General features: G+C 46.7%; 1 long non-coding RNA gene across 1 annotated transcript; it reads right to left on the bottom strand.

The window, feature by feature from the left end:
* Positions 1 to 27,539: 27,539 nt before the first annotated feature.
* LOC124007036 lies at positions 27,540 to 53,886 on the bottom strand. Its single transcript, XR_006833864.1, has 5 exons — positions 53,596 to 53,886; positions 51,256 to 51,359; positions 29,439 to 29,504; positions 28,348 to 28,422; positions 27,540 to 28,031 (listed from the first exon to the last, which is right to left on the bottom strand). It is a non-coding gene; the product is annotated as an uncharacterized LOC124007036 (long non-coding RNA).
* Between the last annotated feature and the right edge of the window lie 18,203 nt (positions 53,887 to 72,089).

Genomic DNA, 72,089 nt, shown 5'->3' with positions numbered 1-72,089 from the left:
ACATGCTCACACACACACACGTACACGTACAGACACTCATGCATATTGTAGATGTATATTGCTGTGTGTCCTACATACAGTAGAGTGTATCCTCTTAGACATGGAAACACATGCACACTATCCCTGTTTAATTTACATACTCATCTACATGTTTTTTCTCACATCCATGGACAAGCATAAAGTTTGTTAGACCCATAGATGCACTGTGTACTCACACAAACAGAAATGCTTCATAGAAATACACCAGTACAAACACGTTCACGGTGTTGGCAGGAACCCGATCGTATTCTAAACCGCCTCTCATATTTTTGATAAAACAACTAATCTAGAGTGGTGCACAGCTCCATAAATCACTGATTTCCACAGACAACCTCAGTGCTGTGTCTCAGGCAGCGTGGCTGTGCTGAGTGTAAGGCTGTCTGAGTGTAGGCTGTCTGAGTGAGACTGCAGTGCTGGAATACCTCACTGTGCAGTGTTCTTATGAAAGGTTTATTGGATTTCACAGTCCCTCGAGGGGAAACGCTTTAAATGTCTCCGCAATTATACCTCTAATAATGGCGAGGCGCTCTCGGGCAAAGCCTTGTCCTGACAGAGATGAGGAACTGGAAGTTACTCAGTCAATACAGGGGCTATTAATCTCTGTCACCTGGCTGTCAGGGTGGCCTGCGCACAACAACGCTGTCTCTTGACCTACGTAAGTCACCAGCCAGCAACTGGGACATTTTTTTGTCAGCACGTCAACATTCATCAGTGTAAATCTTGTAACTGTGCGATGTGGCTGACAGGGAGAATTGTGCGGTTGGCGTTGGTGGCAGGTCCCAGAGGGAAGTTAGAGTGAAGAACACAATAATTGAGGTGATCACACTGTTCTGTTCCCTCATCTTCTGGATCAACAGGTAACTGCCAAAATAAAGGAAACAATATAAAGCGCCTTAATAGGCCATTGGGGCACCACAGCTGCCAGAACAGCTTCAATGCGATAGATTCTACAAGTATCTGGACTCTATTGGAGGGATGCTAAACCATTATTCAACAATACAGTTTATAATGTGGTGTTTTGTTGATGGTGATGGAAACCGCTGTCTCAGGCTCCACTCCAGAGTATCCCATAAGTGTTTAATTGGATTGAGATCTGGTGACCGAGACACACACACACACTTTAAACCCCTTATGCTCTATCTCCTCGTTCAAAGTCATGGAGATCTCTTATTTTAGCCATGGTAGCCAAAATAATGGGCACCTGGGAATTTTTATACATGGCCTTAAGCATGATGGGGTGTTAATTGCTTAATTAACTCAGAAACCACATCTGTGTGAAAACACCTGCTTTCAATATACTTTGTATCCGTCATTTACTCAATTGTTTCCTTTATTCTGGTAGTTACCTGTATCTCTCTTTTCTTCACCACTCTCATTCTCAGCCTCTGCCTCACTCACTCTTCTCCTCGTCTTCTAGCCACTTCATAGAATTTCTGTGTGTGTGTAAGCTTACAACAATCCTTCTTTATATTATTATCAAAATCTCTCAACGTCTCATTCCCTCGCAAATTCCTTTTTACACAGATGCAGAGCCGCCTTACAGTCACCATCTATCTCTTCTCTCGTCTCTCTTCTTCTTCTTGTATCTATATATATTTATTCTCTCTCTTCCTCTCTCTCTCTCCCTCTCTGGTGCTTGGATCCCTGATAGGTTCATCCTGTCTTTTTGTTATTTTTCTTTCTGGATCAAGTAATCATCCTGCCCTATCCATCTTTCTCTTTTCCTGACCTTCTGCCTTACCCTCCCTCCCTCCCTCTCTGTTTGATGAGGGGAATCTGATTTGAAATTGCCACACGCTGGGATGGCTCTTTCAAATGTCTGGGTCACACTGGGAACCATCTCTAAAGGCAGTGAAGAGCTGGCTGGAGCTGCAGAGGAGAGAACAGTGGAGAGCAGCGTTGATTGTGTCTTTCTTAAAACCCCACCTCCCTTTTCCTGTCCAGCTGTTCCATGGAGGTGCTACACTAGGGTCCCCCCAGGCTGTGGACGTGCTGCTGGATTCCTACAGTGATTTGTATGAATAGAGTCTCATCACCTTGAAATTGTTCATTGTGTCTGTGGTAGTTTAGAGAGGATGGCGAGTAATGGCATTACAGGATTGAGTGTGTTTTCATAATTATATAACGAGTTGTTTATTTGACCACATATGAGGCCATGAAGAATATGAGGACAATGTGCACAACAACATTATAAACTCTCACACTGTCACGACTTCCACCGAAGGTGTCTCCCCTGCCTGTCCGGGTGGCGCTCGGCGGTCGACGTCGCCGGTCTACTAGCTGCCACCGATCCCCTTTTCCTTTTCTGTTTGTTATGTCTTATTGGTTGCACCTGTTGCTTGTTTGAGTTTTGGTTGAGGACTATTTAAGCCTGTTAGGCCCGCCTGCTTTGTGCGGCAGGTTTTCTGTTTGTGTCTTCATCAGACAGAACTGTTTCCTTTTATTCTACTTTGTTATTTTGTTCCAGTGTTAAATGATCATGAACATGTACCACGCTGCGCTTTGGTCCGCTCCTTCCTCATCAGACGAGCGTTACACACACATTCACAAACACACGTGCGCATGCAAGAAGCTCACCTCAGCAAGTTCACCTATATATTTCATATCTATTGCTTGCTGCGAGGCAGGGGCACAAACTATACTGTGTCATATATATGTTTGTTACATTCCAACAAGGCATTTGCACAGCTTGGCACTAGGCTGAGTTTCATCTGAGATGTGTGTGTGCAGTATGTACATTTCCTTGCAGGCTGAGATCGAGAAGACCAGACATACACAGAGGCCCTGGTGAATAGATTACATGGTGTTGGTGCTGACAGAGGCCCTGGTGAATAGATTACATGGTGCTGGTGGGGCTGACAGAGGCCCTGGTGAATAGATTACATGGTGTTGGTGGTGCTGACAGAGGCCCTGGTGAATAGATTACATGGTGTTGGTGGGGCTGACAGAGGCCCTGGTGAATAGATTACATGTGTTGGGGCTGCCAGAGGCTATGGTGAATAGATTACATGGTGTTAGTGGTGCTGACAGAGGCCCTGGTGAATAGATTACATGTATTGGGGCTGCCAGAGGCCCTGGTGAATAGATTACATGGTGTTGGGGCTGCCAGAGGCTATGATGAATAGATTACATGGTGTTGGTGCTGACAGAGGCCCTGGTGAATAGATTACATGGTGTTGGTGGCGCTGACAGAGGCCCTGGTGAATAGATTACATGGTGTTAGTGGTGCTGACAGAGGCCCTGGTGAATAGATTACATGGTGTTGGGGCTGCCAGAGGCTATGGTGAATAGATTATATGGTGTTGGTGCTGACAGAGGCCCTGGTGAATACATTACATGGTGTTAGTGGTGCTGACAGAGGCCCTGGTGAATACATTACATGGTGCTGGTGGTGCTGACAGAGGCCCTGGTGAATAGATTACATGGTGTTAGTGGTGCTGACAGAGGCCCTGGTGAATACATTACATGGTGCTGGTGGTGCTGACAGAGGCCCTGGTGAATACATTACATGGTGCTGGTGGTGCTGACAGAGGCCCTGGTGAATAGATTACATGGTGTTAGTGGTGCTGACAGAGGCCCTGGTGAATACATTACATGGTGCTGGTGGTGCTGACAGAGGCCCTGGTGAATAGATTACATGGTGTTAGTGGTGCTGACAGAGGCCCTGGTGAATACATTACATGGTGTTAGTGGTGCTGACAGAGGCCCTGGTGAATACATTACATGGTGCTGGTGGTGCTGACAGAGGCCCTGGTGAATACATTACATGGTGCTGGTGGTGCTGACAGAGGCCCTAGTGAATACATTATATGGTGCTGGTGGTGCTGACAGAGGCCCTGGTGAATACATTACATGGTGCTGGTGGTGCTAACAGAGGCCCTGGTGAATACATTACATGGTGCTGGTGGTGCTGACAGAGGCCCTGGTGAATACATTACATGGTGCTGGTGGTGCTGACAGAGGCCCTGGTGAATACATTACATGGTGTTAGTGGTGCTGACAGAGGCCCTAGTGAATACATTACATGGTGCTGGTGGTGCTGACAGAGGCCCTGGTGAATACATTACATGGTGTTAGTGGTGCTGACAGAGGCCCTGGTGAATACATTACATGGTGCTGGTGGTGCTGACAGAGGCCCTGGTGAATACATTACATGGTGTTAGTGGTGCTGACAGAGGCCCTAGTGAATACATTACATGGTGCTGGTGGTGCTGACAGAGGCCCTGGTGAATACATTACATGGTGTTAGTGGTGCTGACAGAGGCCCTGGTGAATACATTACATGGTGTTAGTGGTGCTGACAGAGGCCCTGGTGAATACATTACATGGTGTTAGTGGTGCTGACAGAGGCCCTGGTGAATACATTACATGGTGTTAGTGGTGCTGACAGAGGCCCTAGTGAATACATTACATGGTGTTAGTGGTGCTGACAGAGGCCCTAGTGAATACATTACATGGTGTTAGTGGTGCTGACAGAGGCCCTAGTGAATACATTACATGGTGCTGGTGGTGCTGACATAGGCCCTGGTGAATACATTACATGGTGTTAGTGGTGCTGACAGAGGCCCTGGTGAATACATTACATGGTGCTGGTGGTGCTGACAGAGGCCCTGGTGAATACATTACATGGTGTTAGTGGTGCTGACAGAGGCCCTAGTGAATACATTACATGGTGCTGGTGGTGCTGACAGAGGCCCTGGTGAATACATTACATGGTGCTGGTGGTGCTGACAGAGGCCCTGGTGAATACATTACATGGTGCTGGTGGTGCTGACAGAGGCCCTGGTGAATACATTACATGGTGCTGGTGGTGCTGACAGAGGCCCTGGTGAATACATTACATGGTGCTGGTAGTGCTGACAGAGGCCCTGGTGAATACATTACATGGTGCTGGTGGTGCTGACAGAGGCCCTGGTGAATACATTACATGGTGCTGGTGGTGCTGACAGAGGCCCTGGTGAATACATTACATGGTGCTGGTGGTGCTGACAGAGGCCCTGGTGAATACATTACATGGTGCTGGTGGTGCTGACAGAGGCCCTGGTGAATACATTACATGGTGCTGGTGGTGCTGACAGAGGCCCTGGTGAATACATTACATGGTGCTGGTGGTGCTGACAGTTTTGTCACCACCGACTCTCATTCCATAATTTCAGTCTTAAAAGTTAAGGACCTAAGACTGTTTCCTCATCAGCTCTAAACACCTGGGTTTGACTGGTGCTGTAAACCAACAGCGTAAAGAGACTGTCTCACTTATTCCAGCACTTTCTGATCCATCACTCCAGCATCGCACCACCCTCCCCGACTCGGTAATCTGTTGCCCTTCCTTCAGCTCTGATGCCTATTATGCTATCGCCACACCTCCTTCGTTATATTCTCAATATTTATTATATTTTTATGTATTGGAACCTCTACAGCCTTTTCCTCTCTGCTCTGTATTCCCATGCGGGTTTTCCTTTACTATATTCACCTCACCTTCTCTCTATTTCTCCATATTTTTTGCTCTTTACCTTCCACCACTTGACTCTCTCTCCGTTTCTCTCCCCCCTCTTCCTCCTTCTCACTGTACTTTGCAATGGGGGCACTTTATCATTTTTGGCATTGCATACTTAAAAATATGAGAATTTATGCAAATATATGGCTGAAAAATGAGCATTCACCTCCTTGCAAGGTACAGAGAAAACTAGCAACTCATTACAATATCTTCCCTTTGTTTTGAATCTGCAGAATAATAATTAAGAATTGTTTGTGATCTGAACAAAACTGTGCATTTTTTCCAGCAGTTAAGAAAAGCATTAAGCTTCACCTAGACCCCAATTGCTATGCCACAGATGATTACGTTACGATAGTACCTCATTCATATCACATTCATAATCGGTTCTAGTGCTAATTGTTTCTACCAGTTTGGCACTTCTACAGCATTTTCCATGCGCATCGCTAGATGGATGGACGGATGGGTAGTTGAATGGAAGAGAGGGATAGATAGCTGGGTGAGTGGAGGGGTGAGAGGCCACAGGGTCATGTTTGACAGTGGACCAGCTGTCCCTTCTCCTCCCTCGTCCCCCTCAGGAGCCCTCCTCATCCTGCGGTCCTGACAGTGATGACTGACACAGCACACCACCACTCTCTGGGGTCAGAGGTTACCGTAGAGCAGTCAGTCAAGGCCCTGTCTCCTGACACACACGGTGATAAACACACACACCCACACACATCCATGTGTCACCCCTGGAACTCTGGGATTGCAGCAGAATGACTGACATTGCTTACAGCCTGGGATGGTCAGGTTCTACTGTAGTAGGCAAATAGTTACTACAATCACCTACACTCTTAAACAAAGTCCACTCACTGCACTCTCATTTTTTTTGTTTACCTTTATTTAACTAGGCAAGTCAGTTAAGATCAAATTCTTATTTTCAATGACGGCTTAGGAACAGTGGGTTAACTGCCTGTTCAGGGGCAGAACGACAGATTTGTACCTTGTCAGCTCGGGGGTTTGAACTTGCAACCTTCCGGTTACTAGTCCAACGCTCTAATCACTAGGCTACCCTGCCGCCCCAAGACCACAAGGTGAGCAAGCAACCTACCATCAATTATTATTCCTCAATGCTATACTCATAGCTTCATGCAGTTATCTGCTGTTGTTTGCATATTTCCTGTGGATAGTAGTGGGGGTTAGCCACACAGCAGTCTCATCTTTCCATACAGGGTTCATACTAGTTTTCAGGCCAAACCGTTCGGATACTACAGACGTTTTTGTGAAAAGACCGATTTTCGGGATGTCTTCTGGTCTGACATACAGCAGTGTAGCTCTGCCACTTTCCACCACAGATGGGAGAAGGCCAACATTGGAAGATCCGCTGGATTAAGACGCAGCCCATGATTTAAAAAAACACATATCTCTAGCTTAAACTGACGGATTTTGATGGGGATTGTTTAATTATGTTCATTAGATGGACGCACGGGGGCGTCAATAGACTCTTAAGGTTTGAAACACGGAGACTCTAAATGTGTTCAAGCATCCTCAGAGTTAATGAGCGTCCACACAAAGAGCCACACGCCCATCATCATCTCAGTCTCTGCCTGCCATAATTAATACACAGACAGAGGGGGGACAGAGAGAAATTGAGAAATAATAGGCAATTTAGCCCAGCATTGTGATGAAAGGAAGGATGAGGAGGAGGGCAAGGTCAGTTTCCGCCTCATTTTTAAGGTAACCTTCCCCGTCATCCCGCTGCGCTGGAGAGGATAATGAGGAGACGGAGGGAATGTAAGAAAAGGAAAAAAGAGAAATGGCATAAATAACATTAATGCAGAAGAGGATGTGAGAAGAGAGAAGGCTACCTGTCCTATCTCTTCCTGTATCCTTCTCCTTTTCCTGGCTTTACCTGTAACCCTTTTCCTCTTCTCCTCTCCTCCACTGCTTCTTTCATCCAGGGTCACTGTGTCCTTGTCACTGTGTCGTTCCCTTCTAACTTCCTCTCTCTATCCCACAGAGGATACATAACACACACAGTGGTGCTTATAACACACACACACAGAGAGAGTAATGTAGACATAGGCCTATTATGAAAGTATTTCTAAAAGCTTCAGCCGGATTATACTATTTTTTTTAAATCCAAATAAATCAAAAGTATTATGGACCATTATGACACTCAAAAGAGGTAGCCCCTTATTCAAAGCTTCATTCATTTGTGTGGAGATTGGTTGCAAGATGATAATGTTTGCTTTTCTATCCCAACTCCAACAGACAGGGTTGTGATTTGTTCTGTTCCTCAGGTGGGGTCACAGCTATAACCTCATCTGATCAAAACCTCATCTAATCATGATGCCATGTATACAGGCTTCCATTTCTATATACTTTACTATGGTTATTGGAAAGGAAAATATGTTTGAAAGACACATAGGAAGTGTGTGCGTGCGTGTGTGCGTGTGTGCGTGTGTGTGTGTGTGTGTGTGTGTGTGTGTGTGTGTGTGTGTGTGTGTGTGTGTGTGTGTGTGTGTGTGTGTGTGTGTGTGTGTGTGTGTGTGTGTGTGTGTGTGTGTGTGTGTGTGTGTGTGTGTGTGTGTGTGTGTGTGTGTGTGTGTGTGTGTGTGTGTGTGTGTGTGTGTGTGTGTGTCCCCATTCGTTCTTTCACTATGTGACACAGGTGAGCGAAGGCGAGGAGGATCACCAAATGTTATTTCCAGCACAGTGATTGGGCTGTCTCTTCTCTGGGTAGCAGAGGAAAAGGAAAGGGGGAAACAGTGCAATTATTTTGCCGTGTTTGGGAGCCAGCTGTGGATCCCTTCAACAGCACTGGCTAATTTATGGCTGCTCGGCGCTTTCCGGGACTGAGTCAAACCCCCATTCTCCCCTCCAGAGCCCTTTCTCTACTACCACTGCGAGTCCTGCAGCATTCTCATCTACCGCTGACACTTCTGCTGCTCTCTCCCTTCTCTATTACTGCATCCCGTCATATTCCACAGATATTCTGTTCACTCTTTAGTCTTCTCTTCTCTGCAGATCCAGTCACAACAGACACAGTCCACCTGATTTGCTCAAATTATTTTTGTCTATTTTTTATAAGCTCTAAAAGATATCTATTACTGATTGATTCAACAGTGAGTAATTGGTTTGTTCCCTACATAGTCCCATTGATTGTCTATTATGGTAGAAACACACCAGAAAATCTGACTGCCGATAGGTACTTAGCACCGTAGGAGGCCTTTCCTTCTCTTGCTAGAACAAAAGATGCCCCCCTGTGTACTGACCTGATACCAACGAACTAGCCGTTTCTACTTGTAGGATCACAGTGCTTGTCAGTGGCCGAGAACTTGACTTTGAGCCAATCAGAAAGCACGAACCTCCACATGTGGGAGAAGACAGAAGTGACAAGACAAAGGAAAAAATGCACACAACACTAAATGCTTTACCAAGCTAGCTATCTAGAAAGCTGAATAAATAATGTAACTAGCATAGCTAGTTGTAGCCATCTGGTTAGTATCAACAAGGGCTTACAACAAATTCTAGCTAGCTATAAACAACATTAGCGCAGCTTGATAGTTAGCATACATGAGCTACAACAGGCACAAGCCAAACAAGCTACTGCCGCCTTGTGGCCTGGAGCATTTCAACAAAGCAAATATCAGACGCAAAACTGTGTCAACTGCCGACACTCTTGGCAGAGGTGCTAAGTACCTGTCGGCCGTCACATTTCTCAGTGTGTCGTACAGTATTTACAGGAGTTATTATCTACTTCACGTTCCTCATTGTTTTCTCCATGGTTGTTAATGATACACAGTGTTTTTCTGTGCAGAACTTGCAAGATAGGAGAGGAACTCACAGTTGTGCTATTCTTTTCCTCTGATTGTACAGTCGTCTCAAATAAAACTATGAAGGACCTCGGCGTTACTCTGGACCCTGATCTCTCTTTTAAAGAACATATCAAGACCATTTCAAGCTTTTTTCCATCTACGTAACATTGCAAAAATCAGAAACTTTCTGTCCAAAAATGATGCAGAAAAATTAATCCATGCTTTTGTCACTTCTAGGTTAGACTACTGCAGTGCTCTACTTTCCGGCTTGATATGTTCTTCAAAAGAGAGATCAGGGTCCAGAGTAACGCCGAGGTACTTCACAGTTTTATTTGAGACGACTGTACAACCATTAAGATTAATTGTCAGATTCAACAGAAGATCTCTTTGTTTTTTGGGACCTAGAACAAGCATCTCTGTTTTGTCCAGATTTAAAAGTAGAAAGTTTGCAGCCATCCACTTCCTTATGTCTGAAACACATGCTTCTAGCAAGGGCAATTTTGGGGCTTCACCATGTTTCATTGAAATATACAGCTGTGTGTCATCAGCATAGCAGTGAAAGTTAACATTATGTTTTCGAATAACATCCCCAAGAGGTCAAATTGTTATGCAGGTGAATGAGGACCCAAAAGCGACTTGGCGAAAACAGAGTCTTTAATCCAGTAAAGTAAAAATACAATCAAATAAAACAATTTCCACTCGTAATGACGAGAACCGACTGGAGACTTAATCTTGAACTGCAGGTTGCCTCGGGAAGGCACTTGAACTTAGCAGACTCAGACACCTGCTCACCACGCAGCATCTGAGGGAAACACGACACGACAGGGCGATACACAAACACAGCACGGTGAACAATAGACAAGGATCCGACAGGACAGGAACGGAAAACAAGGGAAGAAATAGGGACTCTAATCAGGGGAAAAGATAAGGAACAGGTGTGGGAAGACTAAATGATTGATTAGGGGAATAGGAACAGCTGGGAGCAGGAACGGAACGATAGAGAGAAGAGAGAGAGGAAGGGAGAGAGAAAAAGGGGAACGAACCTAAAAAGACCAGCAGGGGGAAAACGAACAGAAGGAAAAGCAAAATGACAAGATGATATAAGACAAAACATGACAGTACCCCCCCACTCACCGAGCGCCTCCTGGCGCTCTCGAGGAGGAACACTGGCGGCAACGGAGGAAATCATAGATCACAAACGGTCCAGCACGTCCCGAGAAAGAACCCAACTCCTCTCCTCAGGACCGTAACGAAAAACGATAAAAAGGGAAACTAGGGTACTACTCTAAAAAAAAAAATGAGACACGGGTAGAGAACTGAAAACTTTAGAGCAAACAGGACCAAACAGGCCAGGAGAGTAACAACTAGGGACAGACTGAGACACAGCAAGGGCAGGAACAAGAACAGGAGAGATGCGATGGCAGGGAACAGACTGAGACCCAGCAAGACCAGGAGCAGAAGCAGAAAAAAATTACCAGACTTCTGCGCGCAGTCTGAACACGCAGCCACGAAACGGCGCGTGTCACGCTCCTGAGTAGGCCACCAAAACCGCTGGCGAATAGAAGCAAGCGTACCCCGAACGCCGGGATGGCCAGCTAACTTGGCAGAGTGAGCCCACTGAAGAACAGCCAGACGAGTAGAAACAGGAACGAAAAGAAGGTTACTAGGACAAGCGCGCGACGCAGTGTGCGTAAGTGCTTGCTCAACCTGTCTCTCAATTCCCCAGACAGTCAACCCGACAACACGCCCAACAGGAAGGATCCCCTCGGGATCGGTAGAAGCCACAGAAGAACTAAAGAGACGGGATAAAGCATGAGGCTTGGTGTTCTTAGTACCCGGGCAATAAGAAATAACGAACTCGAAACGAGCGAAAAACAACGCCCAACGAGCATGACGCGCATTCAGTCGTTTGGCATAACGGATGTACTCAAGGTTCCTTTGGTCAGTCCAAACGACAAAAGGAACGGTCGCCCCTCCAACCACTGTCGCCATTTGCCTAGGGCTAAACGGATGGCGAGCAGTTCGCGGTTAGCCACATCATAGTTACGTTCCGACGGTGACAGGCGATGAGAAAAATACGCACAAGGGTGGACCCCATCGTCAGTATCGGAGCGCTGGGACAGAATGGCTCCCACGCCCACCCCCGACGCGTCAACCTCAACAATAAACTGTTTAGTGACGTCAGGTGCAACAAGGATAGGAGCGGATGCAAAACGCTTCTTAAAGAGATCAGAACAACAATCATACGACCGGTGAGGAGGAAGGGAGTTGGTTCTGGACCGACTGAAGACCGTGCGCAGACCATGATATTCCTCCGGCACTCCTGTCAAATCACCAGGTTCCTCCTGAGAAGAGGGGACAGGACAAACAGGAGAAATAGCAGACATTAAACACTTCACATGACAAGAAACGTTCCAGGAAAGGATAGAATTACTAGACCAATCAAAAGAAGGATTATGACACACTAGCCAGGGATGACCCAAAACAACAGGTGTAAAAGGTGAACAAAAAATCAAAAAAGAAATGGTCTCACTATGGTTACCAGATACAGTGAGGGTTAAAGGTAGTGTTTCACATAATATACTGGGGAGAGGACTACCATCCAAGGCAAACATGACCGTGGGCTCCCTAACTGTCTGAGAGGAATGTCATGTTCCGCGCCCAGGCTTCGTCCATAAAACAGCCCTCTGCCCCAGAGTCTATTAATGCACTGCAGGAAGCTGCCGATCCGGTCCAGCGTAGATGGACCGGTAAAGTAGTACATGTACTTGACGGAGAGGACCGTCTAGTAGCGCTTATCAGTCGCCCTCCGCTTACTGATGAGCTCTGGCCTTTAACTGGACATGAAATGACAAAATGACCAGCGGAACCGCAATAGAGACAGAGGCGGTTGGTGATTCTCCGTTCCCTCTCCTTAGTCGAGATGCGAATACCCCCAGCTGCATGGGCTCAACACCTGAGTCAGTGGGGAAAGACGGTAGTGTCGGAGAGAGGGGAGACACAGTTAACGCGAGCTCTCTTCTATGAGCTCGGTGACGAAGATCTACCCGTCGTTCAATGCGAATAGCGAGTTCAATCAAAGAATCCACGCTGGATGGAACCTCCCGAGAGAGAATCTCATCCTTAACCTTAGCGTGGAGTCCCTCCAGAAAACGAGCGAGCAACGCCTGCTCGTTCCAGTTACTGGAGGCAGCAAGAGTGCGAAACTCTATAGAGTAATCCGTTATGGATCGATTACCTTGACATAGGGAAGACAGGGACCAGGAAGCTTCTTTCCCAAAAACTGAGCGATCAAAAACCCTTATCATCTCCTCTTTAAAGTTCAGATAATTGTTAGTACACTCAGCGCTTGCCTCCCAGATAGCTGTGCCCCACTGCCGAGCCCGACCAGTAAGGAGTGATATGACGTAGGCAATCCGAGCTCTCTCTCTTGAGTATGTGTTGGGTTGGAGAGAGAACACGATATCACACTGGGTGAGAAAGGAGCGGCACTCAGTGGGCTGCCCAGAATAACATGGTGGGTTATTAACCCTAGGTTCCGGAGGCTCGGAAGAACCGGAAGTAGCTGGTGACACGAGACGAAGACTCTGATACTGTCCTGAGAGGTCGGAGACCTGAGCGGCCAGGGTCTCAACGGCATGCCGAGCAGCAGACAATTCCTGCTCGTGTCTGCCGAGCATCGCTCCCTGGAACTCGAGAGTAGAGTAGAGAGAATCCATAGTCGCTGGGTCCATTCTTGGTCGGATCCTTCTGTTATGCAGGTGAATGAGGACCCAAAAGCGACTTGGCGAAAACAGAGTCTTTAATCCAGTAAAGTAAAAATACAATCAAATAAAACAATTTCCACTCGTAATGACGAGAACCGACTGGAGACTTGATCTTGAACTGCAGGTTGCCTCGGGAAGGCACTTGAACTTAGCAGACTCAGACACCTGCTCACCACGCAGCATCTGAGGGAAACACGACACGACAGGGCGATACACAAACACAGCACGGTGAACAATAGACAAGGATCCGACAGGACAGGAACGGAAAACAAGGGAAGAAATAGGGACTCTAATCAGGGGAAAAGATAAGGAACAGGTGTGGGAAGACTAAATGATTGATTAGGGGAATAGGAACAGCTGGGAGCAGGAACGGAACGATAGAGAGAAGAGAGAGAGGAAGGGAGAGAGAAAAAGGGGAACGAACCTAAAAAGACCAGCAGGGGGGAAACGAACAGAAGGAAAAGCAAAATGACAAGATGATATAAGACAAAACATGACACAAATATATAGTGAAAACAATAGTGGTCCTAAAATGGAACCTCGAGGAACACCGAAATTTACAGTTGATTTGTCAGGGGACAAACCATTCACAGAGACAAACTGATATCTTTCCGACAGATAAGATCTAAACCAGGCCAGAACTTGTCTGTGTAGACCAATTTGGGTTTCCAATCTCTCCAAAAGAATGTGGTGATCGATGGTATCAAATGCAGCACTAAGGTCTAGGAGCACGAGGACAGATGCAGAGCCTCAGTCCGATGCCATTAAAATGTCATTTACCACCTTCACAAGTGCAGTCTCAGTGCTATGATGTGGTCTAAAACCAGACTGAAGCATTTCGTATACATTGTTTGGCTTCAGGAAGGCAGGGAGTTGCTGCGCAACAGCCTTTTCTAAAAATTTTGAGAGGAATGGAAGATTCGATATATGCCGATAGTTTTTTATATTTTCTGGGTCAAGGTTTGGCTTTTTCAAGAGAGGCTTTATTACTGCCACTTTTAGTGAGTTTGGTACACATCCGATGGATAGAGAGCCGTTTATTATGTTCAACATAGGAGGGCCAAGCACAGGAAGCAGCTCTTTCAGTAGTTTAGTTGGAATAGGGTCCAGTATGCTGCTTGAAGGTTTAGAGGCCATGATTATTTTCATCATTGTGTCAAGAGATATAGTACTAAAACACTTGAGCGTCTCTCTTGATCCTAGGTCCTGGCAGAGTTGTGCAGACTCAGGACAACTGAGCTTTGAAGGAATACGCAGATTTAAAGAGGAGTCCGTAATTTGCTTTCTAATTGTCATGTTTTGTCTTATATTGTCTTGTCATTATGCTTTCCCTTCTGTTCGTTTCCCCCTGCTGGTCTTATTAGGTTCGTTCCCTTTTTTCTATCCCTCTCTCTCCCCCTCCCTCTCTCCTCTCTCTATCGTTCCGTTCCTGCTCCCAGCTGTTCCTCATTCTCCTACTCTCTCATTTAGTCTTTTCACACCTGTCCCCTATCTTGTCCTCTGATTAGAGTCCCTATTTCTCCCCTTGTTTTCCGTTTCTGTCCTGTCGGATCCTTGTATGATGTTCGCTGTGCTGTGTCATTGTCTCGCCCTGTCGTGTCTTGTCTCCTTCAGATGCTGCGTGTAGCAGGTGCGTTAGTCTGCTACGGTCGGTGCCTTCCCGAGGCAACCTGCAGTCAATGGTCGAGTCTCCAGTCTGTCCTCGTCACTACGAGTGGAATTAAGTTTTTTCATGTTTTGTTTTCGTCTTGAGTTTTACTGGAATAAAGACTCTGTTTTCGCTAAGTCGCTTTTGGGTCCTCATTCACCTGCATAACAGAAGGATCCGACCAAGAATGGACCCAGCGACTACGGATTCTCGTAACACTGCCGTCGAGATCCAGGGAGCTATGCTCGGCAGACACGAGCAGGAATTGTCTGCTGCTCGTCATGCCGTTGAGACCCTGGCCGCTCAGGTTTCCGACCTCTCTGGACAGTTCCAGAGTCTTCGTCTCGTGCCACCAGCTACTTCCTGGTCTGCCGAGTCTCCGGAACCTAGGGTTAATAACCCACCTTGTTACTCCGGGCAGCCCACTGAGTGCCGCTCCTTTCTCACCCAGTGTGATATTGTGTTCTCTCTCCAACCCAACACATACTCAAGAGAGAGAGCTCGGGTTGCTTACGTCATATCACTCCTTACTGGCCGGGCTCGAGAGTGGGGCACGGCTATCTGGGAGGCAAGGGCTGAATGTACTAACCAGTATCAGAACTTTAAGGAGGAGATGATACGGGTTTTTGATCGTTCTGTTTTTGGGAAAGAAGCTTCCTGGTCCCTGTCTTCCCTACGTCAAGGTAATCGATCCATAACGGATTACTCTATAGAGTTTCGCACTCTTGCTGCCTCCAGTAACTGGAACGAGCAGGCGTTGCTCGCTCGTTTTCTGGAGGGACTCCACGCTAAGGTTAAGGATGAGATTCTCTCCCGGGAGGTTCCATCCAGCGTGGATTCTTTGATTGAACTCGCTATTCGCATAGAACGACGGGTAGATCTTCGTCACCGAGCTCGTGGAAGAGAGCTCGCGTTAACGGTGTTCCCCCTCTCCGCATCGCAACCATCTCCTCCCTCCGGCTCAGAGACTGAGCCCATGCAGCTGGGAGGTATTCGCATCTCGACTAAGGAGAGGGAACGGAGGATCACCAACCGCCTGTGCCTTTATTGCGGTTTTTCTGGACATTTTGTCAATTCATGTCCAGTAAAAAGGCCAGAGCTCATCAGTAAGCGGAGGGCTACTGGTGAGCGCTACTACTCAGGTCTCTCCATCTAGATCCTGTACTACTATGTCGGTCCATCTACGCTGGACCGGTTCGGCTGCTTCATGCAGTGCCTTGATAGACTCTGGGGCTGAGGGTTGTTTTATGGACGAAGCATGGGCTCGGAAACATGACATTCCTCTCAGAGAGTTAGGGAAGCCCACGCCCATGTTCGCCTTAGATGGTAGTCATCTCCCCAGTATCAGATATGAGACACTACCTTTAACCCTCACAGTATCTGGTAACCACAGTGAGACTATTTCCTTTTTGATTTTTCGTTCACCTTTTACACCTGTTGTTTTGGGTCATCCCTGGCTAGTATGTCATAATCCTTCTATTAATTGGTCTAGTAATTCTATCCTATCCTGGAACGTTTCTTGTCATGTGAAGTGTTTAATGTCTGCTATCCCTCCTGTTTCTTCTGTCCCCTCTTCTCAGGAGGAACCTGGTGATTTGACAGGACTGCCGGAGGAATATCATGATCTGCGCACGTTCTTCAGTCGGTCCAGAGCCAACTCCCTTCCTCCTCACCGGTCGTATGATTGTAGTATTGATCTCCTTCCGGGGACCACTCCCCCTCGGGGAAGACTATACTCTCTGTCGGCTCCCGAACGTAAGGCTCTCGAGGATTATTTGTCTGTTTCTCTTGACGCCGGCACCGTAGTGCCTTCTTCCTCTCCTGCCGGAGCGGGGTTTTTTTTTGTTAAGAAGAAGGACAGTACTCTGCGCCCCTGCGTGGATTATCGAGGGCTGAATGACATAACGGTTAAGAATCGTTATCCGCTTCCCCTTATGTCATCAGCCTTCGAGATTCTGCAGGGAGCCAGGTTCTTTACTAAGTTGGACCTTCGTAATGCTTACCATCTCGTGCGCATCAGAGAGGGGGACGAGTGGAAAACGGCGTTTAACACTCCGTTAGGGCATTTTGAGTACCGGGTTCTGCCGTTTGGTCTCGCTAATGCTCCAGCTGTTTTTCAGGCATTAGTTAATGATGTACTGAGAGACATGCTGAACATCTTTGTTTTTGTCTACCTTGACGATATTCTGATTTTTTCACCGTCACTCGAGATTCATGTTCAGCATGTTCGACGTGTACTCCAGCGCCTTTTAGAGAATTGTCTCTACGTGAAGGCTGAGAAGTGCGCCTTTCATGTCTCCTCCGTCACTTTTCTCGGTTCTGTTATTTCCGCTGAAGGCATTCAGATGGATCCCGCTAAGGTCCAGGCTGTCAGTGATTGGCCCGTTCCAAGGTCACGTGTCGAGTTGCAGCGTTTTCTCGGTTTCGCTAATTTCTATCGGCGTTTCATTCGTAATTTCCGTCAAGTTGCTGCCCCTCTCACAGCTCTTACTTCTGTCAAGACGTGCTTTAAGTGGTCCGGTTCCGCCCAGGGAGCTTTTGATCTCCTCAAGAAGCGTTTTACGTCCGCTCCTATCCTCGTTACTCCTGACGTCACTAAACAATTCATTGTCGAGGTTGACGCTTCAGAGGTGGGCGTGGGAGCCATTCTATCCCAGCGCTTCCAGTCTGACGATAAGGTTCATCCTTGCGCTTATTTTTCTCATCGCCTGTCGCCATCGGAACGCAACTATGATGTGGGTAACCGCGAACTGCTCGCCATCCGCTTAGCCCTAGGCGAATGGCGACAGTGGTTGGAGGGGGCGACCGTTCCTTTTGTCGTTTGGACTGACCATAAGAACCTTGAGTACATCCGTTCTGCCAAACGACTTAATGCACGTCAAGCTCGTTGGGCGTTGTTTTTCGCTCGTTTCGAGTTTGTGATTTCTTATCGCCCGGGTAATAAGAACACCAAGCCTGATGCCTTATCCCGTCTCTTTAGTTCTTCTGTGGCTTCTACTGATCCCGAGGGGATTCTTCCTTATGGGCGTGTTGTCGGGTTGACAGTCTGGGGAATTGAGAGACAGGTTAAGCAAGCACTCACTCACACTGCGTCGCCGCGCGCTTGTCCTAGTAACCTTCTTTTCGTTCCTGTTTCTACTCGTCTGGCTGTTCTTCAGTGGGCTCACTCTGCCAAGTTAGCTGGCCATCCCGGTGTTCGAGGTACTCTTGCTTCTATTCGCCAGCGCTTTTGGTGGCCTACTCAGGAGCGTGACACGCGCCGTTTCGTGGCTGCTTGTTCGGACTGCGCGCAGACTAAGTCAGGTAACTCTCCTCCTGCCGGTCGTCTCAGACCGCTTCCCATTCCTTCTCGACCATGGTCTCACATCGCCTTAGACTTCATTACCGGTCTGCCTTTGTCTGCGGGGAAGACTGTGATTCTTACGGTTGTCGATAGGTTCTCTAAGGCGGCACATTTCATTCCCCTCGCTAAGCTTCCTTCCGCTAAGGAGACGGCACAGATCATCATCGAGAATGTGTTCAGAATTCATGGCCTCCCGTTAGACGCCGTTTCAGACAGAGGTCCGCAATTCACGTCACAGTTTTGGAGGGAGTTCTGTCGTTTGATTGGTGCTTCCGTCAGTCTCTCTTCCGGTTTTCATCCCCAGTCTAACGGTCAAGCAGAAAGGGCCAATCAGACGAGACGCCTTTCTTTTAGAAACCCTGCGTCTTGGGCAGAACAGCTCCCCTGGGCAGAATACGCTCACAACTCGCTTCCTTCGTCTGCTACCGGGCTATCTCCGTTTCAGAGTAGTCTGGGTTACCAGCCTCCTCTGTTCTCGTCCCAGCTCGCTGAGTCCAGCGTTCCCTCCGCTCAGGCGTTTGTCCAACGTTGTGAGCGCACCTGGAGGAGGGTGAGGTCTGCACTTTGCCGTTACAGGGCGCAGACTGTGAGAGCCGCCAATAAACGTAGGATTAAGAGTCCTAGGTATTGTTGCGGCCAGAGAGTGTGGCTTTCCACTCGTAACCTTCCCCTTACGACAGCTTCTCGTAAGTTGACTCCGCGGTTCATTGGTCCGTTCCGTGTCTCCCAGGTCGTCAATCCTGTCGCTGTGCGACTGCTTCTTCCGCGACATCTTCGTCGCGTCCATCCTGTCTTCCATGTCTCCTGTGTCAAGCCCTTTCTTCGCACCCCCGTTTGTCTTCCCTCCCCCCCCCGTCCTTGTCGAGGGCGCACCTATTTACAAGGTACGTAGGATCATGGACATGCGTTCTCGGGGACGTGGTCACCAATACTTAGTGAATTGGGAGGGTTACAGTCCTGAGGAGAGGAGTTGGGTTCCATCTCGGGACGTGCTGGACCGTTCGCTGATTGATGATTTCCTCCGTTGCCGCCAGGATTCCTCCTCGAGAGCGCCAGGAGGCGCTCGGTGAGTGGGGGGGTACTGTCATTTTTTGTCTTATATTGTCTTGTCATTATGCTTTCCCTTCTGTTCGTTTCCCCCTGCTGGTCTTATTAGGTTCGTTCCCTTTTTCTATCCCTCTCTCTCCCCCTCCCTCTCTCTCCTCTCTCTATCGTTCCGTTCCTGCTCCCAGCTGTTCCTCATTCTCCTACTCTCTCATTTAGTCTTTTCACACCTGTCCCCTATCTTGTCCTCTGATTAGAGTCCCTATTTCTCCCCTTGTTTTCCGTTTCTGTCCTGTCGGATCCTTGTATGATGTTCGCTGTGCTGTGTCATTGTCTCGCCCTGTCGTGTCTTGTCTCCTTCAGATGCTGCGTGTAGCAGGTGCCTTAGTCTGCTACGGTCGGTGCCTTCCCGAGGCAACCTGCAGTCAATGGTCGAGTCTCCAGTCTGTCCTCGTCACTACGAGTGGAATTAAGTTTTTTCATGTTTTGTTTTCGTCTTGAGTTTTACTGGAATAAAGACTCTGTTTTCGCTAAGTCGCTTTTGGGTCCTCATTCACCTGCATAACACTAATAATCATAATCTTTTCCTCAAAGAAGTTCATGAATTTATCACTGCTAAAGTGAAAGTCATCCTCTCTTGGGGAATGCTGCTTTTTAGTTAGCTTTGCGACAGTATCATAAAGGAATTTCGGATTGTTTTTATTTTCCTCAATTAAGTTGAAAAATATGATGATCGAGCAGCAGTAAGGGCTCTTCGGTACTGCACGGTACTGTCTTTCCAAGCTAGTCGGAAGACTTCCAGTTTGGTGTGGCGCCATTTCCGTTCCAATTTTCTGGAAACTTGCTTCAGAGCTCGGGTATTTTCTGTGTACCAGGGAGCTAGGTTCTTATGAGAAATGTTTTTAGTTTTTAGGGGTGCAACTGCATCTAGGGTATTGCGCAAGGTTAAATTGAGTTCCTCAGTTAGGTGGTTACAGCACTTTGAGATATCAGCTGATGTACGAAGGGCTATATAAATACATTTGATTTGAGTTACTAATGCCATCACAATACATCACGTTTCTACATAGACAATTGTTCTCACACACACAAACATACATACAAACTTACACACACACACACACACACACACAAACACAGGCTCACACACGCACATGTTGTATTACAGTAATGAATACCACTATTCTACTTAAACTATTGTACAATAATACAATTGAGGTTGCATTCCATTCATGTACAACAAAGTTGTCTAAAACTTTACCTTATCCTATCGTCCTCCTCCCCTCTTCCTTACTTTCTTTGTAGCATCTCTGTTGCTGTCTGCCTCCCCCCATCTGCTCTGGCCACTGCTAAATTGGTTGACATCAGACATTTACACCATGGATGGAAATATCACACCCAATAATAGCTTGACCCTCAAAGGCCCTGCTAGCCATATAAGCCATTTTCCTTTTGTTCACTGAGACAGAGGACAATATGGAGACAGAGATTAGATGGAGGAAGGAGGGATAGAATCAGACATGGGAAAGATCATGTGTGATTTCTCTGACCACAATTGTAGTCTTCCCTCCCTGGAGCCCAGAGCGCCATTAAAAACTCATTTTTACCTATTCATGATAGAAACCAATCCTCCGAGTGACTAATGGTCTCATCCACACACCGGTCATTAACGATCTGATCATCAAACATTAGGATAATTACTGTACGTGCCATTCTACAACTACCCTAAGCATTAATGACTTGCCTACTTTACAAGAACCAAGACAGTGTCAATCCAGTAATGTATTACATTTTAGGATGACATCGGTTGACACGAACACATTTCTGTGGTTTTGGTCACATTAACACTAAGAAACCAGTAATGTGTTAATGTGTTGAAAATTCCTAATTCTTTGCATAGTCAACTTACACACAGCTCTGACACACACACTTACCCCACCACACATGCCACCAGGGGTCTTTTCACAGTCCCCAAATCCAGAACAAAGTAAAGAAAGTGTACAATATTATATAGAGCCTTGGTGCATGGAGCTCCGTTCCATCTCATATTGCTCAAATAAACAGCAAACCTGGTTTCAGAAAAACGATAAAGCAACACCTCACGGCTCAACGCCTCTCCCCTATTTGACCTAGATAGTTTGTGTATGTATTGGTATTGATCTGTAGGCTACGTGTGCCTTTTATTTATTTTTGATGTAGTTCTGTCCTTGAGCTGTTCTTGTCTATTAATGTTCTGTATTGTGTCATGTTTCATGTTTCATGTGGACTCCAGGAAGAGTAGCTGCTGTGTTTGCAACAGCTAATGGGGATCCTAATAAAATACCAAAAAATACTACTTTGGCCTATCATATTACAGAATATCCCTTGGTGAATAGGGTGCTGTGAATGACGTTTACACATTTTTTTTTAGTCTCACTGTTGTGATTGATTAGATTGGTTTATATTGTGTCTCTCCAACAGGTGTGCATACTACCCAGCCTGTTATTTACAGTGTTCATAGTCTTTGTTTCCTTCCATTCAGTAGCTCAGAGGCTGATGCTGTGTCTGATGTGCACATCAGTCCCATGAGAGGAGCAGGCATCAGACTCTGTACTAGACTGTACTAGACCACAGGCAGGTCAATAAACGAGGCTGATCACCGGATAAAACCGCTTAACCACAACTCAACAAAAACTGCTCCTGTCTGCATCTCTCTCCCTCTCTCTCTCTCTCTCTCTCTCTCATCCTCGATCTCTCTCGTATAATGTATCTGTGGTGATTGGCTATTTGTGCCACAGAGACGGGTGACCACCCTTTTAATTCCTTGCTTGCCATCCTAAGGCAGAACACATGTTTAAGAAAGCACAGTAATATTTGGAAAGTAAGTGGAACCATAAAGAGATGTAAATTAGAACAACCATAGTTAAGGGGGAATGGAGAGAGGTCAGAGTCATTAGGCTAACAATACTGTCCACTCTACTCATTTGGTTTTATTTTATCCCGCAGTTTCAAGAGAGAAATTGAAATTTACCACACTCCAAATCCATTTTTCCCTAGAGAGAGTAAACACAACTACCACTGTGTAAACATTAAACACAAACATATAATGAATAGACTACGGACATACCCCTCAAGGCCCTCTAGTTTGAAGGACGCGAGACCCTTTGTTCTCTTACCTATCTTGTATTGAGAAACTGAGTGACATGCTCTCACAACAAAACACTTGAACACAAGTCTGTGGAAAATCAGCGAGGGTTGCGAGAGAGTGAGCAATACACATCTGAAGGATGGGGCAAAGTTCATAGGTGACAGTGTCCAGCTGTCAGCTTGTTCATGTAACCAGAAGCTGCACAGAAAACCCTTCCTCGCTCATCTCCCTCAACTGCACAATTACAGGTTCTCTTCCTCGACACCTGGGCACCATAGCCAGGAGAAAGGTAGGGGGAGGGAGATGGAGGGAGAGGGAGGAAAGAGGGACAGATCAATCACATTTGTATTGTATGTTTTCTTTGTCTCTGTTTTGATGTAGATGCCAATGTGTGAAATGACTTGGCACTGCAGATCTCCTATTTGCTCTGCCAGTGATGTTATTTGACTTTGAAATGTGGATTTGGGAGAAAAGGGAAAGGCTTGAATGATGGGTGTGGGTGAAAGAGAGACGGAACACAAGAGAGGCGACAAAGCGAGAGAGTGGAGAAAATCTGTAAAACAAACACAGAAAGTAATAACAGAGACAGAGCAAGTGAATGGAGGAGGAGGAGGATGAGGTGAGAAGGATATGAAAAGAACAGTAGAGTGGGAGCGGATCAAAGCAAGCTAGGGATGAAAAATGAAATTACGAGATGAAAAGAGACGCTCTGAGGGGTTAACAAAGTCATCGGTTGGGGGAGGATGGGCGAGTCCCTCTCTGTAGGAGATCCAGTGGCGACCCGTCATTCAGGGTGGGTGGGGCAGCCCCACATGTTTTACATGTTATTTTGGCATTAATTCATGTCACATATTAGTTTGCAAGCAATGTAAAAAATAATAATAAAGCCACATACAAACATGGTCTCTTTGAAGCTGCCTTACTCAAGAAAGTGAAAGTGTTTAAGCCTAGCTCAGTAATTTGATTTGGTGGAGGGACAGCCAGCATAGGCGTTGGTAATCTTCTCTAGTTGCGCCATGATTGGCTCAGTGTTCTGTCACTCATGAGGACACTTTGTCAACGTCAAATCTACAGGGAGAGCTAGGCAGTTCAAGCCCCCTTGGGTGTTGCCATAAATATACATTAGTAGTGCCCATCCAAGAAGGCTGAAGGTTGTTCACCACAGATAAGATAACGTCAACTTAGGTTATATCTACTGTAGCTTTGATTGGACTGACATCATACTTTCACAATCATAGCTAGCAAGCTAGACTAATTATGAAATACCTTGACAATCTACTGGCGAATCCTTTTCAATTCTTGTCATATGAAGAAATATTATAGATAAAACGTACCGGTGCTCATTGACCATTGGTCATAAACATTACACAACAAGTCGGAAATCGCAAATTCAACAATGAGTGGTTTGGAAGGAATCAACGGCTAGCTGCAAGTATCGCAAAGCATTCACTATTTTGCTTCCCATGCCTGCTATTTGGTGGAGAGGGTGTGTGGTCCAAGTCTGGGTTTAAGGATTTAAAATATCTGTCTCTTTTCCAAGCTTAAAAGGATAAACATTCACTCGTAACACCATGGGACAGAAAAGTTTGAATACATTGGCCATGCTGTCATTCCAGCATGACTCTGCCACGTTCAAAACAACTGGAAACTCGGAACTGGGAAATCTCAGACTTCAGTGCGTTCAAGATAACTGGGAACTCTCAAAATAATTGCTTCAACTGGCAAAATACGTTTTGAAAGGTCATTCAACTCTGAATTCTTTCAAGAGCTCCGACCTGAAAATCATTGATGTCATGGATCGACCTTGTTTTTTTCTGAGTTCCCAGTTGTTTTGAAAGCAGCATTAATCCAGAGAATGACAGACTTTGATTACAAAGTTTGCTCACAAAAAGGACTGCTGCAAGTTCAAAAATATGTCTTGCATAAATTATGTAATATGCCAGGGAGATATGTATACTGTAACTAAGAAAATAATACTAAGTGTATAATGTGTAGTAAGCTGTTGGTAGCACATGTGTCCCACCAGAAGAATTTGGTCCCTCTCCCCCTCAGAACTTAGCCAACTGTTCTGACTTGGTGGTGAACATGTAGCCTATAGCCTGTTTTGGAGAAATGTCAACATTGAATAGCTTCCGTAATATGCCCTCGTCATTTATCCTACGGTTCTGACTTGGTATGCAGGGAGAATACTGTAAGAACGACACATGTTCTGAATTCTGTCGCTGAATATTTCAAAGGTGCTGAACAAATAGTTATATCGACAACTCGCTCATTAATGTCTTAATTGAAATTACAGCTTGCCACTTATTTGTTCATCATTCCCTTATGCCTTAGTTTGTACATCTCAATTGTTATATTGCTTATATATTGTATGTCTATCTCATTAGTATCTTTTTCATCAATTTAGGCAATGTTGGAATTATTTAATTGTTTTGCATACTTTGTGTATTATAATTAGGTCATGTGCTTTTCTTCATGAGGAGGGGATTCTATATAATGTTGTTGGGTCTGTAACCTTGTTTGCCAGTGACAGTCTATTCCCATTCAAATATTTTTTTCTGCAAAAAGTTCAATAATAGACCCATGAAATTCCAGCTAATATTGCGAGGGTTGATTTGGTTTTTGTCTGTTCGTCGGTATATTGTCTATAAAAGTGGATCTCGTGATTGTATTTTCCTTCATTTTTAGACCACATAGGCCTAATAAAATAATACAATATTGTGAAGTGGTTTTGCTGGCATGCATCTAAAAAATGTTTTGGAGTTTGCCCCAAGATCTACATGCTAAAGATTTACATGCTAAAATCGCCACTGAGGAGGTCAGAGGTTGGCTCGGACTCCCGCATCTGGAGTCACTTCACCCTGCGTTCACACTACACACACTACACACATACATCACATACTACACACTACACACCATATCAGCCATCACACAAAAGACAACACTGTTACTAATGCCCACCTATTTTCAGGACCATATCAGCCAGTTGTGCTGTGTACATGCTGTCTTTCTAGTGGTGAGTGAATTTGTGCTATTTAGTTTAGCAGTTAGTTTCTCAATTCTGCAGTCGGTCCCAGACAGTGCTGAACTCAGCCAGACTCATTGTACAGATGTAGGAACTTAATTTCCTCTTTTGTAGATGTCCACCTTGATTTGCACTTACAAAAAAATTCCATTAATTATAATCCACATAATAATTCACATTTCCTGTTGCTGCAGAATTATTTTCCTGCTGTAGAAAACTGGCTCAAATCAAGATCCTACATCTGTTGTCTTCCCTCTCTGCTTCCTGCTCTCAGGATTCTCTCTTCAGCTGTCACGGATTTGTTGGCGTAACATACTTCTCCGTTACTCCCCCCAGCTGCTCTCTCTCTTCAGGATGCCTTTCTTATGTGTGTAATTGTTGTTAAAGGCTCACTTTAAAAGGGAGGGGGCACTCCACTTTGTCAAGTTAGTAATGGGTCCTTTTGATCGTCCCAATATTTCAACCACTGTGTGGGGGGGGGGATCTGCATGTTGCCATGGTAACAGTGTATGGCCCTCCCAGATGCTAATAAATGAGTCTGCACAGGTAAATGTGGCAGACCATCTCTGTCAGGTTATTGGTTCGCCTGCTACCCCCAGGCACACACACATGGACACACACATGGACACAAACACACATAGACACATACACGCAGACACACACAGACACAAACACACACAACTCTTTTATTTTTATGAGGGGTTAACACACATTGTGTGTGCATGTGTAACTTTAGTGTGAATGTTGTGCTAATGTAATTGAGTGTGTCTTGACAAATCAGAGTGTGAGCCTGTGCATTCTGTGAGAATATGGTGACAATAGGCTTTTTGTAGATTATCTCATACCCTTATTGCCATCTCCTTTTAGGTAAATAAACACCTTTCTTTTAGCACAAGGCTAAACACAAAGTTTTGCAAGGAGCTACATATACAGGCACACATAATGTTTATTTCCCTCTCACTGTGCCCTGAAAGAAAAGTCGATTTGGAAAAAATATATATTTTCCCTCAGCCAATCGTGGGCCTCCACGCTTGCTAAATTGAGGAGTTGAATGTCATGAATTCTTAATGCTTAATGAGCCCATCAGCCCTTGAGTAAAGGCGCTGTGTAGTGCTTCAGCTAATTGGCTTCAGAGGCTGTGCTCTCCAGCTGTGGTGGACTGGAAGCGTAGGAGAAAGGGATGTGGAGAGAGAGAGAGAGAGAGAGAGAGAGAGAGAGAGAGAGAGAGAGAGAGAGAGAGAGAGAGAGAGAGAGAGAGAGAGAGAGAGAGAGAGAGAGAGAGAGAGGGTGCAGGCAGAGAGTTAGAGAGGTTGAGGGAGAGGAGCAGGTTTGTTTGGGGAGGTGAGGTAAGGTGAGCAGCCAACAGGTCCAGTGGTCCTAGTCCATAGCATTTGTACCATTAGAGGTTTTCCTCCACTTTGGTTGTTTTATTGGACTTTTGTTTTCTTGATGTCATATCAGTGATGTTTCATAGCAGAGCTTAGACAGAGACGGACAAACACATACTGTACACACACACACACACACACAACAAGCCTCATTTTACAAGCTGTTTTGGAGCCTAAAGGTAAACTATTCAATCATGTGATTTGTCCACAACATTGGCCAATGGATAGTTGCAATAATATGCTCATTCATCTTTGTGTGTATAGTTACATGGAAGTTAGTAATGTGTACAGATTACACACAGAAGAATGAACATTTTAAGCTTTATTGACAGATACACCATTCAATCCACTGCCTCCCCCTCTGTGGTCACTGACATATGTGGGTTACTACACTTATTCCTGCTTTCCTTGCTTTCTCTACATAACCACTGCAATTGGTGAAAGATGCACACAGGCACACACCAGTAGCCCCTCCTTACCCCCTCATCTCCCTCTCTAGTGTCCCCCCTCCTGTGCTCTCTGTGCCTGTCCCGACACTTGCACCAATTACTGGGAAAGCGCAGACCCATGCCTAAATCTGTGGTGGAGGTGGAGAGGCATGTCTGTCCATGCTGTCCTGTGGAGAGGAAACAGACTCACCACCAGTCTGCCGAGGCTGCAGGAGGCCTGGACAGGATCAGGCCCATGTGGCAGGGTTTCCTAAACTCAGTCCTGGGCACCCCTGTGTCAGCGTTTTGATTTTTTTGCCCTAGCACTACACAGCTGATTCAAATAACCAACTCATCATTAAGCCTTGATTATTTGAATCAGCTGTGTAGTGCCAGGAAGGATTTTTTTTAAATATATCATGAATTCAGTGGGTAGAGTCGTGATGATGAAGGAGAATAAGAGAGCTTTTGTGTTTTCTATCTCTTGTCCTTCTGTAAGGACTGTCGCATTTCTCTCTCAATGGTGAGATGCACTCCAGATCATCACGGTCACTGAGGAAGTAGTCTTGTTGGTATGTTGAATAGTAATAATAATAGATTTATTTTATATAGTGATTTTCGTTACATGTTGAATCTCAAACTCACTTTGAAAACAAAACTAACAGAAAACAATTTAACAAAACTAACAGAAAACAATTTAACAAAACAAATGTAGGAAGATCTGGCAGTTCTTGGGCGATGGTCTTCCACAACTTTAGATGTCAGGCAGTTCAGAAAGTCAGTATCTTGAGCATAGGGAGCGTTGATGGTACAGCCAGGAAGGGAGGAAGACACATCTGACAGACAGGCCACGGAGGTCTTCATTGGGCACCTCGTCGTCTCCGATGTTCACTATTCCTCCTCTGTAGGTAGGCTGGATTGTCCACTACTGAAATGAAGCAACCAGAGGGGGTACCACAGGTTCAAATGTGGTGTGGCAAAATTTGTATGTGGCTTTTCTGGGGCCTGGAGTTTTCCCTACTGTCATGACTTGGTCAGGTCATTGTTGTAGATTGCTTCCCTTTTCGTCTGTGCTATGGCTATCGGGCTGGGTTTCTCTTGTCGGGTCATGTGAGTTGGAAACACTCCTGGCCTAAGGTGGATCAAACTTTTTCAAACTACCACAAATCTCATTAATATTCATTCTGAATCTGATATCAAAAGAGCCACCACATTTTTTATGTGTAAGTCATAAAACCACTAACCTTGTGTTGTTGTCCTGGTCTCCATCTGGCCCACCATAGGTTGGTTCCCTGACGCTCACTGTAGGAACTGAATGCCTGTAAAATCCATATATTCAATCATTAAAACAACTTCTTTCAACATTTTAATAAAAAATAATATCCCCCTTTTCCTAAAGTCGATTTTATTGAATGTCCCTCATTCAATAGGTTGATGAGACAGCCTACAGTGAGTAGGTGAGGGTCCTGGGAAAATGGTGCAAGGAAAATAACCTCTCACTCAACATGACCACAATGGAGAAGGTGGAAAGTTTTAAGTTCCTCGATGTACACATCACTGATGATCTGAAATGGTCCACCCGCACAGACAGTATGGTGAAGAAAGCGCAACAGCGTCTACAATTTGTCTTGGCCCCGAAAACCCTCACAAACTTTTACAGATGCACAATTGAGAGCATCCTGCCGGCCTGTATCACCGCCTGGTACGGCAACTGCACTGCCTGCAACCGCAAGGCTCTCCAGAGGGTGGGGCTGTTTGCCCACCGCAACACCGGGGTCAAAATACCTGCCCTCCAGGACACCTACAGCACCCAATGTCACAGGAATGATAATCAAGAACATCAACCACCCGAGCCATGGCTTGTTCACCCCGCTATCATCGAGAAGGCAAGGTCAGTACAGGTGCATCAAAGCTGGGACCGAGAGACTGAAAAACTGCTTCCATTTCGAGGCCATCAGACTGTTAAATAGCCATCACTAGCCGGCTTCCACCCGGTTATGCAACCCTGCACCTTAAAGGCTGCTGCCCTACATACATACTCTACTCTGACATTGCTCGATCTAATATTTATATATTCTCAATTCCCTTATTTTACATCCGTGTGTATTGTTGTGAATTGTTAGATACTACTGTACTGTTGGAGCTAGGAATACAAGCATTTTGCTATGTACAGGGTCAGTGTGTTCATATTGTGTTCATATTGTCTGTGTAAACTGGTCTGTGGCAAAATTTCTACTTTTGAGACAGTTAAATGTGAGCCACAAACATTTTGTGACGAGCTGTGGAAATAAAATAATACGTCAACATTACTGGACAAACAAACTGGCTGACTAACCTTTTCAGGAACTTCGGTATCCCTTGGCCTTGGGAAACAACAGCAGACCATATCATCTTCTATATCCTGTATCAAACACATTTATTCAGTGAGTTTAAATTATTAGCTTTAGCTGCTGTCTGCATGATTGCATCAACCTAGCTAGCTAATGTTAGCTAGCTAGCTGTCTAGCTAAGCAACTAAAGCTAACGTTAGTAGTTTTGTTAGCTAGCTAGCTATAGATTGGATCTATCAGGAATCAAGGTAAGACGTAAGTGCAGACTGTGTGAAGTAACAATGTTTATTGTAACAACAGGGGCAGGCAAGTGACAGGTCAAGGCAGGCAGGGGTCAGTAAACCATCGGTGCGGTAACAGTACCGTGCGGCAGGCAGCCTCAGGGTCAGGGTAAGGCAGAGGTTGGTAATCCAGAGGGGGGGCAAAGGTACAGGTCGGCAGGCAGGCTCAGGGTCAGGGGCAAGCAGAGTGACCTGCAGTTCATGATCGAGTCTCCAGTCTGTTCTCGTCATTACGAGTGGAATTGTGCTTTATGATTGTATATTTACTTTACTGGATTAAAGACTCTGTTTTCGCCAAGTCGCTTTTGGGTCCTCATTCACCTGCATAACAGAAGGATCCGACCAAAGAATGGACCCAGCGACTACAGACGCTCGTAACACTGCCGTCGAGATCCAAGGAGCCATGCTCGGCAGACACGAGCAGGAATTGTCTGCTGCTCGCCATGCCGTGGAGAACCTGGCCGCTCAGGTTTCCGACCTCTCTGGACAGTTCCAGAGTCTTCGTCTCGTGCCACCTGTTACTTCCTGGCCTGCCGAGCCTCCGGAACCTAGGGTTAATAACCCACCTTGCTACTCCGGGCAGCCCACGGAGTGCCGCTCCTTTCTCACCCAGTGTGATATTGTGTTCTCTCTCCAACCCAACACATACTCTAGAGAGAGAGCTCGGGTTGCTTACGTCATTTCACTCCTTACTGGCCGGGCTCGAGAGTGGGGCACAGCTATCTGGGAGGCAAGGGCTGATTGCTCTAACAATTACCAGAACTTTAAAGAGGAGATGATTCGGGTTTTTGACCGTTCAGTTTTTGGTAGGGAGGCTTCTAGGGCCCTGGCTTCCCTATGCCAAGGTGATCGATCCATAACGGATTACTCTATTGAGTTTCGCACTCTTGCTGCCTCTAGTGAGTGGAACGAGCCGGCGCTGCTCGCTCGTTTTCTGGAGGGACTCCACGCAGTGGTTAAAGATGAGATTCTCTCCCGGGAGGTTCCTTCAAGTGTGGACTCTTTGATTGCTCTCGCCATCCGCATAGAACGACGGGTAGATCTTCGTCACCAGGCTCGTGGTAGAGAGCTCGCGTCAACGGTGTTTCCCTGCTCCGCATCGCAACCATCTCCCTCCTCTGGCTCAGAGACTGAGCCCATGCAGCTGGGAGGTATTCGCATCTCGACTAAGGAGAGGGAACGGAGGATCACCAACCGCCTGTGCCTCTATTGCGGACTTGCTGGACATTTTGTTAATTCATGTCCAGTAAAAGCCAGAGCTCATCAGTAAGCGGAGGGCTACTGGTGAGCGCTACTACTCAGGTCTCTCCATCTAGATCCTGTACTACTTTGTCGGTCCATCTACGCTGGACCGGTTCGGGTGCTACATGCAGTGCCTTGATAGACTCTGGGGCTGAGGGTTGTTTCATGGACGAAGCATGGGCTCGGAAACATGACATTCCTTTCAGAGAGTTAGACAAGCCTACGCCCATGTTCGCCTTAGATGGTAGTCATCTTCCCAGTATCAGATTTGAGACACTACCTTTAACCCTCACAGTATCTGGTAACCACAGTGAGACTATTTCTTTTTTGATTTTTCGTTCACCTTTTACACCTGTTGTTTTGGGTCATCCCTGGCTAGTATGTCATAATCCTTCTATTAATTGGTCTAGTAATTCTATCCTATCCTGGAACGTTTCTTGTCATGTGAAGTGTTTAATGTCTGCCATCCCTCCCATTTCTTCTGTCCCCACTTCTCAGGAGGAACCTGGCGATTTGACAGGAGTGCCGGAGGAATATCATGATCTGCGCACGGTCTTCAGTCGGTCCCGAGCCAACTCCCTTCCTCCTCACCGGTCGTATGATTGTAGTATTGATCTCCTTCCGGGGACCACTCCTCCTCGGGGTAGACTATACTCTCTGTCGGCTCCCGAACGTAAGGCTCTCGAGGATTATTTGTCTGTGTCTCTTGACGCCGGTACCATAGTGCCTTCTTCCTCTCCGGCCGGGGCGGGGTTTTTTTTTGTTAAGAAGAAGGACGGTACTCTGCGCCCCTGCGTGGATTATCGAGGGCTGAATGACATAACGGTTAAGAATCGTTATCCGCTTCCCCTTATGTCATCAGCCTTCGAGATTCTGCAGGGAGCCAGGTGCTTTACTAAGTTGGACCTTTGTAACGCTTACCATCTCGTGCGCATCAGAGAGGGGGACGAGTGGAAAACGGCGTTTAACACTCCGTTAGGGCATTTTGAGTACCGGGTTCTGCCGTTTGGTCTCGCCAATGCGCCAGCTGTTTTTCAGGCATTAGTTAATGATGTTCTGAGAGACATGCTGAACATCTTTGTTTTTGTCTATCTTGACGATATCCTGATTTTTTCACCGTCACTCGAGATTCATGTTCAGCACGTTCGACGTGTTCTACAGCGCCTTTTAGAGAATTGTCTCTACGTAAAGGCTGAGAAGTGCTCTTTTCATGTCTCCTCCGTTACTTTTCTCGGTTCCGTTATTTCCGCTGAAGGCATTCAGATGGATTCCGCTAAGGTCCAAGCTGTCAGTGATTGGCCCGTTCCAAGGTCACGTGTCGAGTTGCAGCGCTTTCTAGGTTTCGCTAATTTCTATCGGCGTTTCATTCGTAATTTCGGTCAAGTTGCTGCCCCTCTCACAGCTCTTACTTCTGTCAAGACGTGTTTTAAGTGGTCCGGTTCCGCCCAGGGAGCTTTTGATCTTCTAAAAGAACGTTTTACGTCCGCTCCTATCCTCGTTACTCCTGACGTCACTAGACAATTCATTGTCGAGGTTGACGCTTCAGAGGTAGGCGTGGGAGCCATTCTATCCCAGCGCTTCCAGTCTGACGATAAGGTTCATCCTTGCGCTTATTTTTCTCATCGCCTGTCGCCATCTGAACGCAACTATGATGTGGGTAACCGCGAACTGCTCGCCATCCGCTTAGCCCTAGGCGAATGGCGACAGTGGTTGGAGGGGGCGACCGTTCCTTTTGTCGTTTGGACAGACCATAAGAACCTTGAGTACATCCGTTCTGCCAAACGACTTAATGCTCGTCAAGCTCGTTTGGGCGTTGTTTTTCGCTCGTTTCGAGTTTGTGATTTCTTACCGTCCGGGTAGCAAGAACACCAAGCCTGATGCCTTATCCCGTCTTTTTAGTTCTTCTGTGGCTTCTACTGATCCCGAGGGGATTCTTCCTTATGGGCGTGTTGTCGGGTTGACAGTCTGGGGAATTGAAAGACAGGTTAAGCAAGCACTCACGCACACTGCGTCGCCGCGCGCTTGTCCTAGTAACCTTCTTTTCGTTCCTGTTTCCACTCGTTTGGCTGTTCTTCAGTGGGCTCACTCTGCCAAGTTAGCTGGTCGTCCCGGTGTTCGAGGCACTCTTGCGTCTATTCGCCAGCGCTTTTGGTGGCCGACTCAGGAGCGTGACACGCGCCGTTTCGTGGCTGCTTGTTCGGACTGCGCGCAGACTAAGTCAGGTAACTCTCCTCCTGCCGGTCGTCTCAGACCGCTCCCCATTCCTTCTCGACCATGGTCTCACATCGCCCTAGATTTCATTACCGGTCTGCCTTTGTCTGCGGGGAAGACTGTGATTCTTACGGTTGTCGATAGGTTCTCTAAGGCGGCACATTTCATTCCCCTCGCTAAACTTCCTTCCGCTAAGGAGACGGCACAAATCATCATCGAGAATGTGTTCAGAATTCATGGCCTCCCGTTAGACGCCGTTTCAGACAGAGGCCCGCAATTCACGTCACAGTTTTGGAGGGAGTTCTGTCGTTTGATTGGTGCGTCCATCAGTCTCTCTTCCGGGTTTCATCCCCAGTCTAACGGTCAAGCAGAGAGGGCCAATCAGACGATTGGTCGCATACTACGCAGCCTTTCTTTCAGAAACCCTGCGTCTTGGGCAGAACAGCTCCCCTGGGCAGAATACGCTCACAACTCGCTTCCTTCGTCTGCTACCGGGTTATCTCCGTTTCAGAGTAGTCTGGGTTACCAGCCTCCTCTGTTCTCATCCCAGCTTGCCGAGTCCAGCGTTCCCTCCGCTCAAGCGTTTGTCCAACGTTGTGAGCGCACCTGGAGGAGGGTGAGGTCTGCACTTTGCCGTTACAGGGCACAGACTGTGAGAGCCGCCAATAAACGCAGGATTAAGAGTCCAAGGTATTGTTGCGGCCAGAGAGTGTGGCTTTCCACTCGCAACCTTCCTCTTACGACAGCTTCTCGTAAGTTGACTCCGCGGTTCATTGGTCCGTTCCGTGTCTCCCAGGTCGTCAATCCTGTCGCTGTGCGACTGCTTCTTCCGCGACATCTTCGTCGCGTCCATCCTGTCTTCCATGTCTCCTGTGTCAAGCCCTTTCTTCGCACCCCGTTCGTCTTCCCTCCCCCCTCCCGTCCTTGTCGAGAGCGCACCTATTTACAAGGTACGTAGGATCATGGACATGCGTTCTCGGGACGGGGTCACCAATACTTAGTGGATTGGGAGGGTTATGGTCCTGAGGAGAGGAGTTGGGTTCCGTCTCGGGACGTGCTGGACCGTTCACTTATTGATGATTTCCTCCGTTGCCGCCAGGATTCCTCCTCGAGTGCGCCAGGAGGCGCTCGGTGAGTGGGGGGTACTGTCATGTTTTGTCTTATATTGTCTTGTCATTTTGCTTTTCCCTCTGTTCGTTTTCCCCTGCTGGTCTTTTTAGGTTCGTTCCCCTTTTTCTCTCTCCCTTCCCTCTCTCTCTTCTCTCTATCGTTCCGTTCCTGCTCCCAGCTGTTCCTATTCCCCTAATCAATCATTTAGTCTTCCCACACCTGTTCCCTATCTTTTTCCCTGATTAGAGTCCCTATTTCTCCCCTTGTTTTCCGTTTCTGCCCTGTCGGATCCTTGTCTATTGTTCACCGTGCTGTGTCTGTGTATCGCCCTGTCGTGTCGTGTTTCCCTCAGATGCTGCGTGGTGAGCAGGTGTCAGAGTCTGCTACGTTCAAGTGCCTTCCCGAGGCAACCTGCAGTTCATGATCGAGTCTCCAGTCTGTTCTCGTCATTACGAGTGGAATTGTGCTTTATGATTGTATATTTACTTTACTGGATTAAAGACTCTGTTTTCGCCAAGTCGCTTTTGGGTCCTCATTCACCTGCATAACAGGTTCAATGCAGATAGTCCAGAATGCAATTTAGTTAACTATTTAGCAGTCTTTTGGCTTGGGGGTAGACGTTGTTCAGGGTCCTGTTGGTTCCAAAAATAAATGAAGTCCTGCTTTGCAGGACCCTCAGTAACCCAGCTGATGCAGACAAATTCATCCATGCCTTTGTCCGGCTCTCCGACTACCCGGATAAAGCACTAAATAAACTTCAGTTAATGCTAAATACGGATGCTAGAATCCTGACTAGAACCCCAAAAAATGTATCATATTACTCCAGTGCTAGCCTCCCTACACTGGTTTCCTGTCAAAGCAAGGGCTGATTTCAAGGTTTTACTGCTAACCTACAAAGCATTACATGGGCTTGCTCCTACCTATCTCTCTGATTTGGTTCTGCTGTGCATACCTACACGTACGCTACGGTCACAATACGCAGGCCTCCTAATTGTCCCTAGAATTTCTAAGCAGACAGCTGGAGCTCCTATAGAGCTCCATTTTTATGGAACGGTCTGCCTACCCATGTCAGAGACGCAAACTCGGTCTCAACCTTTAAGTCTTTACTGAAGACTCATCTCTTCAGTGGGTCATATGATTGAGTGTAGTCTGGCCCAGGAGTGGGAAGGTGAACGGAAAGGCTCTGGAGCAACGAACCGCCCTTGCTGTCTCTGCCTGGCCGGTTCCCCTCTTTCCACTGGGATTCTCTGCCTCTAACCCTATTACAGGGGCTGAGTCACTGGCTTACTGGGGCTCTCTCATACCGTCCCTGGTTGGGGTGGGTCACCTGAGTGGGTTGAGTCACTGATGTGATCATCCTGTCTGGGTTGGCGCCCCCCCCCCCCCCCCCTTGGGTTGTGCCGTGGCGGAGACCTTTGTGAGCTATACTCAGCCTTGTCTCAGGATGGTAAGTGGTTGAAGATATCCCTCTAGTGGTGTGGGGGCTGTGCTTTGGCAAAGTGGGTGGGGTTATATCCTTCCTGTTTGGCCCTGTCCGGGGCCTCCTGTCTCAGCCTCCAGTATTTATGCTGCAGTAGTTTATGTGTCTGGGGGCTAGGGTCAGTTTGTTATATCTGGATTACTTCTCCTGTCCAATTCGGTGTCCTGTGTGAATTTAAGTGTGCTCTCTCTAATTCTCTTTCTCTCTTTCTTTCTCTCTCTTGGAGGACCTGAGCCCTAGGACCATGCCTCAGGACTTCTGTCAGGGTTTACCAAAATTGGACCCAGAAGCAGACCAGGACAAGGTGAGTATAAAGATGGTGAGTATTTATTAATCAATGAGAACGTGGAGGTAGACAGTTCCGGGTGGAGGAGCGGGCAGCGGAGGTGGGTTGATGTGAGTGGATGGGCAGATCCAATGGATAACAACACACTGGCGAGCAGACAGGGATGGGGAATTGGGTTCCGGGTGAATGGCTGTAGACAAAACAAATGGCGGTAAGTTAAAGGCAAGCAAGACGTACAAAACAATAAAACAAAAGAAAACAAACTCTATAAACTGGAGGCTGGTTCGTGGGCACAACATACTGTTCATGGCTAACGATCCGGCAGGGAATGGATGTCAGGTCAGAGCTTTTGAAGGGGAGAGGTGATGATCAGGACAGGTGTGCAGATTACTGATGGGATACAGGTGCGGGTGAACATCGATCTCCCAACAAGCGAATTTGCCCGGCAACCAGACAGGGTGCGTTCCAGGACACCGGAAACACACTCCAGGACAGAAACACAGGCAAACACAGACTCAGGAAGTGGGATTCGTGACAGTACCCCCCCTCCGACGAACGTCACAGTGCGGACTACCTGGAGCGCCAGGGTGGAGGCGGTAGAAGTCATGAAGCAGGTCATCATCAAGGATCTGACGCCGAGGAATCCAACTCCTTTCCTCTGGACCATATCCTTACCAATCCACAAGATATTGGAAACCTCGACCCCGCCGTCTGGAATTCATGATGCGGCGCACCGTGTAGGCAGGACCACCTCCGATCATCCGAGGAGGAGGAGGATGAGGAGGAAGGGGCAACAGAGGACTGAGGAGAACCGGCTTGAGGCAGGATACATGAAAGGTGGGGTGTACTCGAAGCGTTGCCGGCAATTTGAGTCGGACCACAACAGGGTTAATGATTCTCTCCACCACAAACGGACCAATGAACTTTGGTGACAGTTTCCTCGACTCAGTCCGTAGAGGAAGATCCTGTGTAGCCAACCAAACCTTATCTCCGATGGTATAAGCGGGAGCAGGAATACGGCGACGATTCGCCTGGATCTGATACCGGTCAGAAACTCTAAGGAGGACCTTCCTGGCCCGATGCCAGGTCCGGTGGCAACGACGAATGTGGGCCTGGACAGAAGGAACCGAAAGATCCCTCTCCTGAGAAGCAAACAAGGGAGGTTGGTATCCGTACAGGCATTGGAAGGGGGACATCCCAGTGGCAGATGAAGGAAGGGTATTATGGGCATACTCGACCCAGGGTAATTGAGATGACCAAAAGGTGGGATCAGAGGAGACAAGACAACGCAGCGTGGACTCCATCTTCTGGTTGGCTCTCTCCGCCTGACCATTAGATTGTGGGTGAAATCCAGAAGTGAGACTGACTGTAGCTCCAATGGCCAAACAGAAGGATCTCCAGACAGCAGAGGTAAACTGAGGACCATTGTCAGAAACAATGTCACTGGGCAATCCGTGGACGCTGAAAACCTCCCTAACCAGGATCTCGGACGTCTCCGTGGCAGATGGAAGCTTGGAGAGAGGGACAAAATGAGCAAACTTGCTGAATCTGTCCACAATGGTCAGAATGACCGTGTTCCCAACAGAAGGGGGCAATCCCATGACAAAATCCAGGGCCAGATGCGACCAAGGTCGCCGAGGAATAGGTAGGGGGTGAAGAAGCCCAGAGCTGGGCCGATTGGTACTCTTGTTCTGAGCACAAACAGGACATGCGGCAACAAACCTCCGGGTATCTTCTCCCATGTCAGGCCACCAAAATCGTCTGCCCAGTAGCGCCATAGTCCGAGCAACGCCAGGGTGACAAGCTATCTTGCTGGCATGGGACCACTGAAGAACAGCAGAACGGACCGACTCAGGTACGAACAACCGACCGGGTGGACCATTACCGGGGCCGGGCTGAGTCCGAAGGGCCGCCATCACATCCTCCTCAATCCTCCATGTAACGGCTCCCACGACAAGGTTCTGGGGAAGAATCTTCTCAGTCTTGGCCCCACTCTCATCCGTCTTGGAGAACATCCGGGACAAGGCGTCCGCTTTGCCGTTCTTCGACCCAGGTCGGAACGTCAGGGAAAAATTGAAGCGTCCAAAAAACAAAGCCCACCTGGCCGGACGGGAGTTGAGACGTTTAGCCGATTGCACGTAAGCCAGATTCTTGTGGTCAGTCCAGACCACAAACGGTTGCTCCGCTCCCTCCAACCAGTGACGCCACTCCTGCAAGGCAAGCTTCACAGCGAGAAGCTCCCGGTTACCCACATCGTAGTTTCTCTCAGCTGGTGAAAGACGACAAGTGTAGAAGGCGCAGGGATGGAGTTTACCATCAGTTGAGCTATGCTGGGACAGGATGGCGCCCAACCCCACATCAGACGCGTCCACCTCAACAACAAACTGACGGGAAGTGTCAGGTTGAGAGAGAATCGGCGCGTTGGTGAATCGGCTCTTCAAGTTCAGAAATGCTCGGTCTGCCTCAGGAATCCAACAGAAAATTCTGGTGCAAGACGTCAGACCAGTTAAAGGGGCGGCCACCCGGCTGTAATCACGGATAAACCTCCGATAGAAGTTCGCAAATCCCAGGAATCTCTGGAGCTGCAATCTCGTACCGGGCCGGGCCCGAACCGCCCGAACCTTCTCTTGGTCCATCTTGATCTCACCCCTGGAGATGATGTACCCGAGGAAGGATGTAGTGTGGGTGTGAAAATCACACTTGTCTGCCTTCACAAACAGACGGTTCTCCAATAACCGCTGCAGGACCTGCTTAACATGCTGGAAGTGGCTGGAAAGCTCCTTGGAGAAAATCAGGATGTCATCCAGGTAAACGAACACAAACAGACCGATCATATCCCTCAGCACGTCATTCACCAAACTCTGGAACACTGCTGGAGCGTTGGAAAGTCCAAACGGCATGTCCCATAGGTGTATTGAAATGTCCCATAGGTGTATTGAATCCAGTCAACCACTCGTCCCCCTCTTTGATCCGAACCAGATGATACGCATTGCGTAGATCAAGCTTCGTAAACACAGTAGCACCCTGTAAAGAATCGAAAGCGGAGCTCATCAAGGGCAAGGGGTACTTGTTCTTGACCGTAATATCATTCAACCCCCGATAATCAATACACGGTCGAAGAGAGCCATCCTTCTTACTCACAAAAAAATCCAGCTCCCAGGGGTGATGACGAGGGACAAATGAGACCTGCAGCAAGAGAATCCTTTATGTAGGTCTCCAGGGCTTCCCGCTCAGGTCGAGAAATACTGTATAACCGTCCCTTGGGAAAGGCAGCTCCAGGGAACAGCTTAATTGTACAATCATAAGGTCGGTGGGGAGGAAGTGACTGAGTTTTCTGCTTACTGAACACCTCACCCAACTCGTGATATGTTTCAGGAACCAGGGACAAATCAGGAGGAGCAGACTCACTGACCCGACTGGGGACAGCATGAGAACAGGCAGTACTGAGGCAGTTAGCATGGCACTCAATGCTCCAACTAGTTACCTTACCAGTCACCCAATCGAACAAAGGATTGTGTTCTCTTAGCCAGGGGTATCCAAGAACCAGAGGAACATGGGGGGAAGGCAAAATGAAAAAAGAAATAACCTCTGAATGATTCCCCGACAAAAACATCTTAACCGGTTCAGTCCTCATAGTGATCCGTGCCAGACTACTGCCGTTCAGAGTGGTTGCTTCAATGGCTTCCGGTAATTGCTCATTGGAAAGCCCCAGCTGTTCCACTAAGTCGGCATCAATGAAGCTGTCATCGGCACCTGAATAGATGAAAGCGTTAATCGCTAAACTCTGATTCTTATTTATGAGGGTAGCAGGAAAACGAGGTCTGACAGGGCTCTTGAGAGGTTGAAACTGGCTCGCTAACAAACCTCCCAAATTTAACGAGCCGAGCAGTTTAACGGGCGCTGAGGACAAACGGAGATGAAATGTCCTGAGCTACCACAGTAGAGGCAGCTGTTGGTCTCACGTCTACGTTGGCGCTCGTCCTTAGTTAACCCGTGTCCCGTCGTTTCCAAACAGCTGAAGCCCATTCCAGAGCTCTACCACGCAGCAGCTCAATAACAAAAGCTATCCTCGCCTTATCTGTGGCGTAAGAGTGGGGCTGCAGATCAAAAACTAACCCACACTGTAAAAGAAATTAACGGCATCCTCCCAGATCTCCCTCGTACTTCTCCGGTGTCGGAACCTTGGGCTCACGGAAGGAACCCGCTCCCGAATCAGCAGGTGATATGGGTGAAACAGGTGGTGGATGATCCGCCGGCAACCTGAGCTGATCCTGGATACTCGTTAATCTATCCGATAAGTTCCGGATTGAACCCGCTATCTCGTGTAGCGCCGTGTTGTGTTGTCCCAACATCTTCTCCTGCTGGGTAATTGTATGGCAAACGGAGTCCAGGTCCGCTGGGTTCATCACTGGCCGGATCGTTCTGTCAGGGTTTACCAGAATTGGACCCAGAAGCAGAACAGGACAAGGTGAGTATAAAGATGGTGAGTATTTATTAATCAATGAGAACGTGGAGGTAGATAGTTCCGGGTGGAGGAGCGGGCAGCGGAGGTGGGTTGATGGGAGTGGATGGGCAGATCCAATGGATAACAGCACACTGGCGACGAGCAGACAGGGATGGGGTATGGGTTCCAGGTGAATGGCTGTAGACAAAACAAACGGCGGTAAGTTAAATTCGCTCGGCAACCAGACAGGGTGCGTTCCAGGACACCGAAAACACACTCCAGGACAGAAACACAGGCAACCACAGACTCAGGAAGCGGGATTCGTGACAACTACCTGACATGATGACTCCTTGCTGTCCCCAGTCCACCTGGCCATGCTGCTGCTCCAGTTTCAACTGTTCTGCCTTATTATTATCGGACCATGCTGGTCATTTATGAACATTTGAACATCTTGGCCATGTTCTGTTATAATCTCCACCTGGCACAGCCAGAAGAGGACTGGCCACCCCACATAGCCTGGTTCCTCTCTAGGTTTCTTCCTAGGTTTTGGCCTTTCTAGGGAGTTTTTCCTAGCCACCGTGCTTCTACACCTGCATTGCTTGCTGTTTGGGGTTTTAGGCTGGGTTTCTGTACAGCACTTTGAGATATCAGCTGATGTACGAAGGGCTATATAAATACATTTGATTTGATTTGATGATTTGCTTCATTTGGCAAAGGCTCTATGTTATACTGATCACATTATACTACATTTTTGTGCATGTAGATATTGATGTCCTTGTTCGATAGAGCCATTGGACGTCTTTCAGCGAGGTTCCTATCAGCAAATTCATTGCTAAATATAAAAGCGTGAAAAAAATGTCCAGTCACTGAAAGACTACAAATTGTGTTGGACGGTGTTTCGTGCTCTGACCCCCGTCCCTCCCCCAAGGCAGGCTTTTAAAAAATTGAGGTGGACACTAACAACACAATCCTTTGGGCAAAACTGAAAGAACTGATCAGACGCAATGGCTTCAAGTGATTCCTCTCATCAACAGGAATTCAACCATGGACATTTTTTTATGTTCTATTAGCTACATGGTGACATTCAACCATACATGTTTCAACCGGAATATAGCTAAGAGGATTCGAAACATAGAGTTGGATTTAACTAACATTAGAAGCTAAGCAACAGCCGATGCCAGCACCAAGAGGTCTACTCCCGCTCCCCCTCTCTGGAGCTCAACGTTGCCGGTCTACCAACCACCGGTCGTGGCAACCCATCATTACACACACCTGCGCCACATCATGAGGCACAAGTGGACTCCATCACTATCCTGATTACTCCCCCTTTATCTAGCATTCTCTAGCATCACTCCAAGATGGCGTAGCAGTCGGATGTGTGTTTTGTCTTGTCCCGTCCTGTCTGGTGTAAATATAGTTTTCCTCATTTTTTTCTGTATATATTTCGTACATATTTTAATCTCACTTTCCAACTATAGGCTGAATATACTCTCCTGCAACCCACATCACCCAATGTGGTACGGATCTGCTTTTTCTATACTTTAGAACCGGAACCCCCATCAGAAGCTAGCCAGCTAACTAGCTACTAGCTAGTACTCAGTTAGCCACTGCTAGCGGTCTTCAAAGCTAACTAGGATACCAGCGCGACATCAACCCAGAGCATATCAGACTGCTTTTTCTCTACCATCTCCGGATTACTACCGCAAGCTCTGAACCTTTACACCGGATCATCGCAACTAGCTAGCTGCAATCCGTGTGGCTACTCCTGGCTAACGTCTCTGCCCCAAAGCAAGCACCAGTTAACCTTGAGCTAGCCTCGAGCTAAGCCCATCTCCCGACTAGCCGAAGAGGTCCAACATTACCTCTTTTGCCAATTGGCCTGGACCCTTTACTGCCGACACGGAGCCCCGCCGATCCATCACGACTGGTCCGCCGACATAATCGTCCGAGGTGGTTTCAACAGGCTTTTCCGTTGCGACATCGCCAAAGATCCATCTGCTGGCCAAGGCCCGCGAGCTTTCTGAAACGCTGTGTCTCCAGCTCACCTAGCGTACTAGAGCACCTGTAGCATACTCCTGGGCTACAATTACCCGGGCCCACGACCGGTCTGTCGATGTCACCACATGAAGAGGAATAAACAGACTCACCCCATCGCGACGTCCCCCAAAGGTGAACTCTCTAGCCCTCGCTATCTCCCTGCTTGCTAATTCGGCCTGCTAACGGCTAGCTTGTCTAGCCCGGGCCTACGAACTGTTAGCTTGATAGCACAGGCCTGCTAACCGTCTGAATCACCGCGTCCCAAATACTCTCTGAACCCATTTACTTTCTATCTCTTTTTGATTTTTTTTGTTTATACGTTCCGGAAACCTGCCTCACCCACTGTGATACGGAATCGCTATTACTTTTAATTTTAATTTTATTTTTATGACTCACTCAAGAACCTCCAGACACTAACCAGCTAACTAGCTACAAGCTATTTAGTCATTGTTAGTTTCTTTTTAAACCTGGATAACACTCGCCAGTCCAGCTTCCCTGCCCATCCACCGCTTCCCCCTGGACACTGATATCTTGGCTACATAGCTGACGCACACTGGACTGTCCATTAATCACGGTACTCCATTCTGCTTGTTTGTTTTATCTGTCGGCCCAGTTGCCTAGTCAACGCCATTTTACCTGCTGTTTGTTGTGCTAGCTGATTAGCCTCGCCTACTGTTTTTAGCTAGCTTTCCCAATTCAACACCTGTGATTACTGTATGCCTCGCTGTATGTCTCTCTCAAATGTCAATATGCCTTGTATACTGTTGTGCAGGTTAGTTATCATTGTTTTAGTTCACAATGGAGCCCCTAGATCCACTCTGCATACCCCTGTTACCTCCTTTGTCCCACCTCCCACACATGCGGTGACCTCACCCATTACAACCAGCATGTCCAGAGATACAACCTCTCTCATCATCACCCAGTGCCTGGGCTTACCTCCGCTGTACCCGCACCCCACCATAACCCTGTCTGTGCATTATGCCCTGAATATATTCTACCATGCCCAGAAACCTGCTCCTCTTATCCTCTGCCCCCAACGCTCTAGGCGACCAGTTTTGATAGCCTTTAGCCGCACCCTCATACTACTCCTTCTCTGTTCCGCGGGTGATGTGGAGGTAAACCCAGGCCCTGCATGTCCCCAGGTACCCTCATTTGTTGACTTCTGTGATGGAAAAAAGCCTTGGTTTTATGCATGTCAACATCAGAAGCCTCCTCCCTAAGTTTGTTTTACTCACTACTTTAGCACACTCTGCTAACCCTGATGTCCTTGCCGTGTCTGAATCCTGGCTCAGGAAGGCCACCAAAAATTCTGAGATTTCCATACCCAACTATAACATCTTCCGTCAAGATAGAACTGCCAAAGGGGGCGGAGTCGCAGTCTACTGCAGAGATAGCTGGCAAAGTAATGTCATATTTTCCAGGTCCATACCCAAACAGTTTGAACTACTAATTTTGAAAATTACTCTCTCCAGAAATAAGTCTCTCACTGTTGCCGCCTGCTACCGACCACCCTCAGCTCCCAGCTGTGCCCTGGACACCATTTGTGAATTGATCGCCCCCCATCTAGCTTCAGAGTTTGTTCTGTTAGGTGACCTAAACTGGGATATGCTTAACACCCCGGCAGTCCTACAATCTAAGCTAGATGCCCTCAATCTCACTCAAATCATCAAGGAACCCACCAGGTACAACCCTAACTCTGTAAACAAGGGCACCCTCGTAGACGTCATCCTGACCAACTGGCCCTCCAAATACACCTCCGCTGTCTTCAACCAGGATCTCAGCGACCACTGCCTCATTGCCTGTAACCGCCACGGAGCCGCAGTCAAACGACCACCCCTCATCACTGTCAAACGCTCCCTAAAACAATTCTGTGAGCAGGCCTTTCTAATCGACCTGGCCCGGGTATCCTGGAAGGACATTGACCTCATCCCATCAGTTGAGGATGCCTGGTCATTCATTAAAAGTAACTTCCTCACCATTTTAGATAAGCATGCTCCGTTCAAAAAATGCAGAACCAAGAACAGATACAGCCCTTGGTTCACTCCAGACCTGACTGCCCTCGACCAGCACAAAAACATCCTGTGGCGGACTGCAATAGCATCGAATAGCCCCCGTGATATGCAACTGTTCAGGGAAGTCAGGCACCAATACACTCAGTCAGTCAGGAAAGCTAAGGCCAGCTTCTTCAGGCAGAAGTTTGCATCCTGTAGCTCCAACTCCAAAAAGTTCTGGGACACTGTGAAGTCCATGGAGAACAAGAGCACCTCCTCCCAGCTGCCCACTGCACTGAGGCTAGGTAACACGGTCTCCACCGATAATTCCATGATTATCGAAAACTTCAATAAGCACTTCTCAACGGCTGGACATGCCTTCCGCCTGGCTACTCCAACCTCGGCCAACAGCTCTGCCTCCCCCGCAGCTCCTCGCCCAAGCCTCTCCAGGTTCTCCTTTACCCAAATCCAGATAGCAGATGTTCTGAAAGAGCTGCAAAACCTGGACCCGTACAAATCAGCTGGGCTTGACAATCTGGACCCAATATTTCTGAAACTATCTGCCGCCATTGTCGCAACCCCTATTACCAGCCTGTTCAACCTCTCTTTCATATCGTTTGAGATCCCCAAGGATTGGAAAGCTGCCGCAGTCATCCCCCTCTTCAAAGGGGGAGACACCCTGGACCTAAACTGTTATAGACCTATATCCATCCTGCCCTGCCTATCTAAGGTCTTTGAAAGCCAAGTCAACAAACAGGTCACTGACCATCTCGAATCCCACCGTACCTTCTCCGCTGTGCAATCTGGTTTCCGAGCCGGTCACGGGTGCACCTCAGCTACACTCAAGGTACTAAACGATATCATAACCGCCATCGATAAAAGACAGTACTGTGCAGCCGTCTTCATCGACCTCGCCAAGGCTTTTGACTCTGTCAATCACCATATTCTTATTGGCAGACTCAATAGCCTCGGTTTTTCGGATGACTGCCTTGCCTGGTTCACCAATTACTTTGCAGACAGAGTTCAGTGTGTCAAATCGGAGAGCATGCTGTCCGGTCCTCTGGCAGTCTCTATGGGGGTGCCACAGGGTTAAATTCTCAGGCCGACTCTTTTCTCTGTATATATCAATGATGTTGCTCTTGCTGCGGGCGATTCCCTGATCGACCTCTACGCAGACGACACCATTCTATATACTTTTGGCCCGTCATTGGACACTGTGCTATCTAACCTCCAAACGAGCTTCAATGCCATACAGCACTCCTTCCGTGGCCTCCAACTGCTCTTAAACCCGAGTAAAACCAAATGCATGCTTTTCAACCGATCGCTGCCTGCACCCGCATGCCCGACTAGCATCACCACCCTGGATGGTTCCGACCTTGAATATGTGGACATCTATAAGTACCTAGGTGTCTGGCTAGACTGCAAACTCTCCTTCCAGACTCACATCAAACATCTCCAATCGAAAATCAAATCAAGAGTCGGCTTTCTATTCCGCAACAAAGCCTCCTTCACTCACGCCGCCAAGCTTACCCTAGTAAAACTGACTATCCTACCGATCCTCGACTTCGGCGATGTCATCTACAAAATGGCTTCCAACACTCTACTCAGCAAACTGGATGCAGTCTATCACAGTGCCATCTGTTTTGTCACTAAAGCACCTTATACCACCCACCACTGCGACTTGTATGCTCTAGTCGGCTGGCCCTCACTACATATTCGTCGCCAGACCCACTGGCTCCAGGTCATCTACAAGTCCATGCTAGGTAAAGCTCCGCCTTATCTCAGTTCACTGGTCACAATGGCAACACCCATCCGTACCACGTGCTCCAGCAGGTGTATCTCACTGATCATCCCTAAAGCCAACACCTCATTTGGCCGCCTTTCGTTCCAGTACTCTGCTGCCTGTGACTGGAACGAACTGCAAAAATCGCTGAAGTTGGAGACGTTTATCTCCCTCACCAACTTCAAACATCAGCTATCCGAGCAGCTAACCGATCACTGCAGCTGTACATAGTCTATTGGTAAATAGCCCACCCATTTTCACCTACCTCATTCCCATACTGTTTTTATACTGTTTTTTATTTATTTACTTTTCTGCTCTTTTGCACACCAATATCTCTACCTGTACATGACCATCTGATCATTTATCACTCCAGTGTTAATCTGCAAAATTGTATTATTCGCCTACCTCCTCATGCCTTTTGCACACATTGTATATAGACTGCCCATTTTTTTCTACTGTGTTATTGACTTGTTAATTGTTTACTCCATGTGTAACTCTGTGTTGTCTGTTCACACTGCTATGCTTTATTTTGGCCAGGTCGCAGTTGCAAATGAGAACTTGTTCTCAACTAGCCTACCTGGTTAAATAAAGGTGAAATAATAAAAAAAAAACTCTTCAGGCAGTATTGGTTCAGTTTCCAGGTCCAGACGCTTCTCTTGTTTTGTAACTCCCCATGTTTGTTATTATTAAACTAACCATCTGCACCTGCTTCCTGACTCCCTGCGTCTACATTGCAGAATATTTCCTCAGAATTTAGGAAGCAGGATTACACCATATTCCTGGTGGTTGAGGAACACGGTCATCTACTCCACCAACACCACGACCAGCTGGCTCTACTGGCTACGACTTTGAAGAAGGTCCTCCACGTTCTAAACTGACTCGACATCACCAGCGAGGTTCTCCATACCTCTGACGGAGGGCCTCCTACCACAGGTCATCACAGTGAGCCAGTCCCCCAGCCTACCCATCCGTCCACCCAGGTGTTTCCCTTCTGGAGAAGTATGACGGTACTCCATCGAAATGCCATGGCTTCCTACTCCAGTGCTACTCTATTTCGCCGAGAGGTCCAAGGTTGCCACAGTCATTTCCCTGCTGGATGAGTTGGGTGTCTATGAGAGGTTCATGGGTCTGTTCAGGGTGGACTTCGACCATCCTCCAGAGGGCAGAGAGGGAGGTGAGCAACTTTTCAACTCCAGCAGGGTGCCTAGACCGGTGCGGAGTACGCCCTCACCTTTCGGACTGTGGCAACCTCCAGTGGGCGGAATGAGCCGGTGCTCCCCACTTATTCCGCAGTGGACTGCGCAAGGAGGTCCAGACGGAGTTGGCATGTCGAGATGACAACCTATCCTTGGACGCTCTCATCTTGATGGCCATCCGTCTGAATAACCTTCTTCAGGAGCGTCAGTGTTCACCTCGCGTCGGTGTCCACCTCGTGATGGGGGCACTGCGTTGCTGGAGACACCTGGGGCCCTGTCCTGATTGTGGCCAGGAGGGACACCAGCTACAGTGGTGCCTGGTGCGTCCTAACCCCGGGTTCACTAAAGCAGAGAGACGGCCAGTGATAGTTTACATGCCATGCCACATCCGATGAGCATCAGAGCCGGCATAGTAGGATTCAATCTTAGTCCTGTATTGACCCTGTGCAGGATTTTGCAGGATTTTTTTATAAGATTCCGGATTAGTGTCCCGCTCCTTGAAAGCGGCAACTCTAGCCTTTAACTCAGTGTGGATGTTGCCTCTAATCCATGGCTTCTGGTTGGTATATGTACGTACGGTCACTGTGGGGACGACGTCGTTAACGCACTTATTAATGAAGCCATTGACTGATGTGTTAAACTCCTCAATGTTATGGTAAGAATCCCGGAACATATCCCAGTCTGTATGACAGGACACAAACAAAAATCTAACTCTCTTATTTTGCCAACTAGAAAGAAATGGCCAAAAATGAATTCATAAATGAATTCATAAATGGAGGAAGAGCATAACTAGCAACAAGAAGCAACTGTGACCAGTAGCATGTATTCATGGATGCCAAGGAAAGCCAGGCTTCCCCACAAAAATGTACAATATTATTATTTTTTGTATTTCTTTCCCTCTCTCTGTGTTTCATAATTTTCCTTCAATTCACAAGAATTGTACCTCACTGGAGAAAGCATCCAAGCGAGCAAAACAGGACCCCTCTGTCTCTGTATGTGTAGCCCATCTTTCTGATGCTGTCCGGTCAAAAATAGTATGATGTTGTTGACACAGGTAGCATTGAATGCAAGGTAAGCCAGTGAACATTTAACCGCCCTTGATATATAATCTTTTATAAAATAATAGCCAATCAGCATTGAGCAAAACTGAGTGAGCTCAACTGTGAATGGTTCTGGCGCACCCAAAAAAAAGTGTCAAGGGAAGCCAGTTTGGATTTGACTTCACACCAATTATATCACATCAAAAGCCAAGTCATTGACAGAAAAAAATTGAATTGTTGCATCTCATTGTGTTGTTGTCATCTGGTGACTAGCTAGTTAGCTAAAATTGTCCTTTTCCTAAATTAGCCATGAATGTATAGAGATTTGGACTTGATTTTACTTAACTATCCGTACTGGCCAATGATTTTAACGGCGATTCTGATCCAACCATAAATTCATACATTGTGCCCCTTGCCTGAGAGGATGGAAGTTCAATATGTACCTAGATGAAGTAGGCTAACGTTAACTGAGCAAAAATGGCAGCTGAGGAAAAATTGAGAAAAATTCAACTTCTGGAGGACCTATCATCCTTTCACTCCCTCCTCTCTACCTTCTCTTCTACTGTATCAACTGCTAAAAGCCCTTTCTACCTTGACCTCTTTCTCCGCTCTCTCTCCAGATGGCATCCTGCGACTGGCGAGGTCTGCCCGCCAGACAACCTGCTTGCTCGCTCGATCCTATCCCCTCCTCACTTGTTTTTACCATCTCTGGAGACCTTCTCCCATTCCTCACTTCCCTCATCAACTCATCCCTGATCATTGGTTTTATTTCCAAACCACTTGAGCGTGCTCTCTCTGATCAACTTTCTCATTATCTCTTTAAGAACAATCTTCTTGACCCTAACCAGGTCACTCAACCAAGACTGCTCTTCTCTGTGTCACAGAGACTCCACACTGCCAAAGCTGACTCTCTCTCCTCTGTTCTCATCCTCCTAGATCTTTGCGCTGCCTTTGACACCATGAACCATCAGATCCTCCTCTCCACCCACTCAGGCCTGGGCGTCTCAGGCTCTGGACACTCTTGGATTGCATCCTACCTGGCAGGCCTCTCCTACCAGGTGACGTGGAGAGGATCTGTGTCTGCACCATATACTCTCATTACTGATGTCCCCCAGTGCTCTGTTCTAGATTCTCTCCTCTTATCTCTATACACCAAGTCACTCGGCTCCATCACATCCTCACATGGTCTCTCCTATCATTGCTATGTGGATGACACTCAACTACTTTTCTCCTTCCCCCGTTCTTACATACAGATGGCCACACACATCTCTGCGTGCCTGGCAGATATGTTAACTTGTATGACGACCCACCATCTCAAGCTCAACCTCGACAAGACAGAACTGCTCTTCCTCCCGGGGAAGGCCTGCCCGCTCAAAGACCTCTCCATCACTTTTGGCAACTTCACAATGTTGCCCTCTCAGAGTTCAAAGAACCTTGGCATGACCCTGGACAACATCCTGTCATTCTTTGTAAACATCAAAGCAGTGCCCTGCTCCTGCAGGTTCATACTCTACAACATCTGTAGAGTACCACCCTACCTCACACATGACGCGGCGCAGGTCCTAATCCAGGCACTTGTCCACTCCCATTTGGACTACTGCAACTCGCTGTTGGCTGGGCTCCCGTCCACTCCCTACCTCCCGTCCACTCCCTACCTCCCGTCCCTCCCGCTCAGCCAAGTTCAAGCTCCTCTCTGTCCTGGCACCCCAATGGTGGAGTCTGCTCCCCCCTGAAGCTAAGAGTTCCTGCCCATCTTCCGAAAATATCTGAAACCCTACATCTTCAAACAGTATATTAAATAATCCTCCTCCTCACCTAGACTGCCATCCCCTTCACGTTCTGATTCTACTGATAGCTACGTTATTGAGGAAAAATGTACTTTCTGTGCTTGTGATGTGGTTGTTCCACCTTGCTATCTGGAGATCTATCTGGAGATGAATGATGTGGTTGTCCCTCCTAGCTATCTGGAGATGAATGCACTAACTCTAAGTCGCTCTGGATAAGAACGTCTGCTAAATGACTAAAATGTAAATGTAACTAGCTGGCTCATTGTTGCCCATGAAAGCAAGTTAGACTAGCGAGCAAGCATTTTAGCCTGGTAGCCTAGGATAACAAAACATCAAAGCATGTACTGTATGAAAGAGTCATAGACCATTTTGGCAAAATGAATGAGAAGAGGATGGCATTGGCGTTTCTCTACATGTAGGGTGAGTCAACATGTTTTTTAAATTGATTTGCAAGCATGCACACACACATTGAAATCAGTACCGTGGACAGCCACATCCTATTTAGCTTATAATGATTGGAATAAATTGGGTTTTGGTATATTTTAGTTGTCACTGTATTAGACTAAGCAAAGGTGATTTGATGATGTTAAAATGTTAAAGTTGAAATGGTGCTAGAATAGTGGGGACTGTCACACCCTGGCAATAGAGAGGCTTTTATTCTCTATTTTGGGTAGACCAGGGTGTGACTAGGGTGGGCATTCAAGTTTCTTTATTTCTGTTTTCTGTTTCTATGTTTTGGCCGTGTATGGTTCTCAATCAGGGACAGCTGCCTATCGTTGTCTCTGATTGGGAATCATACTTAGGCAGCCTTTTTTCCTTTGTATTTTGTGGGTAGTTATCTTTGTTAGTGGTACTATAGCCCTAGTAAGCTTCATGGTCGTATCCTTTGTTTCGTTGGCCACATTTACATAAATAAAGGAAAATGTACACTCACCACGCTGCACATTGGTCCGGTCATTTCCACAACGACGTCCGTGACAGGGAAAGCTCCTGCTTTCCTAACCCATCGAGTTTATAAATCAGTGGTTGTTAAGTAGTCTGAAAATATCGGAAACATGAACTTGCTTGACCATGCTGTATGTGTCATGTGACTGTCTGTTACATGCAATATGTTTTGTGGACTTCACCAGACAGATGTTGCTCTCCGGTTTTGTGATAAAACAAAGGTGCTTTTGAATTTATTCTGCCACTGTCTTCTTATTGTCTCGGCCTTAGGCCTATATACAGTGAGGGGGAAAAGTATTTGATCCCCTGCTGATTTTGTACGTTTGCCCACTGATAAAGAAATGATCCATCTATCATTTTAATTGTAGGTTTATTTGAACAGTGAGAGACAGAATAACAACAAAATAATTCCAGAAAAATGCATGTCAAAAATGTTATAAATTGATTTGCATTTTAATGGGGGAAATAAGTATTTGACCCCCTCTCAATCAGAAAGATGTCTGGCTCCCAGGTGTCTTTTATACAGGTAACGAGCTGAGATTAGGAGCACACTCTTAAAGGGAGTGCTCCTAATCTCAGTTTGTTACCTGTATAAAAGACACCTGTCCACAGAAGCAATCAATCAGATTCCAAACTCTGCACCATGGCCAAGACCAAAGAGCTCTCCAAGGATGTCAGGGACAAGATTGTAGACCTACACAAGGCTGGAATGGGCTACAAGACCATCGCCAAGCAGCTTGGTGAGAAGGTGACAACAGTTGGTGCGATTATATGCAAATGGAAGAAACACAAAAGAACTGTCAATCTCCCTCGGCTTGGGGCTCCATGCAAGATCTCACCTCGTGGAGTTGCAATGATCATGAGAACAGGGAGGAATCAGCCCAGAACTACACGGGAGGATATTGTCAATGATCTCAAGGCAGCTGGGACCATAGTCACCAAGAAAACAATTGGTAACACACTATGCCGTGAAGGACTGAAATCCTGCAGCGCCCGCAAGGTCCCCCTGCTCAAGAAAGCACATATACATGCCCGTCTGAAGTTTGCCAATGAACATCTGAATGATTCAGAGGACAACTGGGTGAAAGTGTTGTGGTCAGATGAGACCAAAATGGAGCTCTTTGGCATCAACTCAACTTGCCATGTTTGGAGGAGGAGGAATGCTGCCTATTACCCCAAGAACACCATCCCCACCTTCAAACATGTAGGTGGAAATATTATGCTTTGGGGATGTTTTTCTGCTAAGGGGACACGACAACTTCACCGCATCAAAGGGACGATGGACGGGGCCATGTACCATCAAATCTTGGGTGAGAACCTCCTTCCCTCAGCCAGGAGTGGCTCAAGAAGAAGCACATTAAGGTCCTGGAGTGGCCTAGACAGTCTCCAGACCTTAATCCCATAGAAAATCTGTGGAGGGAGCTGAAGGTTTGAGTTGTCAAACGTCAGCCTCGAATCCTAAATGACGTGAAGAAGATCTGCAAATAGGAGTATGACAAAATCCCTCCTGAGATGTGTGCAGACCTGGTGGCCAACTACAAGAAGCGTCTGACCTCTGTGATTGCCAACAAGGGTTTTGCCACCAAGTACTAAGTCATGTTTTGCAGAAGGGTCAAATACTTATTTCCCACATTAAAATGCAAATCCATTTATAACATTTTTGACATGCGTTTTCTGTCTCTCACTGTTCAAATAAAACCACCATTAAAAATTATAGATGGATAATTTCTTTGTCAGTGGGCAAACATACAAAATCAGCAGGGGATCAAATACTTTTTCCCTCACTGTATCACCGTGGCAAGGCATATTACTAACAGGTTATAGAGCAAACACCGCAATTATCACAACACATAGGTTGTAATATGGCTATTTTTACTTGGCTTGGCTTCCCCAGTGAGTTTACCAACATACCGCTACTGACTGTAACCACATTGATCCTAAGATCAAAAAATAAACTTTCACATGGTCCAAAATCCACAATCTACGCCTCCAAAGAAAGCATACCTCAGGGGCTTGTCCAAATGCCCCCTGATCTGTAATCAGCATTTGAGTTTAGCCCGCACCCTGCAGTCCTATGTGGTACATATAGAAAAAAGAGCTATAGAATGATCGAATTACCGCGCAATATGCAGCCCCCACAAACACCTTGAGAACGAATATTTCCCATTGGCTTGTACTATCTAGGACAGCATCATCAGTTAGCGACCAACAACTGCAGGACATGTTTACATTTGGTTAGTTCTATCAGTGTTATTTAGATGAAAGACGCAAGCTAACTGAGATAGCTCTTTAGCTAGCAAACGTTGGCATAGCTAGCTCTTTCACTTACCAGTTCACTTCCATGCCAGTGATAATGCTCACGGTCTCTGCAGGTGCTGGTGGCTGTTTGAGATGCTTTCGAAGCCACGTTAATGGTAGGGACAGCATCCACTTTGAGAAGTAACATCTTGCTGAAGCCCCCCTTCCATTGTTGATAGCTGTGGAAGTGCTCAGGGATTAAATGTCCCCCGCAGATTGATGAGTATTTTTCTCAAATGTATCCCACTTTTTTAGAAGTATTCATACCCACCCTGATCTTAGGCTATGTATGATGATTTCATGTTTTCATGCCTGCCTCGATAGGCCAGGTTTATGTTTGCTGATTCAAGTGAAATATTGTATTCATACCCACCGTGGTATTACGTATAATGATTTCCTGTTTTCATGCCTGAATGCCTATACAGTAGAGTTTGCTTATTCAAAGTGAGCTATTCATAACCTGCCGTACAGTTCAAGATATAGGCCTAAAGTGTTAGTATTGTATTGTGTGTGGCTCTTTTGATATAGTACAAAGTGTGCAATTCTGGGCTTAATGAAAACACATTCAGGGATGTGTCCAGCCAATGCGCTGACCATGGTCCTGAATGCATATTTTGTGTTTGTACTGTAGATCGCTCCTTTGAGCGGGAGTAGTCGATATTTTTAGTTGATATACTGTACATGTTGTGTATTTCATGTTTGTTTATTGTCAGCGGTGTTGTAAGCAGTTGTGTAGTTGCGCACTTTCTCTGCCTACTTAGCAATAATAACTGGCTTGTTTGTCAAGGGAAATGTGTTGTGTTTTTTTGGTCACATTCATTCTGCGTTAAATGATACAATGTGTTTGCACAAATGTTCACTTAAATATGTTAGGCAGTAGTGTAGTTGAAGTTATTCGTAGGTATGCGCCATATAGTATGCGCCATATACCCACTTTTTGGGGCATTATTTATACTCACTTTTTAATCACCACTGACGCGTATCAAAGTATCGTAGTGGACATATACGAGGTATCAATTATGTAGTACAATAGATAAATCATGCACAAAGTAGCCTATACAAACACAAATCGTGTGACATATTTGGCAATATGGGTTTGAAGAGTGTGAAACCATAGCATAAGCCTATATTATTCAGCACCACCAGCTAGCCAATGTCAGATCAAAGATCTCAGCAGCGGACAGCTCCGCACTCCGCTCTATTCTCTGATTCCCAATGTTTGCATTCACAACAATAATTGCACATTTATTCCCATGTCTCTTGAGTTCTACAGTTATCCTCTTTATTTTACTTCTCGACAAAATAGCTTTAGGCCAGGGTCCTGACTCGATCAGGTAGCGATCAACATTTCCCCGATAGACCAAATAGCCTAGGCCTACAGAATTCATGTGGCAAAGACTATAGCCTAGAAAAGTTATTCAATTATAGTAATATTAGGGTAGAAATACATGGAAAACATGGTGTATGAATTTTTTTTGTAACCCATAAATCTCCTCTAGTAAAACGCACAATGCACAGAGTAGTCAGCAGTGACTAGCATCCAAGCCTTAAATTGCAATGAAGTGTAGGAACTCATCGAGTATCCAGTTCTCATGTAATGTGCCACCACATAAATATGTTCCCTTTCTTAACTCTGCGCATATCTGGTCCCTTAGCCCAACATATAAGGCATAAAGGCTAGGCCTATTATTTCATTCTGGATATAATGGTGGATGTATTTCGCATTGCCATGATTTTAGGTCATTCAGAGTAGCCTACATCTGTTTCTCAGAGTTTTTCACACAGACCGCCTTTCATTCGCCAGGCAGGCCATTTTGAAAACAATTGAGTATGTACCACGACAACACCACGGAGTTCTGAGTAGTTTTGCTGAATTTTTTGGGCCCAGTCACTTTTACTCATGTCCAGCCACATAGCAATTTCTGCCTACGTCACTGCATGTAGTATCTGCCAGTGTACTTGAAACTTTGATAGATCCTTCAATAACCCACTGTAATAATCTAAGTGCTGAATCCTGAGAGACTGATCGTTGTCTGATGTGCTGTGGCCACCGGAAAAGCCCAATTTGTCTCATCTCCCTGATCTTACACAAAATAACATTTGCATTCAGCCAGCTGCCTGTAATAAAGCCTGGCAGTTATGGGGTCTGCTCAGACGTTTCACCATTAATCACAATTAAAGAGAGCTCAGCGCTTGTCACATGAATATTTACAGCGTGGTCGGGCCATCACACACTGTAAATTCATAAATCATCAGGCCAGATTATGGAATTTATGACCGTTTTATTATTCATGATCTGCCTTTTATCTGGTTTTATATTTATTTCCAGCACCAAATGACCTGCTATAGGGAGGGGGTGGGGCTGTCTCTTACCCAAGCTGTCCAGTTACATATGTAAACATGTGTGTATGTGACACTCACACGTGTTAACAGAGAAGTAAGCAAGGCCTCCCATCTGCACCTCAAGCCAAGGACTCCTCCCACATCTCACTTCTCTCATCTGTCTCCTCTCTGCTCCTGCACTCAGACAGGATATGATATGTCACCCATCCGTTATGTGATGTGTCATTCTTTTTTTAGCACTCAATTATGGTATTAGATTTCATGTGATAGATACATTCTGCATATCCTCCCTCCTCTTAAGGAAACCAACCAATCCAGCATCATGTTCCACAGTACCCAAACTTGTCAGAATTGTTCCTGACTGCTGTAGTGATGGATGCTCAGAGAGACTCATAATAATAATTCATAATTGATTGGATTTATATCAAACTTTTAGAGGGCCTGGTTGTATAAAACAAATGGTCAATGCGCTTAAATACAAACTCAACTCATCCACCACCAGTGATTGGCAACTACTTGGGTTGTGCCAGAACACTCACCACACATCAGCTTACATGGTAGAGTGGTGAGGACTCGAAGTTAATATATGCAAATTATTGAGTGGTGTGGAGATTCTCACAAGCACCTTTTCACTTAACTACTATCAAGCTTGGTTTTCTTTACACCATTTCAATTTAGTAGAGACAAGCCGATGGCTTAAATTAGTATTTGTGTATACAAATGTGAGTGTGAGGAATATGTGTGTACAGTATGTGCATGCTCTGATGTCTCCCAGTTCTCCACATCATCATGCTATAATGGCTCCTGGTGTCCAGTCATCCCAGCTGTGGCTGAACAGTGAACAGCCAAATGGAACTAAAGTGGAGCATGTGTCACAGGTCAGTGCTGCTCTCCACCTCACAGCTGTCCACTGCCCATTGAAACAGGCCCAATGGCTGGCCGTAGACACAGCATTACACTTCCGGACTACAGAGCAGGGCAGAGCAGGCTCACTGACAGCTCCATTTATTAAGACCACTTAACCCAAGGAGTCTTCAGTGATCCAAAACAAGAGTTTGATTATATTGAATGTTTATATTGTTGGAGAAATTGGCCCTCATTCTGTTGTGCTCCTTCCTATCACTTCACACACGTGTCCCTACAACTCAGACAACATCAGCTTAGAGTGGAAATATTGAGTGATATGTACAGCCATATTTCTCCAGACATTTAGAATGTATGATTTCATGTGCATCGCTATGGTTCAACCGTGTCATATAAATTAAAAGGGGTAGCATTTCCTCTTCGTTGTCAAATGAGGAGAATATAGAGTAATTACTGATTGACATATTGATTAACTATTCCCAATGGACGGTGGTGTGTGTATGTGTGTGTGAGAGAAAGAGAGAGAGAGAGAGAGAGAGAGTTAAGTGGATGAGATTGGGAGACTAGTTGATTGGCAGGCAGTAGTAATCACAACATGAGGAGAAAATGAGCTGATCAAGGTGTGGCTGTGTTGTGGTTGTAGTCCAACAACAGTGGGTGTCAGTTTGTGACTCTAGGCTTGGTGCACTATGAGGCTGCCAGAGACAAAGGCGCAGGCAGGATACCTCTGCTGATATTACTGTCATCTGGACGCTGATGGTTCACGGCACGTTCTCCTCCCTTGTTTAACACTTCTCCTCAATGAACTTTAATAAAGACTATATTCCCCTGCTCTGTGCGTCTGAACTTCAAATAATGAAAAATATTGATCTGAGACTTTTTTGGTCAATATTACTCTCTGCCATGGGGAGGGGAGAGTCTGGTTTAGAGGTTGTTTGGTGTCTAGAAGATGAGAGCACCATCTAGTGGACAGAGGATAAATAAAAGTTGCCAGTCATCTGTTGCCTTCACCCCACACCCTCCACAATACAATAGAATTTCACTGGTACATATATGAATAATATTCTAAATTACTTTTATCACGAGCACAATTGCTAGCTTCATAATGCTATGGTAATCACATTAACCTTCTAGTAATTATTCTATCATCTGTGAACTGACTGCATGGGGCTGTTTTATGTCTGAGAATGTGAGCGTGAGAGCATGCATGTGTGCTTGTGACAGAGCTTCTGTCTATCTCACTATGTGTATCTTTATGAGTATCTATTGAATGCCCAATCAATGTTCCTGATGGACAGAGAGAATACTTTGCCATTGCCATCATGAGTTGTATTTCTGTTGCTGCCACTGTGCTTTGTGTTTCCCTCCATCTCAAGGCCTCGGCGCCTGACAACAGCCTTGCCTTTTGTTCCCACCTCTCTCTCCATTCCCTCTGATCATCTAGTGCCCACACAACTCCCTTTGTCTTTCACTTCATGCTTCACTCCATGAAAAGCACAAGCATGAAAATAACACATCTCTTTCGCATACAGAAACAAATAATAAAACAAGTCACATCACTTCGTCAAAGGCTAAGTGTCCCAGTCTGTATAGCTTGAATGTGCAAGGAGAATTTGGATTGCATGCAAAAAATGTGTATGCAAACCTGACCTAGTGAAAATACCTTGCATAGTAAACAATTGCACTTATTTTTTCCTACTAGCACTGACTTTGCTGATAAGTGATAACTACTTTGACGAAAAATGTACTTACTATGACTGTGAAATGTGGTTGTCCCACCTAGCTATCTTAAGATGAATGCACTAACTGTAAGTCACTCTGGATAAGAGCATCTGCTTAATGACTGAAATGTATTGGTCTCTTGAAATTAAACTGACACAAATGTTAGTTCCTTGCATGTTAGCAGATACACTCTAGTTAGAGGAGTGAAAGTAGTATCGAAAAACTATGCTCAGCTTTACCGAAACTTATTAGGCAAATGCATTACACTCAGAGCCATGTATTTATATATGTGGTTCTGATTACACTGTACCAACAACAATAGTCACATTACCTTTCAGCACAGTTATGTAGCTAGGCAAAACACATATATCAAGTTTATGTTATGTAGCTTCATCACTAGTAGGTGGTGCAATTGTATAATTTTAGATCAGCTATGAGTTGATGAATCAGCTGCCATAATATGGTTTCCGGTGTTTCACAAATATGCTTGGAATAATCTACACTGATCAGAAATATAAACCCAAAAGTGCTGGTCCCATGTTTCATGAGCTGGAATAAAATATTTTTTTATTTTAATTCCAGGCACAAAAAAATGTTTTCTCTTAAATGTTGTGCACAAATTAGTTTACATCCCTGTTAGTGAGGATTTCTCCTTTGCCAAGATAATCCACCAACCTGACAGGTGTGGCATATGAAGAAGCTGTTTAAACAGCATGATCATGACACAGGTGCACCTTGTGCTGTAGAAAATAAAAGGCCACTCTAAAATGTGCAGTTTCATCACACAACACAAGGACACAGATGTCTCAAGTTTTGAGGGAGCGTGCAATTGGCATGCTGACTGCAGGAATGTCTACCCGAGCTGTTGCCAGATAATTTAATGTTAATCTCTCTACCATAAGCCGCCTCCAATGTCCTATTAATAATTTGGCAGTACGTCCAACTGGCTTCACAACTGCAGGCCACGTATATGGCGTTACGTGGGCGAGCGGTTTGCTGATGTCGATGTTGTGAACAGCGGCAGTGTGGTTATTGTATGGGCAGGCATAAGCTACAGACAAAGAACACTATTGCATTTTATCAATGGCAATTTGAATGCACAGAGATACCGTGACGAGATCCTGAAGCCCATTATTGTGCCACTCATTCACCACCATTACATCATGTTTCAGCATGATAATGCACAGCCCCATGTCACAAGGATCTGTTCACAATTCCTGGAAGCTAAAAATTTCCCAGTTCTTCCATGGTCTGCATACTCACCAGACATGTAACCCATTGAGCATGTTTGGTATGCTCTGGATTGACGTGTACGACAGTGTTGAAAAATAGGGGTAGGGTTGTAGAAAATCAAAGGACCATGAATATAATAAGAAACCTTAGGTACTGGCTTAAGGCCAATAGCAACCACTACAAAATGTCCAGTCAGAACAATGATGAGGCGGATGTCCAGTTTATTTTCCACCATAATTTGCAAATAAATTCATTAAAAATCCTACAATGTGATTTTCTGTATTTTTCTTCTTCTCATTTTGTCTGTCATAGTTTAAGTGTACCTATGATGAACATTACAGGCCTCTCTCATCTTTTTAAGTAGGAGAACTTGCACAATTGGTGGCTGACTAAATACTTTTTTGCCCCACTGTATGTTTGACAATGGCATGTCTGGTTGTCTGTTCATTTTCATGGGAAGCTAGAATCCATTATTATTTAATAAAACATTTATTACATTTAGCTAAAGACATTGAATAGATATTCAAAATATCGATAAGATCTCTTTGGATAAGATGAATAAATACACATACACTGAGCTATATAAACATAATATCCCCTGCTGATTTTGTACATTTGCCCACTGACAAAGAAATGATCCGTCTATAATTTTAATGGTAGGTTTGTTTGAACAGTTAGAGACAGAAACAGAATAACAACATAAAAATCCAGAAAAACGCATGTCAAAAATGTTAGAAATTGATTTGCATTTTAATGAGGGAAATAAGTATTTGACCCCCTCTCAATCAGAAAGATTTCTGGCTCCCAGCTGTCTTTTATACAGGTAACGAGCTGAGATTAGGAGCACACTCTTAATCTCAGTTTGTTACCTGTATAAAAGAAATACCTGTCCACAGAAGCAATCAATCAGATTCCAAACTCTCTACCATGGGAAAGACCAAAGAGCTCTCCAAGGATGTCAGGGATAAGATTGTAGACCTAAACAAGGCTGGAATGGGCTACAAGACCATCTCCAAACGGCCATGTACCGTCAAATCTTGGGTGAGAACCTCCTTCCCTCAGCCAGGGCGTTGAAAATGGGTCATGAATGGGTATTCCAGCATGACAATGACCCAAAACACATGGCCAAGGCAACAAAGGACTGGCTCAAGAAGAAGCACATTAAGGTCCTGGAGTGGACTAGCCCATAGAAAATCTGTGGAGGGAGCTGAAGGTTAGAGTTGCCAAACGTCAGCCTCGAAACCTTAATGACTTGGAGAAGATCTGCAAAGAGGAGTGGGACAAAATCCCTCCTACATTTACATTTACATTTAAGTCATTTAGCAGACGCTCTTATCCAGAGCGACTTACAAATTGGTGCATTCACCTTATGACATCCAGTGGGACAGTCACTTAACAATAGTGCATCTAAAACTTAGGGGGGGGGGGGTGAGAGGGATTACTTATCCTATCCTAGGTATTCCTTAAAGAGGTGGGGTTTCAGGTGTCTCCGGAAGGTGGTGATTGACTCCGCTGTCCTGGCGTCGTGAGGGAGTTTGTTCCACCATTGGGGGGGCCAGAGCAGCGAACAGTTTTGACTGGGCTGAGCGGGAGCTGTACTTCCTCAGTGGTAGGGAGGCGAGCAGGCCAGAGGTGGATGAACGCAGTGCCCTTGTTTGGGTGTAGGGCCTGATCAGAGCCTGGAGGTACTGAGGTGCCGTTCCCCTCACAGCTCCGTAGGCAAGCACCATGGTCTTGTAGCGGATGCGAGCTTCAACTGGAAGCCAGTGGAGAGAACGGAGGAGCGGGGTGACGTGAGAGAACTTGGGAAGGTTGAACACCAGACGGGCTGCGGCGTTCTGGATGAGTTGAAGGGGTTTAATGGCACAGGCAGGGAGCCCAGCCAACAGCGAGTTGCAGTAATCCAGACGGGAGATGACAAGTGCCTGGATTAGGACCTGCGCCGCTTCCTGTGTGAGGCAGGGTCGTACTCTGCGGATGTTGTAGAGCATGAACCTACAGGAACGGGCCACCGCCTTGATGTTGGTTGAGAACGACAGGGTGTTGTCCAGGATCACGCCAAGGTTCTTGGCGCTCTGGGAGGAGGACACAATGGAGTTGTCAACCGTGATGGCGAGATCATGGAACGGGCAGTCCTTCCCCGGGAGGAAGAGCAGCTCCGTCTTGCCGAGGTTCAGCTTGAGGTGGTGATCCGTCATCCACACTGATATGTCTGCCAGACATGCAGAGATGCGATTCGCCACCTGGTCATCAGAAGGGGGAAAGGAGAAGATTATTTTCAGAGGTCGACTGGCTCTGGCAGCCAAAACAGCGGGGGTGGAGAGGAGGATCTGATGGTTCACAGTATCGAAGGCAGCCGACAGATCTAGAAGGATGAGAGCAGAGGAGAGAGAGTTAGCTTTAGCAGTGCGGAGCGCCTCCGTGATACAGAGGAGAGCAGTCTCAGTTGAATGACTAGTCTTGAAACCTGACTGATTTGGATCAAGAAGGTCATTCAGAGAGAGATAGCGGGAGAGCTGGCCAAGGACGGCACGTTCAAGAGTTTTGGAGAGAAAAGAAAGAAGGGATACTGGTCTGTAATTGTTGACATCGGAGGGATCGAGTGTAGGTTTTTTCAGAAGGGGTGCAACTCTCGCTCTCTTGAAGACGGAAGGGACGTAGCCAGCGGTCAGGGATGAGTTGATGAGCGAGGTGAGGTAAGGGAGAAGGTCTCCGGAAATGGTCTGGAGAAGAGAGGAGGGGATAGGGTCAAGCGGGCAGGTTGTTGGGCGGCCGGCCGTCACAAGACGCGAGATTTCATCTGGAGAGAGAGGGGAGAAAGAGGTCAGAGCACAGGGTAGGGCAGTGTGAGCAGAACCAGCGGTGTCGTTTGACTTAGCAAACGAGGATCGGATGTCGTCGACCTTCTTTTCAAAATGGTTGACGAAGTCATCTGCAGAGAGGGAGGAGGGGGGAGGGGGCGGAGGATTCAGGAGGGAGGAGAAGGTGGCAAAGAGCTTCCTAGGGTTAGAGGCAGATGCTTGGAATTTAGCGTGGTAGAAAGTGGCTTTAGCAGCAGAGACAGAGGAGGAAAATGTAGAGAGGAGGGAGTGAAAGGATGCCAGGTCCGCAGGGAGGCGAGTTTTCCTCCATTTCCGCTCGGCTGCCCGGAGCCCTGTTCTGTGAGCTCGCAATGAGTCATCGAGCCACGGAGCGGGAGGGGAGGACCGAGCCGGCCTGGAGGATAGGGGACATAGAGAGTCAAGGGATGCAGAGAGGGAGGAGAGGAGGGTTGAGGAGGCAGAATCAGGAGATAGGTGGGAGAAGGTTTGAGCGGAGGGAAGAGATGATAGGATGGAAGAGGAGAGAGTAGCGGGGGAGAGAGAGCGAAGGTTGGGACGGCGCGATACCATCCGAGTAGGGGCAGTGTGGGAGGTGTTGGATGAGAGCGAGAGGGAAAAGGATACAAGGCAGTGGTCGGAGACTTGGAGGGGAGTTGCAATGAGGTTAGTGGAGGAACAGCATCTAGTAAAGATGAGGTCGAGCGTATTGCCTGCCTTGTGAGTAGGGGGAAGGTGAGAGGGTGAGGTCAAAAGAGGAGAGGAGTGGAAAGAAGGAGGCAGAGAGGAAAGAGTCAAAGGTAGACGTGGGGAGGTTAAAGTCGCCCAGAACTGTGAGAGGTGAGCCGTCCTCAGGAAAGGAGCTTATCAAGGCATCAAGCTCATTGATGAACTCTCCGAGGGAACCTGGAGGGCGATAAATGATAAGGATGTTAAGCTTGAAAGGGCTAGTAACTGTGACAGCATGGAATTCAAAGGAGGCGATAGACAGATGGGTAAGGGGAGAAAGAGAGAATGACCACTTGGGAGAGATGAGGATCCCGGTGCCACCACCCCGCTGACCAGACGCTCTCGGGGTGTGCGAGAACACGTGGGCGGACGAAGAGAGAGCAGTAGGAGTAGCAGTGTTGTCTGTGGTGATCCATGTTTCCGTCAGTGCCAAGAAGTCGAGGGACTGGAGGGAGGCATAGGCTGAGATGAACTCTGCCTTGTTGACCGCAGATTGGCAGTTCCAGAGGCTACCGGAGACCTGGAACTCCACGTGGGTCGTGCGCGCTGGGACCACCAGAGTAGGGTGGCCGCGGCCACGCGGTGAGGAGCGTTTGTATGGTCTGTGCAGAGAGGAGAGAACAGGGATAAACAGACACATAGTTGACAGGCTACAGAAGAGGCTACGCTAATGCAAAGGAGATTGGAATGACAAGTGGACTACACGTCTCGAATGTTCAGAAAGTTAAGCTACGTAGCAAGAATCTTATTGACTAAAATGATTAAAATGATACAGTACTGCTGAAGTAGGCCAGCTGGCAGTGGGTGCGTTGTTGACACTACACTAATCAAGTCGTTCCGTTGAGTGTAATAGTTTCCTGAGATGTGTGCAAACCTGGTGGCCAACTACAAGAAAAGTTTGACCTCTGTGATTGGGTTTTGCCACCAAGTACTAAGTTATGTTTTGCCGAGGGGTCAAATACTTATTTCCCTCGTTAAAATGCAAGTCAATTTATAACATTTTTGACATGCGTTTTTCTGGGGGTTTTTGTCTCTCGCCGTTCAAATAAAACCACCATTAAAAATTATAGACAGATAATTTATTTGTCAGTGGGCAAACGTACAAAATCAACAGGGGATCAAATACTTTTTTCCCTCGCTGTAGATATCAATAATAAGGGATATCCATATCGCCCTAGAACACACCACTGCTGTCATCCTTACACGGAACCCAAACCGGCTGCGCGAGTGCGCCATCGTGTGCCTTCGTGCATACATTTATTTTGTCCCCCCACACCAAACACAAACATGACATGCAGGTTAGAATATCAAAACAAACTCTGAACCAATTACATTAATTTGGGGACAGGTCGAAAAGCATTAAACATGTATGGCAATTTAGCTAGCTAGCTTGCACATGCTAGCTCATTTGTCCTATTTAGCTAGCTTGCTGTTGCTAGCTAATTTGTACTGGGATTTAAACATTGAGTTGTTATTTTACCTGAAATGCTACTCTGACAATTAATTCACACATAAAACGGTCAACCGAATCTTTTCTCGTCATCTCTCCTCCTTCCAGCATTTTCATCTTTGAAATTATATGGTGATTGGGATCTAAACTTTCATAGTATTACCACGACGACCGGCAAAACAGTCTTTCAATCACCCACGTGGGTAAAACCAATGAGGAGATGGCACTTGGGTACCTGCTTCTATAAACCAATGAGGAGATGGGAAAGACAGGACTTGGAGTGCGATCTGCGTCAGAAATAGGAATTACTTCTATTTTAGCCTTTGGCAACGCAAACACTCGTTGGCGCGCGCGAGCAGTGTGGGTGCAATAATTGAATAAAATGGATTTCTACATTTATTTTGCTACGCTCGCACATGCGACGTGTCCGGTCTGGTCAGCATGTTACGTTTATTCAAGTTGGGTGATCTTTGGATACCAACAGCTGTCGCACCATTGGAAGACATACCTTGCACTGTAGCCTACAAAAGCCTATTCCTGCACTTTTCCCGCGATCCATCAAACACATTTGGTTTGTCATCATAGTGGTCTCTGACTTGTGGTCAACTTTAAACTTTAAACTTGTGCCTTTTTTGAATGCTGATTTGAATGTCATTAAGAAATCAGAGAAGTATCAAATCTATTTTTTTTTGCAAACATCCTTTCTGAATTTAAAAGTAATCCTCTAGTCATCATTTTTCAATAGTATCTGTAATCTGATTACAATATTTTTGCTGGTAATGTAATGGATTAGTTACAGTATTTTTTGTAATCCATTACTCCCCAACCCTGTCAACATCATATACAATACAAAAATAAAATACATGTTAAAAAACATCCCACTCCTTCGGTCATAGTCCAAATCACAATCCTACAAAGGCTCAGGGGCTTGTGAGGACAGAACAGTCGGAGACAGGATTCCTTGTAATGGCTCTGCTGTAAAATCCTGGAGTCCCAAAAAACATTCAGCCCATAACAAATCCTATTTTCTCAGATTTCCTATGTTTGCACTGTGCTGTTCCTAACCAATGCAATAAACTATACAAAGTCCGCCTTTTTAACATGCAACATGACACATTCCAATATGATATATTTTTCAATTGCAAAGCACACTCCTTAGCCCAAGATGTTCTACCAAATCTCTATCAACATTTTAAATGTGCAACCAGAGGGAAAGAAATTCTAGATCACCTGTACTCCACACACAGAGATGCGTACAAAGCTCTCCCTCGCACTCCATTTGATAAATCCGACCACAACTCTATTCTGCTTATTCCTGCTTACAAGCAAAAATTAAAGCAGGAAGCACCAGTGACTCGGTCTATAAAGAAAATGGTCAGATGAAGCAGATGCCAAACTACAGAGCTGCTTTGCTATCACAGACTGGAACATGTTCCGGGATTCTTCCGAAGACATTGAGGAATACACCACATCAGTCACTGGCTTTATCAATAGGTGCAATGAGGACGTCGGCCCACAGTGACTGTATGTACATACCCCGACCAGAAGCCATGAATTACAGGCAACATTCGCACTGAGCTAAAGGGTAGAGCTTCCGCTTTCAAGGTGCGGGACTTTAACCCGGAAGCTTACAAGAAATCCCACTATGCCCTGCGACGAACCATCAAACAGGCAAAGTGTCAATACAGGGCTAAGATTGAATCATACTACACTGGCTCCGACGCTAGTCGGATGTAGCAGGGCTTGCAAACTATTACAGACTACAAAGGGAAGCACAGCCGCGAGCTGCCCAGTGACACCAGCCTACCAGACGAGCTAAATCACTTCTATGCTCGCTTCGAGGCAAGCAACACTGAGACATGCATGAAAGCATCAGCTGTTCCGGCCGACTGTGTGATCAGGCTCTCCGTAGCCGACGTGACTAAGACCTTAAAACAGGTCAACATACACAAGGCTGCGGGGCCAGACAGATTACCAGGATTTGTGCTCCGGGCATGTGCTGACCAACTGGCAGGTGTCTTCACTGACATTTTCAACATGTCCCTGATTGAGTCTGTAATACCAACATGCTTCAAGCAGACCACCATAGTCCATGTGCCCAAGAACACAAAGGAACTAAATGAAAGGCAACCTGCCTAACGCCAAATGACTACGTAGAATGTATGACACATGACTGTAAGCTTTGGATAAAACTCTAAATGTCCGTAGCCATGAAGTGCTTTGAAAGGCTGGTAATGGCTCACATCAACACCATTATCCCAGAAATCCTAGACCCACTCCAATTTGCATACCGCCCAAACAGATTCACAGATGATGCAATCTCTATTGCACTCCACACTACCCTTTCCCAAGGAACACCTACAGTATGTGAGAATGCTGTTCATTGACTACAGCTCAGCGTTCAACACCATAGTACCCTCAAAGCTCATCACTAAGCTAAGGATCCTGGGACTAAACACCTCCCTCTACAGCTGGATCCTGGACTTCCTGACAGGCCGCCCCCAGGTGGTGAGGGTAGGTAGCAACACATCTGCCATGCCGACCCTCAACACTGGAGCTCCCCAGGGGTGCATGCTCAGTCCCCTCCTGTACTCCCTGTTCACCCACAACTGCATGGCCAGGCACGACTCCAACACCATCATTAAGTTTGCTGACGACACAACAGTGGTAGTAGGCCTGATCACCGACAACGGCGAGACAGCCTATAGGGAGGGGGTCAGAGACCTGGCCGGGTGGTGCCAGAATAACAACCTATCCCTCAATGTAACCAAGACTAATGAGATGATTGTGGACTACAGGAAAGGAGCACCGAGCACGTCCCCATTCCCATCGACGGGGCTGTAGTGGAGCAGGTGGAGAGCTACAAATTCCTTGGTGTCCACATCAACAACAAACTAGATTTGTCCAAACACACCAAGGTCGTGAAGAGGGCACGACAAAGCCTATTCCCCCTCGGGAAACTAAAAAATTTGGCATGGGTCCTGAGATCCTTAAAAGGTTCTACAGCTGCAACAGCGAGAGCATGGTTGCATCACTGACTGGTACGGCAATTGCTCGGCCTCCGTCCACAAGGCACTTCAGAGGGTAGTGCGTACGGCCCAGTACATCACTGGGGCAAAGCTGCCTGCCATCCAGGACATCTACAGAGGAAGTGTTACGGCTGATTTCCTCCTCTTCCTCTGAAGAGGTGAAAAAAGGATCGGACCAATATGCGGTGTGGTAAGTGGCCATGGTATTTAATATGAAAACTCAACATGAACACAAATACAAAACAACAAAGTGAACTGGCAACGAAACAGTCCCGTGTGGCACAAACACTGACACAGGAAACAATCACCCACAAAATACCCAAAGAACATGGCTGCCTAAATATGGTTCCCAATCAGAGACAACGATAAACACCTGCCTCTAATTGAGAACCAATCTAGGCAACCATATACTTACACCGAGACTAGAAAACACCCCATAAACATACAAAACCCCTAGACCAGACAAAACACATAAATCCCCCATGTCACACCCTGACCTAACCAAAATAATAAAGAAAACAAAGATAACTAAGGCCAGGGCGTGACAGGAAGGCCCTAAAAATGGTCAAAGACCCCAGCCACCCCAGTCATAGACTGTTCTCTCTACTACCGCATGGCAAGTGGTACCGGAGTGCCAAGTCTAGAACAAAAAAGGCTTCTCAACAGTTTTTACCCCCAAGCCATAAGACTCCCGAACAGGTAACCAATGGTTACCCAGACTATTTGCATTGTGTCCTACCACCTGCCAATCCCTCTTTTTACGTTTCTGCTACTCTCTGTTCATCATATATGCACAGTCATTTTAACGATACCTACATGTACGTACTACCTCAATAAGCCTGACTAACAGATGTCTGTATAAAGCCTTGCTACTCTTTTTTCAAATGTCTTTCTACTGTTGTTTTATTTCTTTACTTACCTACACACACACACATACCTTTTTTTGGCACCATTGGTTAGAGCCTGTAAGTAAGCATTTCACTGTAAGGTTTACACCTGTTGTATTCGGCGCACGTGACAAATAAACTTTAATTTGATTTGATTCTCTGAAGTGGCCTACCATTACTCCTTAAGGTCTAAGGTCCTTATCTGTAGACTGGCAGCCAAAACAGCCAAATACTTCATCTAAACAAGAATCAACTCTCACTTACGCTACAGTTCTAGAAACATAAAGCCCTTTACTTTAATGTCACATAAAAAAATAAGTTCACAAATGTTATGCACGTGAGTGAGGACCCAAAAGCGGTTTAACAAATAAAGAGTCCTTTAATGTCAAAACACAGGGAAGACATAGATCCTCTTCAGATGTATATAATGGCAAAATAGACAACCCGCAGAGAGGGCGACAAATGAATCATAAAGTCCTTCTGATATTTACAGAAGAGTCCCTTCTTAGCAGCAGAGGAGAATAGCTGGGTTAGCGGCGACAGACTGCTGGTCTCTCTGGGTAGGCGCGGGTCGTAGAGGACAGAGGTACCTGATCACACGTAGCATCAGATGAACAGGCAGATTCCGACAGGACGGGACAAGGGTGAAGTAAACGAGACGATAGTTTGGTTCTGGCATGAGAAACTCAAACGAGAATCTGACAAAGACAGAAGCAGGAACAGAGAGAGAAATAGAGACCTAATCAGAGGGAAAAAGGGAACAGGTGGGAAAAGGGTGAACGAGGTAGTTAGAGAAGATGAGGAACAGCTGGGGGAAGGAGAGGAAGAGAAGGTAACCTAATACGACCAGCAGAGGGAGACGGAGTGAAGAGAAAGAACAGGAACAAGACATAATATGACAATACATGACAGTACCCCCCCACTCACCGAGCGCCTCCTGGCGCACTCGAGGCGGCAACGGAGGAAATCATCGATCAGCGAACGTTCCAGCACGTCCCGAGAGGGAACCCAACTCCTTTCCTCAGGACCGTACCCCTCCCAATCCACTAGGTACTGATGACCACGGCCCCGAGGACGCATGTCCAAAACCTTACGGACCCTGTAGATAGGTGCGCCCTCGACAAGGATGGGGGGGGGGAGACGAGCGGGGGCGCGAAGGACGGGCTTAACACAGGAGACATGGAAGACCGGGTGGACGCGACAAAGATATCGCGGGAGAAGAAGTCGCACTGCGACAGGATTAATGATCTGAGAAATACAGAACGGACCAATGAACCGCGGGGTCAACTTGCGAGAAGCTGTCTTAAGGGGAAGGTTTTGAGTGGAGAGCCATACTCTCTGACCGCGACAATATCTAGGACTCTTAGTTCTACGCTTATTAGCGGCTCTCACAGTCTGCGCCCTATAACGGCAAAGTGCAGACCTGACCCTCTTCCAGGTGCACTCACAACGTTGGACAAAAGCCTGAGCGGAGGGGACGCTGGACTCGGCGAGCTGAGACGAGAACAGCGGAGGCTGGTACCCGAGGCTACTCTGAAAAGGAGATCGCAGACGAAGGAAGCGAGTTGTGGGCGTATTCTGCCCAGGGGAGCTGTTCTGACCAAGACGCAGGGTTACGAAAAGAAAGACTGCGTAAGATGCGACCAATAGTCTGATTGGCCCGTTCTGCTTGACCGTTAGACTGGGGGTGAAAGCCGGAAGAGAGACTGACGGAAGCCCCAATCAAACGGCAAAACCCCCGCCAAAATTGAGACGTGAATTGCGGACCCCTGTCCGAAACGACGTCTGACGGAAGGCCATGAATTCTGAAAACATTCTCGATGTTGATTTGTGCCGTTTCTTTAGCAGAAGGGAGCTTAGCGAGGGGAATAAAATGAGCCGCCTTAGAGAACCTATCGACAACCATAAGAATAACAGTCTTCCCCGCTGACGAAGGCAGTCCGGTGATAAAATCTAAGGCGATGTGAGACCACGGTCGAGAGGGAATGGGAAGCGGTCTGAGACGGCCGGCAGGAGGGGAGTTACCGGACTTAGTCTGCGCGCAGACCGAACAAGCAGCCACGAAACGACGCGTGTCACGATCCCGAGTGGGCCACCAAAAACGCTGGCGGATGGAAGCAAGCGTACCCCGAACGCCGGGGTGGCCGGCTAACTTGGCAGAGTGAGCCCACTGAAGAACGGCCAGACGAGTAGGAACGGGAACGAAAAGAAGGTTCCTATGACAAGCGCGTAGCGACGGAGTGTGAGTGAGTGCTTGCTTTACCTGCCTCTCAATTCCCCAGACGGTCAATCCGACAACACGCCCCTCAGGGAGAATCCCCTCGGGGTCGGTGGAGACTACTGAAGAACTGAAGAGACGAGATAAAGCATCAGGCTTGGTGTTCTTAGAGCCCGGACGATAAGAAATTACGAACTCGAAACGAGCGAAAAACAGCGCCCAACGAGCCTGACGCGCATTAAGTCGTTTGGCAGAACGGATGTACTCAAGGTTCCTATGGTCAGTCCAAACGACAAAAGGAACGGTCGCCCCCTCCAACCACTGTCGCCATTCGCCTAGGGCTAAGCGGATGGCGAGCAGTTCGCGGTTTCCCACATCATAGTTACGTTCCGACGCGACAGGCGATGAGAAAAATATGCGCAAGGGAGGACCTTGTCGTCAGAGAGGGAGCGCTGAGAAAGAATGGCTCCCACGCCCACCTCTGACGCGTCAACCTCGACAACGAACTGTCTAGAGACGTCAGGTGTAACAAGGATAGGTGCGGATGTAAAACTATTCTTGAGAAGATCAAAAGCTCCCTGGGCGGAAACGGACCACTTAAAGCACGTCTTGACAGAAGTAAGGGCTGTGAGAGGAGCTGCCACCTGAGCGAAATTACGGATGAAACGACGATAGAAATTTGCGAAGCCGAGAAAGCGCTGCAGCTCGACACGTGACTTAGGAACGGGCCAATCAATGACAGCTTGGACCTTAGCGGGATCCATCTTAATGCCTTCAGCGGAAATAACAGAACCAAGAAATGTGACGGAGGAGGCATGAAAAGTGCACTTCTCAGCCTTCACATAAAGACAATTCTCTAAAAGGCGCTGGAGGACACGTCGAACGTGCTGAACATGAATCTGGAGTGACGGTGAAAAAATAAGGATATCGTCAAGGTAAACGAAAACAAAGATGTTCAGCATGTCTCTCAGGACGTCATTAACTAATGCCTGAAAGACAGCTGGAGCGTTAGCGAGGCCGAAAGGAAGAACCCGGTATTCAAAGTGTCCTAACGGAGTGTTAAACGCCATTTTCCACTCGTCCCCCTCCCTGATGCTCACGAGATGGTAAGCGTTACGAAGGTCCAACTTAGTGAAAAACCTGGCTCCCTGCAGGATCTCGAAGGCTGAAGACATAAGAGGGAGCGGATAACGATTCTTAACTTGGATGTCATAAGGTGAATGCACCAATT

The sequence above is a fragment of the Oncorhynchus gorbuscha genome, linkage group LG01, assembly GCF_021184085.1.
Source record: "Oncorhynchus gorbuscha isolate QuinsamMale2020 ecotype Even-year linkage group LG01, OgorEven_v1.0, whole genome shotgun sequence".
Classification (NCBI taxonomy): Eukaryota; Metazoa; Chordata; class Actinopteri; order Salmoniformes; family Salmonidae; genus Oncorhynchus; species Oncorhynchus gorbuscha.
Note: the sequence above shows the minus strand (reverse complement) of the source record. Positions and strands in the feature narration are given on the sequence as shown.